General features: G+C 62.5%; 1 protein-coding gene across 1 annotated transcript; it reads left to right on the top strand.

The window, feature by feature from the left end:
* The first annotated feature begins 32002 nt into the window (after nucleotides 1-32002).
* NOTCH1 (notch receptor 1) lies at nucleotides 32003-67875 on the top strand. The gene is made up of 34 exons (XM_075559824.1): nucleotides 32003-32128; nucleotides 33845-33926; nucleotides 46766-47028; nucleotides 47235-47573; nucleotides 49197-49319; nucleotides 49949-50182; nucleotides 50272-50427; nucleotides 50545-50730; nucleotides 50907-51020; nucleotides 51714-51827; nucleotides 51995-52228; nucleotides 52315-52425; nucleotides 52726-52918; nucleotides 53008-53153; nucleotides 53251-53364; nucleotides 55169-55288; nucleotides 55556-55708; nucleotides 55933-56161; nucleotides 56659-56860; nucleotides 57132-57285; nucleotides 57365-57549; nucleotides 58041-58173; nucleotides 58330-58587; nucleotides 58669-58781; nucleotides 58967-59538; nucleotides 60043-60483; nucleotides 60807-60955; nucleotides 61485-61701; nucleotides 61971-62058; nucleotides 62144-62309; nucleotides 62564-62859; nucleotides 63970-64117; nucleotides 64369-64466; nucleotides 64878-67875. Exons 1-34 carry the CDS (start codon nucleotides 32065-32067, stop codon nucleotides 66258-66260), a joined length of 7578 nt encoding a protein of 2525 aa, XP_075415939.1. The 5' UTR covers nucleotides 32003-32064; the 3' UTR covers nucleotides 66261-67875.
* Nucleotides 67876-68839: the final 964 nt, after the last annotated feature.

The following is a 68839-nucleotide window of genomic DNA, read 5'->3' as shown; positions in this document are numbered from 1 at the left end:
AAGTGCTGGGAAATTTTCACCAAAAACTCAAGGAAATATTCTTAGAGGAGAGGGAAGAAATGAGCACAGGGCTTGGCCAGCTGCTGAGCTGAGCCTCTCCTCAGGCCTGCTGACCGTCGCTGAGTCTGCACGGCAGATGGGCAACGTCCTTGGCACCCTGACTCGCTGTCACACAGACTCTGCCCTGGGCACAGGCAGCCCCTCTCTGCGGCACACACCCTCTAGTCTGCAATGGGGCGGGGGTGGGGGTCTGGCCTCACCTTCTAAAGCCTTCTATGAAGGTTCGGCTGTGTGTCAACTTGGCTGGGCCAGGATTCCCATGGGGTTGGAAGTCAGGGCCCTGTGACATGTGCTGTCATAATGTGACCACCTCCATGACAGGAGCAGATGCACAAAGATTAGGGTGGGATGCACCCCCTTACTCAGGTCAGCACTCTGATGCAATCAGTGGAAAGGCTGGTTCCTCAGGGGGCATGGCCTGCTTTCAACCCTTGGGGGCTCTGTGGGAAAGGTTGCCGCCCCGCCTCTTTGATGGGTCTGGATCCTGCCTCTGAGCCAACAACTCTGGTTCTTCAGCCTTGATCCAGTGGCCGCCACGGACCCACCAATGCTGAGGGGTCAGCAGTAGCCTGCCCTCTGACCTGCCGGCCTGGGATCCACTCACCCCTACAGCCTCTCGGCTGTGTGGGCTTCCCACTGATGGTGCTTGGGTTCATGAGCCCCTGCAGCTGTCTGAGTTGGGCCTCCGGCCTGGCATCTGACCCACGCAGGGAGGGGAGCTGGTGACATCGTGCTGCGTCCTGTCATGGGGGTGGCTAGGTTGTAATTGTCAAGCTACTGGGGATCCTAGCCCAGCCAAGTAGACACAAAGCCTAACGCTCACAGGCCAGCTCCAGAGTCCAGGTCCTGAGTCACCGTCACTGCCATGTGACTCCAGCCCCCCAGGCAGCCTCAGAGTCCCCCAGCCCCCAGTTTGAAGTGGAAGGGGTCCAGAAGCCGGTCCTGAAGCCCCTCGGTGACCAGCTCTTCCCCTTCTATGCCCATTGCATCATCCAGTGTCAATTTGAGAGTAAGAATGAAGGGGTGTGTGAGTCTGGGTACATTAGAGAAACAAATCCACAGAAATTCATGTATAAGAGAGAGTTTTATATAAAGAGTAAGTGCACATCAAGAAAACATCCCAACCCAGTGCTGCCCAAGTCCAACATTAACCCATATGTCCGACACCAATCTACAAAGTCCTCCTCCATCTCACAAAACACACACAATGATGCCGACTCCAGGAGGAAAGCTGAGTCAGTGAATGTGTAAGCATCTCAGTGCTGGCAGGGGGCTCCACACAGCTGCTCCAGCACCCAGGGCTGCATCGGGGTAGGTCCATGTGGCTTCTCAGGGATGTCCTGCAGGAAGTGAGCCTTGCCAGCTGAAGAAGGGAACTGGCTAAGGCAGCTGCACCCTGGTCCAACCATCAGAAAGCTAGAGATCCAAGAACTTGAAAGGCGAGGCTCCCCGAGCCATTTATCCCTCCACCCTTCAATTAACCCCACATGTGTTTATCGGCCAGGCTGGCACAATAAACTGACTAACTCAGGGTGGAGTTTAGCCTGTGAATCAGGTTCATGACATCATTTGGAGGATCGAGGGAGATAAATTCCTCCTTGGCGGCGAGAGACACTCTCTCTGCTCACTCCCTGAGAGACATTCTCATTGACAAGCCACATGGAGACAGGCTGATGCAGCCAGACCCTCAGAGAGCTAGAGAAGCCATGCAGAGACCCACGCCAGCGCTGAGATGGTTACACTGCCACTGGATCCACAAGACTTCCCACCCACTGGCCTGTGATCTTCCTGCATTCAGCATCATTGCATGTGTTTCATGAGTCTGAAGACAATTTTATAGATTGGTATCGGACCTATGGGCTAATATCAGACTTTTGGACTTGACCTGGACTGGGCTGGGATGTTTTCTCAACAGTCAACTGCTCTTGTCTATAAAGCTCTTTCTTATACACCTATGAATTTCTTTGAATTTGGTTTGCTAGTCTACCTGAACTCACACCTCCTGAGGCCTGGCCTCTCAGACGCAGGTCCACCAGTGATGGCCTGGAAGGAGGGGGCCAGTCTCGATGAAGAAGATTGTCTTGGGGGTGGATATTGTCTCCGGAAGGGGGCTGCTGTCCTCTGGTGCAGAGGCGTGGGCTCACCAGGGGTGCACTCTCCTTAAACACCCCTGGATCTCCTACTTTCCCCTGTCAGGGCTCCAGTTCTGCCCAACCCAAACCCTACCCCTGGGCCTGGACAAACTGGGACTGCCCTCAGCCCACTGGGCCCGTGACCTGCTAGGACTGTGGAGAGGAGGGCGGCAGGCCCTAGCCGCACTGAGAAAGCATCTGACGTGAGCACAGGGCCTGCCCGTGAACCGGACCACAGCCAGCCCTCTGGAGACCTCACGCCGTGATGGGCTCAGACCCCGGAGGTAGGTGGCCTCCTGCACTAGGGGCGTGGCCTCGTTTGAAAACCACATACGTGCTCGTGAATTAATGGGCATCACGTCACCGTGGAGTGGGCTGGATCCCCGTCCTGTCTGTGAGCGTTTGCATAAGCGATGGTGATAGTGGTGGAAAGACACATGGAGGGGAGGCAGCATGGGAGGATCCTTTATAAGCCCCAGAAGACTGGGGGCTACAGAAGCTGGAAGAGCCAACCAAGAGCATATGGTCCTGCTGTCGCCCTGAACCCCGACTCCTGCCCCTGGAGCTGAGAGGATGCACGTCTTCTCTTTGAGCCCCTCACCTTTGTGGGTTTTGTTATGACAGCCACTGTCCCCACATCTCCATTTACTGGACACGAGGGCCAGTGCATCCCCTCCCCCAGCCTCTGCCTCATCGCCCACCACCAGGGAGGGTGCTTAGTGGCCCTGGGCAGGAGCGATCACTCCCACCTGTTCTGACCGGGTTCTTCTTGTCATCTGGAGGTTCGTCAGATCCCAGAATTGATGAGTGTCCCATTCTGAGGGTCACTGCTGCCGGCTCCCCAAAAGCAGAGCTGAAAGACAGGGTCTAAATGAAGGATGTTGCATTGGAAAGGGAGGTCACTCCGGTAGGAAAGGCCATCAACAGGTGTAAACAACTCTGCCAGCCACGGGACTGGGTGGGCAGAGCTTATCCCACAGGGAGCAGGGGGTACAGTGCCAAGAACTTACTCAGAATGACCCAGGGACAAGAACAGCCTTGTTTGCATCACCACGCCCACCAGTCATGGGCGGAGGGCTGCCCCCAAGCCAAAGTTGATTTCCTAGGCACTTCTAGCCTGTGTGAGGGCAAAGGGGGTAAGGGCTCAGATACCAGCCACTAGAACCAGGGCTCCTGCTCACAGACATGACAGGAGGGCATGAGGGCACATGGCCGGGGAATCAGGAGTGCCCACCACAGTCCACCTCTTGGCAGCTCCTCTGCCTCCTCAGGCGGCTCCCTGCTCCTTCCCGGGTTTGGTTCCCAGACCTCTCCCCTTCTCCATCTACCCGCTGCAGACTCCAGGGAGGTCATGCCTGTGCGTCAGCCCCCCGAAGAAGGCAGGCTTCCTTCCACAGGGTGCATGTGAGCATCCCAAACAGGGTTCCACACACCACACCCGCTCCCTCCCGCACCTCATCTCAGCTAGTGCCCCCCACAAACCTCCGTGCTCAGGACACACCCTGGCAGCCCCCCGTGTATCAGCCTGCAGGCACCTCCGGCAGGGCCCAGTCAATCAGAGCCGACCCCCCTCCTGGAACTCCCATCGGCCTGGTCAGGTCTGGTACCTACTAGAGGCCTGGGAAGCCCTGTCTCTGTGCAATGGCCCCTCTGCCCGGCTTCACAGCCCCCGCTGCCTCCTGCTCCCTCTCCCTCTCTATTTCTGGGAGCTTGGGGTGGCTTCCTGCTGAAGGGCAGAAACAACTGTCCCTGACTCTCCTTGCTCCGGGACCAGGCGGCTATGCCCGACCCTCCCGATGGTGCACACATGGCTCTGACGCGGGGGCAGCGACGACGCAGCCTCTCGCATGCTCAGCCGGCATGCCGCGGTCCTCTGCAGACCAAAGACTTGGTGGGTGAGTAAGCAAGTAAGTGAGCGAGTGATTGTGAGTGAGCAAATGCACGGACAAATGAATGAATGAGTGAGTGTGTGTGTGAGCGAGTGTGTAGGTGGGTGTGTGAGTGTGTAAGTGAATGAGCAGCTGAGTGAATGTGTGTGTGAGTGTGTAGGTGAGTGAATGTGTGAGTGTGTGGGTGTGTGGGTGTGAGTGCAGGTGAGTGAATGTGTGTGTGGACCAGTATGTGAGTGAGTGTGTAGGTGTGTGTGAGAGTGTGTGTAGGTGAGTGAGTGTGTACGTGAATGAGCAGGTGAGTGAATGTGTGTGTGTGAGTGTGAGTGCAGGTGAGTGTGTGAGTGAGTGTGTAGCTGAGCGTGTCAGGTGAGGAGCCCGGTCTGAGTCTGAAGCTCGCTTGTGTTGAAGAACCTCTGTGGATTCCCTGGCATTGGGGGTGTCAAGAGGGTGGGGACAGAAGGAGGACAGTCCAGGGGCTCTCCCAGGCACAGAGGGCCCTTCTCGGGGCCTGCCCTCTGGTGCTGGGCGGCCAGGACACAGGCCAGTGTGGGGAGGAAGTCCTGCATTTTCTGGTGGGAAGAGAGGCAAACACTCCTTGTTTATTTCCTGGTGGACCCAGCGAGGGGGCAGGCGGGGGGGGGGACTCCAGTTAACTCTTTCTTCTCTAGATTTAATTGTCCCCTTTCCGGCCAGCCCCTCTGCTTCCCCCAGATGCCTGGGGACCGCTTTCCTGCAGCCTGGGCTGGAGGCCGGGCCCAACACTAACAAAGCCTGGGCAGTAAGTCTGAGAAGCAGGAAGCAGCCCATAAAGGGCAGTGCTGTGGGGCTGGGGGCTGCACGTGCGCACCTGACAGCCGCAGCCAGGCTGCAGACCCCGTGGGATGAGGCAGGCTGGGGACCCAGGGTCTGATGGCTGAGGGGAGGAGGGGAGGGCAGATACTCGCCTGTTTCCCATGACCTCACCCGGAAGGGCTGAGGCAGGAGGCCACTCACACTGAGGATGGCAGGTCCCCTGACAGGTTGCACCCCACCCAGCCTCGGCCTGACCCTCAAGTGCTCCCCACACCCGACCGGGGACTTGGTCAGGACTGTCCATCTGCTCCATGTCTCGGAGGGGATGGGAGGCTCAAGCTAGGGCTGGGCGGACCCAGGGGGGCAACAACGCGGGGCTGCCTGGGGATCCCCCTTCTCCTTCCCAGACCAGCCCAGGAGGGGCTCCGGCTGCCAGCGACCTTGTCCCGGTCACTTCCTCTCCCCTCCCCTCTCCCTCTCTCCACCTCCTGGGTCTCTGCCTCTCTCCTCTCTGTATCTCTGTCCCTCTGCCCCCCCTCCCCCAGCCAGGCTGTGCTGGGAAAGCAGAGGAGCTGTCCAAGGCGGGCCCCACCCCCAGACGCAGAAGGTTCTCACAGCCTGGTGGCCACGGTGGCGGCTCCCACACTCTCCCGCAGACACAGGCGGCTCCTCCTGGCTCCGGGCCGCCCCCAGCTCTTGGGGAACACCAACCAGATGTTGGGATGTCGCTGTGGGGGTGGTGGGAGGAAGTGGTGTCGGCAGGGTGCCTGCCAGTGGGTGGGGGGGCAGAGGCCTGACAGGACTGCCTGGACAGCTTCTCAGTGGGGGCTGGGAGCCATGGCCTTCAGAGCTGCCAGCCCCCTCCCTCCAGGAGAAGGACCCAGGCCCCTGGAGGCCCAGCCTGGCCTCTTTCTGCCACATTGCTGATCTTGGGGTGGGGGACACAGAGATAGGACTCAGGCCCATGTGGCCTACCAGTCATCATTGGAGCCTTGGGGAGGGGCACTTGGTGCCTGCACACCCAGCAGTTGGTTCAGGAGGTCTCCTAGGCCTGGACCCTGCTACTTTCCCTATGTCTCACTCTGCACATATGCATGCACACACAGCATATATGCACACATACACAGTGCATGCGCAGATGTGTGTTCATGCATACAGGCACACATGCACACACACAGTGCATGTGCAGATGTGTGTTCATGCATAGTGCACACATGCACACACAGTACATGCACAGATGCATGTTCATACATATGTGCACACACCCACACCTGCAAACACACGGTGCATGCAGTTGTATGTTCATGCATACGGGAGCAAAGCACATGCACATACACGGTTCATGCACAGATGTGTGTTCATGCACACGGGTACACATGCACACACATATGTGCGCCCACAGGACTGGACACGCTCTTCTGGGGATTCAGAGGACTCCTGGGGGGAGGGGCAGAGGGGACAAAAGTCAGTACCATGGGGCAGGACATGCAGACCCAGTAGGGTCAGGTCAGCTGTGAGCCTGGCCATCATGGACAAGCAGGGGGCAATGGCAGCTGACCACTTATCCTGAGGCCTCACCCGGACTCCCTCCTGCCTGGGTCTCTGCTCGGGGCAGTGAGTGGCTGCAGGGGTCGCAGGAACTTGTCACCACCTGGAAGAGTCTCCCCTGACCCCTGGGCCAGATGGGAATCCTGGGAACACCTCTAGAGCCCCAAGGAGGCCCAGGGTGCTGCCAGATAAGCACAGAGGAAGGAAGGACCAAAGGAGAGAGAGACGTTTCCTGCCTGCTCTCCTCTCCCTGGCTGCAGAGAGCTGACTGTGTGAGGGACCGCTCGGGGAGGGCAGGCATGCACAGTGTATGTGAGCCTGCAAGAGAGCGCCTGTTACTGTGTGTGCGATTGAAACCGCTGTGGTGTGAGTGCCAGTGCCAGGCAGTGGGGTACAGCTGCAAGAGACCGTGACTGCGGGTGTGGGGTACAGATGTGAGACCATGATTGGCTGTGTGCTTGAGGAGGTATGCAGGAACATGAAGACGTCGCAGACCACCACATGCAGCCCCTTCCTGCCACAAGGTACCCCCTGGCTTGGGTCAAAGTCTGGTCCTTTCCCAGGACTCAGCTGGGCCAAGGTCTCCTTCCTTGCTTTGCTCCCGGCAGGGGATCTAGTCCTCTCAGCCTCACCTACAGCCCACCTGTCCCCTGTGCTGACTCATCCGTCAACTCCACGTCAGCCCTCTCGTGTCTCTTGTGACCCCGTCTGTATCCCTGCTGGGGGAGCTGCCTTGTCACCTCGGCATGTCATTGTGGTGAGTTTCTAATGACGTGGAATTTGCGCAGGGCCCCATTTCAGGGCCAACTTGCCAACATGTGTGGAGTGAAGAGTGAATAGATGCATAGATGGACGGGTGAGTGGATTGATGGATGGATGGATGGATGGATGGATGGATGGATGGATGGATGACAATAGATGGAAAGGTGGCTGGATGGGTGAATGGATGGAGAGATAGATGGTTGATGGATGAATGGATGTATGGATGAGGGGGAGATGAATGGATGGTAGTGATGAATGAAATGATGTTGGATGGTGGATAGATAGATGGTGGATTGATGGATGAGTGGGTGGGTATGGATGGATACATAGATAGGTGGATGGGTGGGTGCATAGTTGGATAGATGTATGAATGGATGAATGGATGCATAGATAGGTGGATGGATGGATGGATGGATGGATGGATGGATGGATAGATGGATGGATGGGTGGGTGCTTAAATGGATGGATGTGTAGGTGGGTGGGTGAGTGCATAGATGGGATAGATGTATGAATGAATGATTGGGTGGATGAATGGATGGATGGATGGATGGATCAATGGATAGGGGAGTGGGTGCATAGCTGGATATATAGGTGGATGGATGGGTGACTGGGCAGAGGAATGGTTGGCCTGTGCTTGGTTGGGAAGTGTATGGGGAAGCAAGAGTATAGTCCCGGCCCACCCCCTGCTCTGTCCCTGTAAAGGAACCCACGGAGCTGCCTCTACTTGCTGCCTGTCTCCTGTCTCAGAGATGGAAGGTTCCTGAGGCTCTTGCCCACAGCCATCCCAGAGTCACTTCGCTTCGCCTGTATCTTGGTTGGGGTGTGGGTTGTGTGTCAGGAGCCTCCCAGTTGTGAGACCCTCTGGGGCTGCTCTCATCCTCCCTCCCGCCCATGCTATGGGGGAGGGGCTTTGCCAGAATGTCAGGATGGGGCTTCCTGGCCCGTGGGAAGCGGGTGAGGTGGAAGGAAGGCCGGCCCCAGCCAGCCGGGGGCCGTGAATGCGTGACAGTCCTTGGGGAGTTGCCCATTGTGACAGGGCACCAGGGGGAGGGGGGACCCAGAGCCGGAGCCAGGAGAGGAGGCCTGAGCAGCCTGCCGTGGCCACAGCAGAGACCAGCACCACATGGGACAGGGGGCACCCCGGGCAAGTCTGGTCCATGTTGCTCACTTTCCCTTGGAGCATGGTGACCCTGTGGTCCCTCTCTCCAGAGTGGGACAGCCACGCTGGCACTACCACAGCCAGGCCTGGGCCAACCCTATGTGGACAGTGTGGGAGCCACGCTCCTGGCAGGCACCAGCAGGGCTCAGGACTGCAGCAGGGTGGGGCATAGGGGTGGGGGGAGGGACACAGGACCCAGAGCAGTCCCTGCTCTCGAGGGGTGTCCTTGGCTCTGCATGGGGGCAGGGTTCTGGAGCCTGCAGTGGGGAGTAGACAGATGGAAAACGTGGCCCTCCTGGGCCAGGTTGGGGGCAGAGCTCCTCTGGGTGTGGGGGGCCTGGGAAGCCCACAGCAGGGATGTCTCCAGCCCTGGTCATGCAGCCAGGGCCAGGCTAGAGTTTCTGAGCTGGTGCCGGGGCTGGTCGGGTGCCCCAGCAAGGGCCTTCTGGGGACCTGGCTCCCAGGCCCCACAGAAATGCCCTTTTGTTGGCCGAACAAAGCAGCTTTGAGCGGGTCCTTATCTCGGCAGCAGTGAGATGGGACACCTCAGATCCAAGCCGGACTGCACCCGGAGGGAGAGGCAGGGGCTGCAGGAGGGCCCAAAGCCAGGGCGTTGGGTCTGGAGCGGTGTGGCCTCCACTCAGGGCCCGCAGGGTCCTCCTGAGAGAGAACCGCCCGCAGACAGGGCCTGAGGAGAGGCCGGTGGACAAAGTTCCAGGCAGGCACAAGTGCCTAGGAGTAGCTGTGGGAGGGCTCAGAGGGCACAGGTGAGTGCAGGCAGGCAGAGGTGGGTAAAGCCAGGCAGGTGGTCCTAGCAGCAGGCTTCCCTAGTTGCTCAGATGGGTGTGGGGTATCTCCTTGTGAAGCAGAGGCTGCTGGGTGGGTCCCAACCAACTATTACTGCAGACTGGTCTCCATCTTGGCCCCTGAGAGGGTGACCAGAGGGCCCTGGGCAGCTGTGCCCACATGGGGCAGGGTCCTGGGGGTTAGGGTATCCTCTTCCCCCAAGGACATGCAGGCTGGTCTATGCCCAGGACCAGTCATCTTCCTCCAGACAGTTTCCCCTCCTGTGCTTAAGGGGGTGGGAGGAAAAATCCCTGGCTGCCATGCCCTAGAACCACCCCCTGCGTGCCCCGTGGTTTAGAACACAGAAATGGCCTGTTCCCTTCCACCCTCACCTAGGAGGAAACCCTTCCTGAGGACAGCCCAGGCTCAGGCCAGCCCCTCAGCCTGAAATTCACCCTCCCTCCCACCTTCCCCCTCCTCCTTCCTTATCTCTGTGTGTGCTCAGAAAATCTCTGGGAGGGAGGAAGTGTGGCTGAATGAATGAGTGAATCAGTGAGTGAATGAGTGAATGAACACATTAATGAGTGAGTGATAGAGTGAGAGGAAGGGCAAGGAGCTGCAGGTTGCTTTGAAGAGGAGGGAAATAAGGTGGGGAGGAGGAGGAGGAGGAGACCGACCGCAGTGTGGGGGAGAGGTGGGCCAGGCCAGCAGAAGGCTTTCACAAGCTGTCTGATATGGTCCCCGCTTCCCAGCCTGGCAAGCAGAGAAGGCTGGCTGCTTGGTGGGCCGGAGCAGGCAGACACATCTCCGTGAGGCAGGCCACTCTCCTTGGGGCTGCCGGCTGGCAGTCACCCTGAGTCAAGGGCTAGGATCTGAGGCGACTTTATTCTAAGGGGAGCAGTCTAGGCAGCTTATTTTAGCACAAAGGGATGGGGGCAGGGTAGGGGTGGCTGCTGGGCCTGCTATATTTAGCCTAGTGGGAGTCAGGTCCCTGAGCAGAGCCAGGCGAGGGTCCCCTGCCTTCTCCTATGAGTGTAAGGTCTTTGGCCTTGATCTGAGCCCTCGCTCTAGCTCATCCCGAGGGTGGGGAGAAGCAGAGGCCCTGCCCATGGGGAGTCCTGCCCTTCACATTCACCCCTGCCACCAGCCCACCCAGCTCTCCCTTGGCCCTGCCAGGTCCCTCCCCAAGCTTGTGGTCTCTCTCTGTCTGTCTCCCTCCCACTCCCCGACTTTCCCACAACCATTTTTGGCATAAAAATAGCCAGTCTGGGATGAGTCCTGCATAGGCCCTGTCTGTGTACCAGGCCGGGAACCCAATGCAGGACAAGGGCAGAAGTAGGGGGTCCACTGCGAGGCCCTAGGAATCATCCAAAGGGAAAGGCAGGCATGGGTGAGGTTTTCGTAGGGCATGGGGGCCGGTGGCAGGGGGGCGTGCTGATTATGGTGGGGCCCCTGGAAGGCAGGGTTTCTCTAACAAGAGCTTCCGGATCGCTGGCTGTCCCCCACAGGTGAGCTGGTTCAGGGACCACATGGAGGTTCTGGGGGAAGCCTGGAGGAGATCCCAAAGTGGGCAGGGACTCTGAAGGGGTTCCGCTGGGCCTCCCTATTGTGCAGGGTCCTGGGGCAGGCAGAACAAAGCACCTCAACTGTGCGCCCCCCTGCAGGGCCCTGGGCATGGTTGGCATGCTCTGGCATGCCCCCAGGCTGACCTAACCCACAAGTTTCCCACAGAAGGCGACAGCCCACAGGGGCTGCCTCCCGACACAGCTTCACCCCAGCTTTCAGGACACCCCAGTGGCTGGGTAGTCATGTGTTCATAGGCACTCCATCTAGTGGCTCTCTGGGCTCTCTCAGTGCCTCCAGGATCCCTGGGGAGGCAGGGGATAGGCCTTCACAGACCAGCACCCACTCCCAGAGGGCCACCTCAAAGAGCCTCCACTGAGGAGGGCGTGGGGTACAGAGAGAGCTGACACTTGCCTGGAGGCGGTGACTCCCGATGGGCTTGCCCTCCAGGACCCATGGTTCGGCCTTCTAAGGCCGGTTCTCAGATGGTCGGCTTACCACTCCCGACCCCTTCTGGTGTGTTGATCGGCCCGTCGGGGGCCTGGCTGCACCCTGACCAGGAACCCTGGCAGAGGGGGCTGGGACCCAGCAGGGCTGGGGTACAGACGCAGGGCCTCTGAGCTGGGGCACCTCTGAGCCCGAACAGCTTTCTAGCTCTGACTCTGATACACCATGTCACCAACAGCCCCGGGCCCCCCAGCCCATGGCAAAGGCCCCGCCGGGCGCTGCAGCCTGACCCCTGGAGGCCCCAGACCCTTCTCAGAAGCAGCTCTGTGCCACACCCCTCCTCCAACACCAGCTGGGTCTGGACGCCCTGGACACCCAGAGCAAGGTCACATCCCGACCACACCTGCAGAGGGGCCACCTCCTCGTGAGACTGGCCTGTGAAACCCCTGACAGGAGTGGACAGCCGGACGGATGGAGGGACCGAAGGACCCAGAAGATCACACCTGGAAGCCATGGCAGGTGGGGACACTGGGCCTCATGGGGTCCAGGTGGGGAGCAGCCTTCCAGGCTAAGGAAACTGCAGGTGCCAAGGCGGGGTGAAGGAGGCAGGACTGAGACATGGGCAGCAGGGGAGAAGGCTGGGGAGATGGCACTGCCCCACAGGCACAGAGTGCACGCTTCATGGTGCCATTCAGTGGTGTCCATCTGGATGCTCTTCCTTTGTCCGCGTGTGTTCTTTCCTGTGTGTGAAATCCAGGTCAGGTAAGTCTATAGAAATAGCCGCTGAGCTACTAAGAGCCCCGGGGTGGGGCGGGGGTGTGTGTGCAGATGAGGTTGTCATGGTTAAGTGCCGGACCACTCACTGCAAGGTCAGCAGTTCAAAACCACCCACCCCTCTGAGGGAGAAAGACTGGCTTTCTCCTGTAAAGGCACAGTCCCGGAAACCCCGAGGGGCAGTTCTGCCCTGGCTGGCGAGTCTGACTCTGGGTTTAGGAGCATGGCAGGGAGGTTAGGGGCAAGTGGGCGCTGGCAACGATCAAGACGAGAAGAAAGAAAGCGTCTGAATGTTGACTGTGGGACCATCGCACCCAGCTCTCCTGATGCAGGTGAACTAAGGACTTGTCTGGATGTGAGATCTATGCCCCACTAATATATATTCGAGACTAAATGCAGGATTAAGTGTCACTCCCCGACCCCCTAAACAAAACATGAAAACCACCGACAGCTTTTCCTTTGGAAAACTAGGCCCCAAATCCCAGGTATCCCTCATCTAAGAGAACTCCTCCCTGGAAGAGGAAGAGTAAAAGCCCACTGCCGTGGTGTCAGATGGTGGAGGACTGACTGTCCACTCACGCAGTGTTTCCCAGACGGCTCCTCTTCTCCAGAGCAGATGACTGGCGGGAAGCCCCGTCTTTCTCTGATAGCTTTGAGCTAGGACCTTCAGGTTGGCAGACTGGCGCCTAACCCACCACACCACCATTGCCCTGAAGCCCCTCCCCACCTTCCCTGGGCCCTGGCAGGGGGCTCTGGCCAGAGTCTCAGCAACGCCTGCTCTCCGGCTCGGCTTTCTCTCTCCATGGCTGCCCCTTCCCTGGCCACAGAGGGTGGTGATGGCCATGGGGGGGGGGCAGTGTTGGCCACTGTCCTGCTCAACCCTCCCTGTAAACCGTCCCTTTATTCAAGTGGCACCACGTTGCCGGACCCAAGGACACCAGCTGTTCTCAAACTGAATGCTGAATTACCCAGGATGCTTCACTGTGGGGATCAAAGGGCAGAGAACCCACGGCCTCTGGGTGGGTGGCCAGGTGGCACTGAAGATAGTGTCACCACCTTCTCACTGTTTTCCTGTTTTTTAAAGCGCGTGAGAGCCCTGGTGGCCTCCTGGTCACAGCTGCTGCTGAAGGCAAGGCCAGCAGTTTGGAACCACCAGTCCCTCCTCAGCCAGAGAGGGGACTTCCCACCTGATCAAGAGCCACAGTCACTGAAGACAAATGGTGCACAAACAAATGTGGTGAAGAAAGTGGATGGTGCCTGGCTATCAAAAGATATAGCGTCTGAGGTCTTAAAAGACTGGAAGATAAACAAGCTGCCATCTAGCTCAGAAGCAACAAAGCCCACATGGAAGAAGCACACCAGCCTGTGTGATCACGAGGTGTTGATGGGATCAGGCATCAGGCATCAAAGACCCAAAACAAAAAATTGTATCTATGTGAATAAGGGAGAGTGAAGAGTGGAGACCCAAAGCCCATCTGTAGACAATTGGACATCCCCTCACAGAAAGGTCACAAGGAAGAGACAAGCCAGTCAGGTGCAGTATAGCACCAATGAAACAGACAATGTTCCTCTAGTTCCTGACTGCTTCTATCATGACCTCAATTCTACCTTACAAATCCGGCTAGACCAGAGCATGTACACTTGTACAGATAAGAGCTGGAAACACAGGGAATCCAGGACAGATAAACCCTTCAGGACCAATAACGAGAGTAGACTTACCAGGAGGGGAAGGGGAAGGGGGAACTGATCACAATGATCTACATATAAACCCCTCCCTGGGGGATGGGCAACAGAAAAGTGAGTGAAGGGAGACAGTAGCTGGTGTAAGAGATGAAAAAATAATAATTTATAAATTATCAAGGGTTCATAAGGGAGTAGGGGTGGGAAATGAGCTAATACCAAGGGCTCAAGTACAAAGAAAATCTTTTGAAAAAGATAATGGCAACATATGTACAAATGTGCTTGACACAATAGATGGATGGATGGATGGATGGATGGATGGATGGATGGATGGATGGATGGATGGATTGTGATGAGCTGGAAGAGCCCCCAGTAACACGATTTAAACACGACAACAGAAAGGGCTGCGGCCTCAGACCCCCACAGGGGCAGCTCTACCGTGCCCTTTAGGGTCGCTGGGACCTGGCTCCGGGCCAGTGAGTTCTACTTGGGGGATGCAGGGATCTGAGGCGGCGGTGGTCCAGCAACGGCAGGCCACAGCAGCATGGCTGAAATGTGCGCGTGAAGATTGTGCCCTTTCGTGTTTGCTGCTGGCAGTTTCCATCAAGTCGGTGCTGGTTCACGGGTGCTGGTCCCCGGCGGCCCGTGTGCCACGGATCGAGTCCCTGCGGGTCCTGAGTCACTCTCACAGCTGCTGTTTTCTCCCACGGTGCCCTTGACCTTCCACTTCACCAAACTGGATGCCGCCCTCCAGGGACCACCTGAGGACACGTCCAAGGTGCAGATCAGTCTTGCCGTCCGTCTGTCCGTCCGTGCGTGCGTGCGTCTCAGGAGCGCGCAGCGGTCCTTCGCCTCTGGCAGCTGGGCGCGCTCAGCAGCCCTCACCAGCACCGCCCTCCAGGGCATCAGCTCTTCTCCCACCTGCCCGATTTGCCAGCCGTCCCATGCACGCAGAAGAGGCGATTGTCTTGGGTCCGGGTGCGCGCGTTGATTTCCCCTCGGTCTTCGCGCAGGTTGTGGAAACGGCAGGTGTTTGGTGAGCGATGTGGTGGTGGTGGTTGTCGTCCGTGCTGTCAAGCCGGTGCAGACTCCAGTACCGGGGCACGTCCGTCCCTGGGATGGTTGTTGGGTAGGACCCCGTCCTCTCCTGGTGAAGGGTGCAGGCTCTGAGGGTGGCCCGCTGCTCCTCACAGTGTTTCAGGGTCCAATTCCTCTGGAGCGGATGGTGCGTTCCTTTGCCATTGTCCAGAAGCTCTGCGGAAACTTGCCACTGTGGGTGACCCTGCTCATATTTGGAATACCAGTGACACCGCTTCTGCCACCGCAGTGCCGCTGAGGACAGATAAGAGCCGAGTGCCAGACAGGCGGTGGGAGGATGCTCCGCCGTAGTAAGAAGCAGACCGAGTAAGAAGCAGACCGAGGATGGCCGGACCCACAGACTGGCGCTCCTGTGCCCTCGGGGTGTGGCTGCGCTCCTTGGATTTCCTGCAACAAGAAACACTTCTTGGCAAAATCGTGAACCCAATGAAATGCCAATCCTATCGAGCAGCGGTTCTCAGCCCTCCCCACGTGGTGACCCTTTCATACAGTCCCTCATGTGGTGGTGACCCCCAACCATAACATTATTTTCTTTGCTACTTCACCACTGTCATTTTGCCACTGCTATGAATCTGGCGACCCCTGTGAAAGGGTTGCTTGAGCCCCAAAGGGGTTGTGATCCACAGGCTGAGAACTGCTGCTGACGGAGAAGCCTTCCGCCCAGAAATGGAGTTCATCTGGGCTCGGATCATTACCAGCAACTCTGTTTTCTTGTGTGTGCGGTTCACCCACAGTCCGACCAGACCGTACACTCTTAACCTGACATGACCTATCTCGCTGAGCATCAGACTGTGACTGCTGGTCTTGTTCTGTGCGGTGACTCAAAGCTTGCCGTGTCTCCCTGTGCCGTGCGTGTGCCGTGCTCGTGCCGTGCTCCTCCCGGCCCTGCGTTGACCTCACAAGTCTGGCCCTCTGGGAGCCTCTTTGCAGTCGCTGTGCCCACCCCACTCACGGGGGTCTTTCTTCCCACTGACCCTCGGCTGTACCAAGCATATCAAGCACATTGCCTTCCCCAGGGACTGGTCCCTCCAGATACACGTGTCTGAACTACCTGAGATGAAGTGTGGCCATCTTTGCTTCCAAGGAACATTCTAGCTGTCCTTCTTCCAAGACAGATTTGTCTCCTCTTCCAGCAGTCCCCAGCGCATCCCGTATCCCCACCAGGTCTGTGACGCACAGACAGCCGTGCTCGCCTCCGTCTTCTCCGGCCACTGTCCAATCTCGCCTTCCTGTGAGTCTGTTGGAAATACCATGGCCTGGCTCAGGTGCCCCGAGTCCTCAGAGGGCTGTCTCTACACTCCAGCACGGAGCAGGGGCGTTTGCAGCAGGTCTGCCCGGTGACGTGCGTCCTTCGATGTCTTCACAGCGGTGTCCTGGGGGCCATCGAGTCGGCGCTGACCCAGAGCGACAACACGGGTGTTGCCGACAAAGCCCCCAGGCTGCAGTGTTGTGCAGACACGGGGACGTGATGCCCCTGGAGGTGTCCGGGCACACGGACCCAGCGCCAGAAGCACTCGCTCCCCGATGCCCGGTGTCTGCTCACCGCTGAGCAGAGATGCGACTCGGATCAGTCCCAGAGGAAGGGGAGACCCAGGCGGACGTTGCCCCACAGCTTTGTTAACGGGATTCGCGAGTGACATTGTGCCGAAGCTGTCTTGCAAGGCAGAGGCAGCTGGGAACAGGCAGGAATGCAAGTCAGACTCAGGAGAGGGGGCTAGCATTCCTGAGGTCAGATGCTTGGGGCTGATGCAGAGATTATGCAAAAGAAGTCTACACACATGCTGTTGACTACGCAAGGGCATGGACTGTGTGGATCCGATCCAGTTTGGGATCACATTTAAGAAGAAGGGGGATTTCAGGACCTTTGATTGTGCTCAGTGGAAACCGGTACCTGGGCCAAGAGGCATCCGCAGGCCCAGATCAGGCGAGGTGTGCAGACTCTCACTGCACGCCGTCCGTCAGTCTGCCTGCTGAGCAGACCGAGAGGCTGGCCTCCATGAAGGGAAATAGGCCTTGGGATTGGAGGGAGGCTCATTAACATCTGCATGTGCAGATGACCAAGGACATGAAGGATTCTCTGAGGACCATCGCCTACAAAGACAGCCTTCAGTGTGAATCGTAAATCACCGACAGAGTCCGGTTTCAGAAGACAGGGGAAGGGGGTCCTGGGAGGGGAGTCCTAGAGGTCCAGCTGATGGATACCACTGAGAAGCGGGAAGCGGGGGCCTGATCACACCCACAAGGAAGCACGTTACAAGAGCATGCTGATTGGAACCAGACGGCACTGGTACGAGATGACGCAGAGCAGAGCCCTGGAGCAGGGATGAAACACGTGGCGGAGAAAGTGATGCTGACTATCGTCCAGTCCACCTTCCCGGGCAGGACACAGGTGCCCTGTGGGTGTCCAGAGCCGTGACTCTCCACGGGGCAGGAAGCCTCATTTTACCCCCATGGATCGGCTGGCGGGTTTGAACCACTGACTTGCAGTTAGCAGCCCAGCGTGTGGCCACCAGGGCTCCCATTTATGACCAGGAAGGTTTTTTTTTTTAAGAGTGGGGGGTGGAGGAGAGAGAGACAGAGGATTCCAGAAGTGGTGCTGGGGAGCCAGGTAGTCATCTGGAGAAAATAAACCCGAATCTCTACCTCAAAGGGATCGAAGATTTCAATGTGGGGGGGGAGGGGGAAGCAGAAAATATTTTCAAAAGACCACATAAACTCAAAGAAAGAAGACCTTCTTGAGCACAACGCAGACTAATCCTACAGAACCACGTATATGCGTATTCATTTATTAACCCCATTTCTTAAAAGCTGTCTGTCTGTGGCAGAAAACGGACAAAAGACAACCCGCCAGGTGAGGGGGCAGAAGCCTAAACCAAAATCGTCCACTGCCATCTCCGTGGGGCCCCCAGTGGGTTCCCCAGGTGGAAACCCTTAAGAGGAGTCGAAGGCCTGGTCTTTCGCTCCACGTAGAGGCGGGTGTTTCCAAACATTCGGGGTGCGGCCCAGCCCTCCCTTCACCACTACTGCCACCGCCCGGCATTCGCCCAGTGCCCGGCAGGAAGGCTGCCTGCTCTCTCCGAGAGAGGAAGAACCTGCGGGGGATGCACAGACAAGGAAGCTGACATGGAAGGAACAGACAACAGCTCTGTGAGCAGAGGCCTCGGAAGGAAGGTGCTCCACCTCCTTCCTCTGGAGGCTGTGGCTCAAAGCTGCTCGTGGAACACCTTCCTGGACAGACCCAGAGGCCTCACTCCGGCTGTAGGCAGCAAGGTGTGGCTGCGCAGGGACCCACCACTTCTGCGGGGGACACTCTGGTCAAACCTCTGGGTGGACCAGCTTGTAGTGACCAACCTTGTCTGCCGACAGGACATTGAGCTAAAGGTCGCTGCTTTATCCTCGTTCAGTCAGAAGCAGCCCCGAATGCTCGCCAGCTGAATGAAGTCCATGCGGAGAGGGACTATTGTGTACGCTTTGTCTGGGGGGCTTGTCGGGTGGACTCCTGGAAGGGCAGGGCCAGGTTGGAGCTGGAAGCCCCTGGGGTCTGATGGGGGCCTGCAGATTAGCTTCTCCTGAGGTGTTCTTGGACTGGGACCCTGTGAATGGATGAAGGGACTTCGAAAGACTCAGGGGAAAAACTAATGAAAAGATGTGTGTATTTTCTGTGAACTTCCTGAAGCCTCCTCAAGGCCCCACACAGACAGGGATACAGAAAGGAGAGAGGGGAGAGGGCCGTGGGGGTGGGGTGAAGGTCAGGTGCCTCCAGGCCTGGCTGGCTGTTCTTGGGAGTGTGGGGGAGGTGGGGCCAAGCCCGGAGCTTCCTGGAGGAGGCAGAGGGACAAGTCACATTGTGGGTGGGTGGTGACGATGCTGTGATTAGGGCGCTGTGGTGGGGCAGGGAGTGTGACGTGACTTGACACAGGAGAAGCTAGATTCGGGAAGGGCACAGACAAGGCCAAGGCCAAGGGGAGGCCAGGGAGCCAACCCCCACCCCAGGTGTCAGAGGTGGGGGAGGGCCAAGGGGAGGCCTGGGTCTGGACCAGACGCCAGCTCCCAGCCCGAGTCCCGAAGTGGTGTTGGTGGGGGGGCACCGAGGGGCGGAGCAGCTTTGGGGCCATCATCAGCATCTCTTCTGGACCATTCATCCTCTGCCTGCTTCCCAGCCCCTTCCCGCCTCGGGCAGGATAAAGGGACCTAGGCCCTGGTCCCCTCGAGGTGGCCTCCACAGGGCCCCCTCCACACAGGGAAGACAATGGGGTGGGGAGGGGTCTGGCCCTGCTGGCGGGGCCTTTGTGTTTGAGGCTGGAGTGTTTGCATAGCAAGTGCCTGGGCTACAGAGTGGGGTGTAAGCATCCCAGGAATGTGCCCTCCCCTGCCCTAGTGGTGGGAACCTCCCCCAGCCTTTGGGGGTTTGGGTCTCTCACCCGCCCCCCCCAAGATGGGAGGAGGACTGGAAGAACTTGCGGAGGAAGATCAAGGACTGCAGCCTTCCGTGGATTTCAACAAGAGAGAAAAGACTGAGGCTTGCCTGGATGGAAGCTGCGGTCAAGAGATCAAACATTGCATCGGGTACATTGCATCGGGTAAATCGACTCCACAAGACCTCTTTAAGACTTCGAAAAGCAAGGAGGCTATTCTGAGGCCGAAGATGGGCCTGGCCCAAGTCTGGGTGGTTCCAGGCACGCACAGTGCAAAGAACATTGAAAGTGCCGGGGGGCCGCCGAGAAAAACCGGATCTCTCTTGGAAGTTCAGCCAGAGTGCTTGTTAGAGGCAAGGATGGCGAGACTTCATCTCACATATTTCGGACGTGTTGTCAGGAGAGGCCAGTCCCTGCAGAAGGGCATCCTGCTGGGTAAAGTGGAGGGGCAGCACAAAAGAGGAAGGCCCTCAAAGACATGGACAGACAGTGGCTGCAGCCACGGGCGCAGACATGACAACTGTGAGACTGGCGCAGGCCCTGCGGTGGTGGGTCCTGTCGTGCCCACGTGGGGTTGCTGAGTTTGAACAGAAGACACCTGACAACCACACTAACACCCCCCCACACACCCCACCCCACACACCCGGCTGAGGGCAGGTGGTGAGAGAATGGAATGTCAGGGTCCAGGTTCTGTAGGGCACAGCCCACCTGGGCAGCCCCCAGGATGGGGCATGGCCCTCACACAGCCTTGTGTGTGTCTCGGGAAAAGAAGCTGATTTTAGGGTGTGCCCTCTGCTCTGGGCTGACTCCACCTTCTGATGTGGCCCTGTGATTTGGTGGCACCCCCACCCCGTCCCGACACACACAGGCTACATGTAGGTGACAGGGACCGGCCACCTCTGCTGCCACCATCCACTGTACTGTGTCACCTCCTCTAGCTCATTCCAAAACTGTCTCACCACCAGCAGGCTCTCCTCACCCTCCCTGCACCCCTGGAGACCACCACCCATACCCAGCCTCACAGGTGGCGGGGACCACTGGCCGGGCTGGCGAGGGCGCTGTCGAAGCAGGGCTTCAGGAGGCAGCCATGGGGGAGGGGTGTGTGCGTGCTTGTCTGCATCTCTGCGCACTCACGCAGCCTGGAGAGGGGCAGAGATCCCAGGTTTCTGGCTGGGGGAAAGACAGGGACTGTGGCATCTGGGCCCCCTGAACTCGGGGGGCCCATTGCCCAGCCACCCAGCCCAAGGAGGCCTGCCTGGGCCCGTCCACCTCACTCTCGGGGAGAGGAAGACGCCCACTCAGCCTGGCAATCACGGCTGTGACATCAGCTCACTTGGGAGTTTCTCAGGGAGAAAGATGTCTGTCATCTGGGTCCGCCTGCCTGCCCTGCCCCCTGGCCACCAGGTCGTCCCTGGACATGGGGGTGGGGGGACACATCACCTGCAGGAGAGAGAGGAGGCCACAGGCCAGCTGGAAGGCTATGGAGGCTGGGCGCTCGGAGACACCCTCCCAGACAAGGGGGCTCTCACTGCTGGCCTGGCCTTGACCCCCTGAGAGGAAAGCTTCTCCAAGGGAGGGGCCTGCTTCCCCTAAGACATACCAGGCTCCTGGAGGCCTTGCAGGGTGCAGGGACTGAGTCTTTCATGGGACACAGCTCCCCTGCCCTCACCCCAGGAAAATCCCAGGTCCAAAACCTCTCTGAGGATGTAGCTGGCAATCTGGACCCCAGTGTCCTCACCATGATACTCAGTTTCCCATTTTTGTGATGGGAAATTTAAACTGTGGGAGGTACATCACCTGGTGTCAATTTGAGAGGATTATGAATGAAGGGGTGGAGTCTGGCCTGTCAATCAAGACATGACCAATGAGCCCTCTGTGTGGGCATGGCCTTCTCCTGAGGATTCTGGGAATTCCTGGATTTCCTATTTGGAAGCAGGAGAGACTCTTCTCTACTCACTTCCTGTGAGACATCCCTAAGGAGAAGCCACATGAGCCTACCCTGATGCAGCCCTGGGAACTGGAGGAGCCACATGGAGACCCCTGCCAGCACTGAGCTGCTTCTACCTCCACTGACTTTGCACCCCCTGTGGCTGGTGCTTCTGAGGTCCTAGGTCCAAGGTCCAGGTACCACAGCGAGCTGGCTTCTCAGCTCCCGCCGGTGCGCCCTTTTTGCCAGACAGGGAAGCAAGGCTGGGGAAGTGCCGGGAGGCCATGCAGCCTGGGCGGCATTCTGGGAAAAGCCCTTCCTACACCCCACCTAAGTCCCCCACCCCTCGCTGGACAGCTCACTTAGGCCCTGCCTGCCCACCACCCAGCCGGACCCAGCAGCTTTCAGCATCAGGCGGGTGAGCCAGAGGTGTCTGGAGGGCAGCCACACCTGCTGTGCTGGGCAGGGCGGAGGGGTGGTGATTTCTCTTAAGGGAGGAAACAGAAGCCATGGCACAAGGAGGGGGGGGGGCTTGGTGCCTCTGGTCCCACAGCAGGCAGCCTCTGAGGTCACCGCTGGCGCTCAGCGAGGAAACACCTGCCAGCCAGGAAGAAGGCAGCAGCGGGCACAGCTCAGGAACGCATTGGGCACTCGGTACCCTCTGCCCTCTGACACTCAGGGGCCTGACCGCCTGGAGCCGGAGGTATGGGGTGGGGTGTGTATGTGTGTGTGTGTCCCCCGAGGGAGGGCCGGCCATTGCTGGACTGGGCAGCAGGGGGCCTCTGACCTAAGACAGCCAGCAGTCCGCCTGGCCTTACTGGCCTAGGCAGGAAGGGTGGATGCAGTGTCTGCTGTGACAGGCAGTGGGCCAAAGCTCGGCCCCAGCAGGGCATTTTCCAGGGACAGGGGGAGGGGCCAGGAGCTGCCTGGAGGAGCCAGCCAGACCATTCCCAGCTCTGGCCAGTTAGTGGTCAGTGGGGGCTGACCAGCAGTGGCTCCTGCAGGGTTTGAATGAGGTGAAAAGCTTGGGATGTTGTCCAGATCCCTATGCGGCCTCAAGTTCACCTCCTCCCTGGGCCCTCAGCTTGACCATGGTCCTGCAGGGGCTGCTGCCAGGACCCACAGGGGGTGGGGTGGGGGGAGGGAAAGCTGAGGGCTGTGTACCCAGTGAGCAGTGAGACTATGAATGACACCTTCAGGTATGGCTGGATCCAGGCCTCTCACTGACCTGGGGGTGTCCCTGTGTTCACTCCCTGGCAGCTCTCCAGCTCAGCACCCCTGGGAAGATGAGGGGGCTCTGCACAAGACCCCCCAGACCTGGCCATCCAGAAGTCCAGCTACGTGGATAGATGTTGGAGGAGCAGTGAGTTTCCCAACTGCAGCTGCCCACCCTGAGTGCTGACCACGAGCAGGGCCCTGGGCCACGCCCCCCACTTTGTCCCCATCGCAGGTCTCAGCAGTGAGTCCACTCAGGTGCTGAGCAGGACAGTCACCTGCCAAAGTCACCAAGCCCCACCCTGAGCTCCCGAGAGTCCTCAAGCGGGACCCTGGACACTGGCTGCTGGCCCCTGGCTCAGAGTCAGGGAGCAGGCAGACCTGCTGGGGGCCCTGCCCTCTCCTGGGGGGCTTCTTTCCAGGAGGAACTCATCGAAGGGGAGTACTTGTCAGTGCTGAGAGAGACAGGCCTGGGGACACATGGTGGCTGCTTGCTTCTCAAGTGGACCTCTGTGGGGACAAGCAGGCCTTTTGCTCCAGAGCAGGGTCACCTGGCTGTTGCTTTGAGAGAGAGTGCGTGCATGGGGGACCATCCCCAGCACCTGCTCCTATGCTCCAGGCACCCAGGGCATGCAGGGTGACACCACATCCCTCACAGGGGCAGAGGGCACTGCTACGGGGTCCCCTCCAGCAGCTCTGCTGTGAAGCCACTGATCTCAGGCAGGTTCCAAGGACAATGACCCTCACTGCGCTGACCATAGGGACTCCTGGGCACGGAAGGCTCCCTCTCTCTATTGAACTGAGGCAGATCCATGAGAGGGGTCTGCATGCTCAGAACCAAGGTCAGTTGGGCCTCAGAGGAGGACGTGGGGCTGGGGGAGGGGGGCAACCTGTCCCTGCCCCAATGAGCCCACTTGAGGAGAGAAAGCACTCTCTTTTCTGGTGCCACCTCCCCCTTGGGGACTGCCCAAACCTGGGTGACCCAGCCCCATTCCCGGAGCTGGTCAGGGTTGGAGGAGGCAAGATTGACCAGGGTAGAATGACTGGGCAGTGTGGAGTCTGAGCGGGGAAGGTGGTTTGGGAAGGGGCCTGAGGATGGACACTGGCCAACAGGCTCTCCCCAAGTGAGAGGGAGGGGCACGCCTGCCTCAGCAGACAGCCCACCTGCTGTGGGGCTGACCGCAGCAGTTGAAACTTCCTCCCAAGCTGGTGCTCTGTGCATGTTCGCTTGTGAGAGAAGGCAGCCTGGAGACCTGCTCACTTTCCCCAAACTGCCGAGGAAGCCACAGCCAAGAGGCTGCTCCCTTACCCACACCAAGGCAGACACGGAGGTGGTGGTGGGGGGGACTGCCAGGACGCAGGTTCCCCTTGGAAAGCTTAGGGACTGCCCTGCTGAGCTTACCTGTGAAGGGAGCAGGGGGCTCTGGCCACATGGTCCCCTCTGTCCCGGCCTTCCCTGTTCTTAGGAGACTGCAGTGTGGGAGTCCAGCGTCCCCACCAGGAGGATCGCCCCTGGGGAGGGGTCAGCAGTGGGAAGTCATTTCCTGGGCTCTGGGCCCAGTGGGGTGGGCTGGGAACTCTCAAGGTGAGTGGTTCTGTTAGGTAGCTACTTTAGGGACAGGGGTGGGGGGGATCCCTCCCATGCGGCAAAGCCCCCATGGACAAGGCTGGAAAGAAATCAGGCATCAATTAGACACCTATGAAGACCCCAAACTGAGCATGCTCCTACTCAAGCTCCTGAGCCAGGTGGGAGGTATACCTGGGCGGTCCAAACTAGGCCCAGGCTCAGGACCTCACCCAGGTGCGCTTAACCCAGCCAATGGGGTCAACCAATACCATCAATCACACCTCCCCAGCCAGAGGTTTGAAATCTGGCTGTGAGAAGGCCTCTCTTTTTTTTACCTGCTCCTGGTCAGAGGCAGGGTGGAGGGTGGAGGTGCACACGTGCCCCCTCAGGGCCTGCTTGGGGCCCACAGCCTCTCTTGCCCCAGCATTCTGGCCTCCTCACTCTCTGGCCTCTGTGTCCTCCTGCCCCTTGCACCCTCAACCCCTCAGGCCCTGGGATCCACGCCCCCCAACTCAGTTCCAAACGTGTGGGTGCTCTTTTCCACAAGGCCGCTTGGGCCCAGTTGTGAACCCCTGTGAGACTGTAGAGTCTGAAACTTGCCCTGTCCTTCAGAAAAACCCACTTGGATTACAACACTGGCTTCGGCGTGAATTCTTTCATCGTGTGAGGCCAAGAACCGAGGTCTGACCCACGCGAGGAACCTCACCATTCAAAGCTACCCAAGTTCCTCAGGGACACAGGGGGCTGTTCTAAGACCCCACTTCAGAAGCCCTGAAGGGCGGGCCACTCTGTCCTGCAGCCTCACCTAGAGGCAGAATCAGCTCTATGGCTGTGGGTTTGGGCCTCCAAATGGGCCCCCTGCTGTCAAGGTGCTGGGGCAGGAAGCCAGCCCTGGGGTGACCAAACCAGATGGCTACAAGAAGACACAGGCCACACCCTCTGTCTGTCTGACCTCAAGGTCTAGCTCAGATGTGCTCCACAGACCATGGACAGGGAGTCAGACAAACACCTCCAGGGTGGGGGGGTAGTGCCTGAGGATGCTGATCTTCGTTCACTGTCAGCCAGACCCCAGACCCCAAGCACAGTGATGCAAGAACCACATGGACCCTGAGCCTGGGCCATGGACCCTGAGCCTGGGCCATGGACCCTGAGCCTGGGCCATGGACCCTGAGCCTGGACCATGGACCCTGAGCCTGGACCATGGACCCTGAGCCTGGACAATGGACCCTGAGCCTGGGTCATAGACCCTGAGCCTGGTCCTTAGACCCTGAGCCTGGGTCATAGACTCTGAGCCTGGGCCATGGACCCTGAGCCTGGACCATGAATCCTGAGCTGGGGGTGGGCCATGGATCTGAGCCTGACTCTGGAGCCCCATGGAAGAGCCAGCACCCGGACAAGCTCGCTCCCCAGCTCCCTGTGATGACAAGCCCCGTCCCATTTTGTAATTTAGTAATCACACACATTTCATTATGTTGTTTCGCCTGAAGAGGAACCTGCTGTTACAGGTGCGGCGATCGGGTGTGGGGCAGGTGCCAACACACCTCGGGACTCCTTACCCCCCTGGCTCACCTTCGCTGTCCCCACACTGATGTCTTCACATGCCCTGATCCCACTAGCGGCAGGTGACAGACAAGCCAGACCTCCTCTGCTGTGGGAAGAGCAGGGCAGGGAGCCGGCGTCTGCCTGGTGGGCAGCCGTTGGCCAGGAAGCACATAGCACGGCTGCTCAGCCGGGCGATGAGTCTGCTACTATGCGGATGGAAGCAGGAGCAGGTGAGGGTGGCAGAGGCCTGTGCTGGCCTTTTGCAGAATGTTCTCCCAGGTCCCTGCTCAGCCCAGCCCCCGACTAGCCTGGGCCTCCCTGATTTATACCCACACAATCGCACACACACATATACAAACATGCAGGCACATTTGTATGCATGTACACTTGTGTAGGAGCACACACTCACACACACGGATCCGCACATTCACTTGCAGACATGCACACATTCATACACGCACACTCTTACGCACACACTCGCAGGCACGTACACAGACACCTCTCCTTCTTCCCAAGCAAGGGCTCTGTGGAAGCAGGCTCCTGCGGGCACCAAGCACAGCAGGAAGGGCGCAGACACGCATCCTGATAGACCAACCCCACCCCTTGCCAGGGCACCCACTTCCTCCCTTTCCTGCTCCTGTGTCCCAACAAGGACCAGACCCAGCTTCCCACACCTTCTCCAAACGTCCTGCTCAGCCTCCCCTGGGCCCCGTTCCCCGAGTCCCATACTGTGTCCTCTGGAGCTCTGCAGGCCAGTGGCCTGGATGGGGGTCACTGCAGGGGCAGGACCTGCTGGCCTCTCAGTAAGGGCACCAAGTCTGTCTGACCTGGTGTGGGGCAGAAGGACAGCTGGGCTCTGTGGGAGCTCAGTGGCTGTCACAGCAGTGGGGAGGGGTGCTCCCTGGGCCCTGCCCCAGAACGCAGCCCCCTCCTCTTCCCCGTCCCCCACCCCCTGCAGCCAGCTCTGGGTCGGAGGTGGAGGGGGTCAGCACAGACAGACAGACAGCATCTGCTTCACTTCAGGCTCCTTCCTGAACCAGCTCTGGGCCGGCTATTCCGAGTGACACTCTCAGGACCCCCGCTTTATGGAGAAGAGGGCAGGCCCCCTTCTGTCACTGGCCCCCTGAGTGATGGGCCCCAGGGGAAGGCTGAGGCCATCCTGTCCCATTCCACCTCCCTGCCCCAGGAGCCACAGAGGGACTTGCCAGCTGAAAGGCGGTGGCAGGAAGAAACTGGCGCTCGGGGGCTGGGCTTGGAGCCCTGCCTCACCGGGCACACACGCCCTGGGCCAGGCACTCTAGGTCCCTGCCAGCCTGGCCCTGTCCTCGGGGGACGGGAATCCAGGGGATGAGAAACCACATTCCCAGGGGCCGTGCTCTCCGGGCCCACTCGGAGCTTGGCACGCAGGCCCACCCTGTGGTGGCCGCAGGGGCAGGCCCAGTCCTGCTCCCCTGCTGAGCGCCAGCTTCCAGTGAGGAGAGGCTGTGGGCCAGGGTCCTGTCGCCTGCACCCCCCCAGCTCTGGGAGCCCCTGAGAACTTGCAACCTAATCTCATTTTGGCTGGCTGTTTTTCACATAACCAGCGTATTTTTACCTCCCCTCTGGCCCAGTGACGGTCCATCTGATTTACGCCCCGTGAGAGGCCCCAAGGGACTGAACCGCCAGCAGCCTGAGCCCCTGTCAGCTGGGGAAGGCAGGCCTCATCTTGCCGATTTTTGGAAATTATTGCCCCAAATGTTTCCCAATCCCGGTGCCGATAAGGAGGCTATGGCGGGCGGGGTCTCATGATCGCCTGGCATTGGCCACCAACGGTGCATGTTTGTATTTAAATGGTCCAGAGCCTCCCGGGAAGGCACGTTCCCACGCCCACGCGCTGCTGCACCTCTGGAAGTTGGCAAATGTATTCCTCAGCTGTCAGGGCAGAAACGAGACAAACTCTGGACGCACTCGGGCGTGCAGGGCTCTCTCCCTTGCCCCTGGAGACATGAAAATGGCTCACAGATGTGCCGCCCGCTGGCGTCTGCGGGCCGATACAGCGAACCAGGTTCCTGGGGGCGACCAGTAACCCAAGCCCCATCTTAACAGGCCATGGGGGTGCAGGGGCAGAAGTTCTCAGCACATCTGGAGCTGAGGGGGTGGGCTAAGCCCCCCCGCCTTGTGTGTTGGGGGATGTATGTGCAGGACCTTCCCCGATTCCTGTTGGGGCAAAAGGGCTTGGGTTTGGGGATATTTGAGTGTTCCCCAGAAAAATGAGAATAGACTTTTTTTAAAGGCATTTCCCAGCTATTTTTACCCCAGGGCAGGAAGGGAAGAGGGAAAGAGGAGAGACAGCAGGAAAAAGAGAAGCGAGGGAAAGTGGAGGACTAGGGCAAGGATGAGGGCAAGTTTGGGAGGTGGGACTACGCCCTCCCCCCCCACACACACACACTCCCTGGTGACTCAGCCACAGGGAGGCTGGGCTTGAACTTGAATGCCAGCCTGAGGGGCGGGGCCCGCAGTTTCGGCCCCTGGGGCCTTTCTTTCTGGAGAAAGTTCTGAGGCTCTGCAGGAGGTGGGGCAGGTCTGCTGTCCCCCAGGGCCCTCGTCTGACACCCACCCACCCACCCTCCTTAGGCTCCAAAGGGTCCCCCGGTTAGCTCCAGGGCCTGGGCAGTGTGGGCATACCTGGGGACTTCTGGTGGCTCGGCCAAGCCCCACAGCCCTCTGGGAGCCTGGCATGGTCACCCCAGGAGGGTCCACCCTCCTCAGCCCGCCATTGTCCAGTCCTGAGTCTGGCCAGCCTCCTCATTCCTACTTTTCTCCTCCCTGTGTCTCCCAATTCTGACAGTCCCAACCACCTCCTGGTGTGCCCCAGCCCTCACAACCCCACCCAGGGGAGACAGCGGGGTTGTTGACCCCTCGGGGGCCCCCCATGCCAAGTCCTGCACAGCCAGGGGACGCTGGGTCCAGGGGCCAGAAAGTCCTGGGGGTGGTGGTGATCCTTTCAGAGTTTGAGAGACCCCACTCCCCAGACCCTTCCCCCCATCTTCTCTGAGCTCCTCTGGACGGTGCATTGACCAGTGAAGTCTCCATGGACAAAGGACAGGAGCGGTCTTCCATGGCCAGCTCGGCTGTCCACCTCTGGGATGAGGAGTCCCAAGGGAGCCAAGGGCTCATCCCTCAGCCCCCTGCCCAGCACCAGGCTTGTTAGCACACCTGCTGGTGTATGTGTGTGTGGGAAACATCCAGAACATGCCCGGGCATTCCCCTCCTGCATCTCCCGTGAACGAAAGGGTCTGCTTCTGGGATGCTGACCCTCAATCCCAGGGCCTGGTGGGCAGCGGAAATCTCACAGCCACCCCAAACTCTGGCCCTGAGCAGTCACCAGACAGGGGATGGCCTGGGATGCCTGGGCATAGCGGGGGCTCGAGGACCCAGCTGTGTGGGTGCTCCCACTGGCCCTGCACCCTCATTCAGGCAAACCCTCCTCAGTCAGCCTCCTAGTCTGTCCTTCCTGCCTCCAGGGGCAGCATCCTGCCTGCCCCTCGACTCTCCCACCCCCTAACCCGGACCCAACTCAGGGACCTAACAAGCCTGAGGGACCTAGTGGTCAGAGCCAGGAGCCCTCAGAGGCAGGAAGCCCATGGAGACCTGGGACAGCTTCCTACAAGGGTGGAAGCCCAGAAGTCACTCAGGGACAAGGTAAGGGGCAAACACTCCAGCAAAGGATGCTTGTCAGGCCTTGAGGCCAGAGACTGGGTAGGGCCCACACCCCATCACCCCCTGGACCTGGGGGAGACAGGTACCTGCCTGGGGGGAGGGTGCTTGCCATTCTCAGCACCAAGCAACAGCCTCCAAGGCCAAGTGCCACTTCTGAAGCAGCAAAGAGCCCACAGAGTTTAGAATCTCGGGGCAGATGGGCACAGAGGCCCTGGGGCAGCAGCTGCTGGAGGGGCCAGCAGAGCCGAAGTGGGTCTGAATCCAGAGCACAGACCAGGCTTAGGTGTGGCCCTGAGCAGAGCACTGGGCAGGAGGGCCTAGAGTTGGCTGCTCTCAGGCCCCAGAACTGCAACTGGACAAGCAGGTCAGGGATTTACAGAGAGCTTCAAAGGGGGCTAGGCCTAGCCCTCGGCATTCTGGAATCTTCCCACAGCTCCCTGGCAGTTGCACCCACCCCTGGGGTCAGAAGGTCACTTGCCACAGGCTCATCAGCCTCCAAACCCTGTTGTCCCCTGGACCTGGAGCCTCTAGGCCAAGCCCCCACCCCCATACCCACCCCACTCTGCTTCCTGCAAGGTGGGCACCTGCAGGGCTAGGCCTGCCCACCTCAGAGCTTACCTGAGAGTCTCTGAGCCCCAACTCCGTGTCCTATAAAACAGGGGTACCATGCCCCCCAAGTGAGCTCAAGGCCATGTGGGGGTGGGGCCTGCCTCTGCCTGTGGGCTGGACAATTCAGAGAGGGCCTGGACACCTTTGTACTTTAGACACATGTCCTGGAAAGGGCTTCAGTGGCTCCTGGGCTGGGCTGGGTGGGCTTCCTTGGGGGACAGGAGTGAGCCAGTGTCCACAGGTTTCCTCATGAGGCTGCCCTGATGACCCTAGGACCAGGACAAAAAGGTGACCATGGGGACCTCCTGCCTTCTACTGCAAGCTAGCTCCCCAGCCTCCCTGGACTAGTCTCTGGCAACCCTATGGGCCTGCAGAGGTGCCCACCAGAGCTCGGTCATGGAGGGGGCCCCATGCAGCCTTTCCAGGGCTGATGTCTACTCTCTCACTGCATTCTTAGGTGCCCCACTACTCCACCCCCACCATTTCTCTTTAGCTCCTGCAAGGGTCACTCCCCAGCCCTGTCCTCAACAGCAGAAGGTCACAGTGTCTGGACTTCAGGAGATCCAGCCCCCAGCCAGGCCTATGTCAGCAAGGGCCGACGGGAGGCTCTGACGGGTGCCACGCCCAGCCTCCTGGCTTCTTCAGCCACAGGCAACACAGGTTTGAAGCCTGGCTTCCTGCCACTGTGGCTGGAGTGACTGTCAAGAGCGGGTGACCATCTGGAGGACTGAGGTCCAGTCTGGACAGGCTGTCAGAACACCAAGACGCAGACCCAAGGCCCCAGGCCTGGATCCCTTCCCCCTCCCACTGTAGGCTGCTCTTGGCCAGGGCTAGATCAGGCAATCAGAGCTCTGGTGGGGGGACACTGGGAAGCACAGGGGTGGGGTGTGTGTGCCCAAATCCCCACTCTTCCTTCTAGGTAAGGTGACCAGATTTCAACATTGGTAAAGCGGGACACCATTGATAAAACGCATATCCTGGTGAAATAGCCACAGGGCAGCCGAAAACCGTGTACCCTAGCTTGTCGTGCATTCTTCCCAAACATCGGGACTTTTTTAAAATGCCACAGGACGTGGGAAAAATTGTTCAAAATCAGGACTGTCCGGCCCAAAGTGGGACGTCTGGTAACCTTATTCTAGGGGAGAGTCCGCTGGTACAGCCTGCCCAGAGTACTGATGTCCCAGAAATTACTCATGGCCCCTGGAGGGAGGAGCAGTCAAGGACCTGGGCCAGCGGGGTCAGCCTGCTGCTGCTGCCCAGCCACAGGTGGACCAAGGAAGGCAGGGAGCAGGCTGGGTGGCAAAGTGGGAATCTGTTTACTCCCTGAGCAGGCCTTCTGCCTTCAAAAGCATGGAGACTCAGGAAGCTTAGAGGGGGTGATGATGGGGGGGTTGGACCTCAGCAAGCCCCACCTTGGGGTGAGGCCACTTTCTGTCTTCAGTTCACTCCCCAGGGCCAGGACAGGCTCTGCCCCAGCGCGGACACCTGCGCACGACAGCGCTTTGTGGTTTGGTGCTGGGGCCCTGCTCTGGCATTGGCCGGGGAGGTGCACGGGTGGGCTGAGGCTGCGCAGGGCTGGGTCTTGAGCCCTCACAGGTGTACAGTGTTGGGGCAGGCGTCCTTTGAGAGGCGAGATACTAGCCGTGAGCCGCCCCTCTGGCCCAGAGTCTCTGGCCCTGTGGCCAGGCCCGGGGACCACCTTTCTTTGGGGTCCAGGGCTTCGCCGGGCCCGCTGGGGTCGGGCTCGGGCTCTCCATGCCCCTGCTCATCAGGGACCCCCACAAACTTGGCCTCTACAGTCCAGCCCGCTCAGCCACCGGGACTTGGGCCCGCCAGCCCGGGCCCGCGACCTCCCCTTCTCCACCCCGCCGCGCCTCCTGGGCCATTGAGATGCAAATTGTCCCCAATTGTCGTCGAGGCAGCGAGGCACGGCGCGGCGGCGGCGCAGGATCCCTCCGCTGCACGGGCCAAACTTCGGGTCGGGGAAACTTGGAGGCGACAAGTAGTGCCTGCGCCGGCCCTTGCGGCGCGGGCCCCACCGAGGGGCGCATGCCGGGGGCGTGCAGCTGCGGGGAGCGGCAGGCCCGGGCGCGGGGTTCCGAGAGATCGGGGGCGGGGCGGGACGGGGCTTCCAGGAGGCGGGGCCTCGCGGCGAGGCGGGCGGGGCGGGCCCGACGGGGCGGAGCGCACGCCCGCCGCGCGCCTCACTAGAGCCTCGGCCACGGGAGCGAGCGCAGCGCAGCGCGCGGGCCGAGCGCGACTGAGCCTCCGCGAGCCGAGCCCGCGCCGGAACCCCGAGAGCCCGCGCCGCCCGCCCGCCCGCCCGCCCCGGGCAGCAGAGGGCGGAACGCAAGCCCCGGCGCGAGCGCGCCCAGCCGGCCGCCCGGGGAAGCAGGCATGCCGTCGCTCCTGGCGCCGCTGCTCTGCCTGGCACTGCTGCCCGCGCTCCCCGCCGCACGAGGTAGGCGCACCCGCGGCCCGCAACTCCACGCCGAGCTCCTCGCCAACTTGTCCGCGCGCGCGTCCCGAGGGACCTGGCGGGGCGGGGGCTCCGGGAGGCTGGGCCGGGCCGGGGCCGCTCCCACCCTCTGGGCCGGGCGGACTCACGCTGCCCGGCCGGGGGACCGCACAGAAGGCGGGTGCGGGGCGGCGATGGGCGGGAGCGGGGGTCCCGGGACCCCGCCGCCCGCTCGCCTTCCCGGGCTGCGCGTGGGCTCGTGGCGGGCGGCCGCGCGGACTGCTTGCACTTTTCGATTTGAACGTAGTCGGTTTTGGTTTCCTGTTGCTTCTCGGGGCCATTTGTCGTCTCTCTGCGCATCGGGCCCGCGCCTGGGGCGGATGTCGGGGCGCCGAGCTTGGGGTCGGGGCGCCGCGCCCTCCTCCGCTCAGCCTCTCGGCCGGGTCCCACTGGCCCCCTGCCCTTCAGGAAGGTTCGCGCGAGCTGGAGCGTGGGGCGGCGGAGGGAGCGCTCAGGACCCCCGGGGGGTCCCCGAGGAGAGCCCCGCCCCCAGGCTGGATCTCTGGGGGAGTGTGGGACCCGCGACATAGCCTTTGGTGGCGGGGTGGGGGAGCACCCTCTGTGGAACTAACTTTCGCTTTACTCTGCGGAGTTCAAGTTTGGCGAACTTGGGGGCAGAGCGAGCGAGCGAGCGAGCGAGCGAGCGAGCGAGAGAGAGAGAGAGAGAGAGAGAGAGAGAGAGAGAGAGAGAGAGAGAGAGAGACTGAGACTTGGGAGAGGGCGCGTTTCCAAGCCGGCTTCCCCTCTCCATCCCGTCCCGCCCTCCGTCTCCCCCCCACCCCCCCCACCCCGAGAATCGGGAATCGAGTCATGGAGCGCTCTCCTCCCAGAAAGTTGGCGGTGAGAATTTTCCTCCCTTCGGAAAGTTGAGACCCTGTCACAGCGCCGCCCCGCCCCCGCAGAGGGCTGCAGCCCAGCGAGTGGGATGGAAAAGGAGGGGTGCCACTCCCCGCTCGGGAGTGGGGTCCCATTCCCTCCCCCTGGGGCCCTCCGCGCGCCCCTGGGTGTGGCGGGCTGCCCTGAGGCTGCCCGCGCGGGAGCAGGTATTGGGTGTCCGCCGAGGCGGGGCGGCCCGGCGACAATGGGCAGCTCTGATTCCGCTGCCGGCACTTTGTTGGCGGGCGGGGCGGCGGGCCGCGCAGCTGTCGCATTTTCCCACGAGCGGGAGCCCAGTGTGGCCGCCCCCACCCCTCCCCTCTGCTCGCCCCCCTCCCCCAGCACGTTGGAACATCAAGGCAACCTCATTGGCTGGGTGGGGGCCCCAGCCTCCCTGCGCTCAGGGGAAGACGGGCGGGGGGGGGTAAGGGGGGGGCTGCTGTCCCTGAGGTGCAAATTTGGGGAGTGGCCAAGGGTCAGCTCCTCATTCTTTGCTGCTGCCGAGGACCGCCACTATTACCAGCCTCCACTTGGGTCACCACCTGTCCACCTGCCAGCCCTCCAGCCCCCATCTCCAACTTTGGAACCTGGAAGCCTTTGGGGGTTCATATAGGGAGGGGGTCCTGCGACCCCAGAAGTGAGCAGAGTCCCCTAAATGAGGTCTGATGGTGCACTCAGACCAAAGCTGGTGGCCAGGGCTGGCTGGCCCTCTGTCCCCAGAAGCCGCCGTCCTGGGCAGGCCCCTCAGCTGACCCCATTTCTCTTGTGCCGCCCACCCCCCAGGCCTGCTGTGTTCCCAGCCCGAGGAGACCTGCTTGAATGGCGGGAAATGTGAAGTGTTTGCGGATGGCACCGAGGCCTGTGTGTGAGTATGCGCCCCTCAGGGACCTGTTGCTTTGGGGGAAACTAGATGGAGCCCTGGCCGCTGGGCAGCCAGGACCCAACACTAGGCCATTGTCTGTGAAGATGGCCCAGAAGCTGGGAAAGTCACGTGCTGACTTTTATTGGACAAAGTCTCGCAATTACTTAATCACTCACAATTAGGCCACGTGTGAGCAGGCTGGCCTGGGAGGGGCCACCTTGGCCTGCTGGGCCCTGAGTGCAAATTCTGAAGTTCGTTTCTCCCCGAAGCCCCTGAGAAACCGCAGGGCTGTGGAGGGCTCAGGACCCCCTCCTTCTGTCAGCAGGCAGGGTATTGCCCCCACCCGTGGGCAGGGGATGCTCTCAGAAGGAAATTGGTGAGCCGGTGCAAAGTCAAACCCCGAGGCCTACCCTCCAGGACCTGAGGTTCCTCTCTCAGAGGGGGTGACCACTGGGCAGACGAGCCTGGGGGGGTGCCCTCCTGGCTCAGACCTCAGCTGGCTGGAGTGTGGGCTTGGGGCCCAGTGAGCTTCGTGGAGTGCCAGCGTGCCCCCCCCCCCCCCCACCACAGTCCAAGCTGGGCTGATGTCCTTCAACTTGAGTTGTTTCCTGAGGAGAATACTGAGGAGGTCCTGGGACGGGTCCACCCACTGACCGCCCCATTCCCCTGACAACGGTGGGCCCACCAGCAGCCTCAGGCCCCCTCCCACGCCCCCCCCACCCCCGCACCCTGGAGCCAATTACGCAGCCTGTGAGCAAGCAAGAGCGAATTGCCTGGCTGAGCGGCAGGCCTTTGTCAGACCCTGATGAATGCGAGCTCTTTTTTTAAAATTTTTTTTTTTTTTTTTTGCTTTTTGGGGGCCGTCTCCCCCTGCAGAAGCCACAGGGACGCTTGATGCCCTAAATCTTGTTTCCTTTCATTCAGAGCCGACAGCTGGGATTCCGTGGCAGTGCACCACCATTGTTGGGCAGGAGGATTAATGCGGTGTGATTAATTATGCACGGCTTCCCAGAATGCCCCCTCCCCCCTCGGTCCCCATTCAGGAGGCAGCTAGACGCTTAAAACTGCTGCTGAGGACTTTGGGAGTGAAGGGGGGTCCCCCCTTCCCCCACACGATGATGGTGCAGAGTTGGTGTGGTCCTTTCCTGAGCTCCCAGGGTGTGAAGTCCTGACCCAGGAGGAGGCTGGGGAGGGTCTGGGGTCTGCTTGACTGAAGATGGCATTGAGGGTGGGGGCTGTGGCAGCCCCCCCACCCCATCTCCACCTCCTTTTATTGTTGCAAAGACATTTCCAGAGAACCAGATTATGGTATGAGCGCCCAGACCTGGGGTCCTGGGCCCTCCCCTGCACCCTCTAGCCCCCACAAAGTCTCTGGCTCAGCCCCACTTTCACCCGCCTGCACCCCTCTCCTTGGCGGGAAAGCTGCCCCCAGTTTGGCCGGGCGCTCTGCCAAGTGCGGTCCACAGAGACCCCCATTGTGCTCGACCCGCAAATCTAGCTAGGGTGGGGGTGGGTGTGGGCAGCAGTGGAGAGGCCAGCACTGGGTCTGTACCTTTGGGCAGCTCCCTGCTTGGGGTGCAGGGTCAGCCCCGTCTTGGAAGAGGCTGCCAGCCCCTGGCAGAAGTCCATTTCTCTCTGCCCTTGGGGAGCTAGCACTGGCGGGAGTAGTAGAGACTACGTCCTCTGCCCCAGGAGTCCCGAGCCCAGCGTGGCTCAGGCCCCAGGCCACAGTGCCCAGCCGTGGCCTCGGAAGCTTCTCTGGCACTTCTGTGCTGACTGCCGGCTGAGTCATAGTCCGCACCCCTGGATGCCAGTCAGGTGGCTGGAGCGCTGGACTAGGGGTGGGAGGGTGGTGTGATTGCCTGGGGCTGGGAGCCATGGGTGGGCTCCCACATAGGCCCTCACCTGGGGTCGACCTCTGGATGCTTCTGTGTACAGGTGGGGACCTCATGGGGAGGGGCGCCCCCGTCCTCTCCCTGCTGGTCACTTCTGAGTAGGGGAGGTTGGCATATGGGTGCAAGACTGGAGGCCTGTCTGTCTGTCCCCACCCCTGTTCGTGGGGGTTTAGAGTTTGGGGTGTCTTTAGTAGGAACCCTAGTGTGGTGGGCTGTTCATCGCATGGTCAGTGGTTCAAAGTTGCTGGTGGATCTCCAGAGAAAGATGAGGCTTCTTACTCGCGCTAGGGTGTGCTGTCTCAGAAGCCCAGGGGGACACCTCTGTGCTGTCCTGGGGGGTCATGAGTCAGAATGGACCCAGTGGCAGCAGGAGCCGGGTAGCACAGTGGGTGATGGGTCTGGCTGCCGTCCACAAGGCCAGCGCTTCACACTCACCGTGAGGCTCTCTGGCCTGGTGAAGACCGACAGCCTCTGAATCCCTCAGGGGCAGTTCTGACCTGTCCTGTAAGGTCGCTGGGAGTGGGCATTGCCTTGAGGGCAGCCAGTGTGGCATTTGGGTTAGGGACAGAGCCTGGCGTGCTGTCCCCTGACTGGGGTCTGGCAGGTCTTTCCCTGTAGATGCTCCTGGGCTTGAGACCTGGCCCAGAGACCTGGGGTTATTGCCCTGCTGGGACTCCGTCTGCCTGTCCAAGCCATAGGCTGAGGAGTGGCCGCCCTTGGATGCCTGGACTTCACTGGGCCATAGGCCATAGGCCCATCTCCTTGGGGCCTGACTTGCTGATCTCCGGGGAGTGGGGGTGGGTGGGTGGGGACTGCAAACGCTGTGGGGCTGCTTGGGGAGGGTGTTTGGGTTTTCTTTTGAGGGGCCCTCAGGCTGTAGCTCTGGGGCGCGGGGGAGCCCAGGTGAGCATAGGAAGGAAGCCAGGTTCCCCAGCTCTGATGCTGTGTGACATGGACGTGGCTCCTGGCCTCCGCGGGAGAGGCAGCGGGGTGGTGTCCCCAGCACGTGGCCAGTCATACAGATGCCACCTGGCCTCATCTGTCCACCCCTGCTCCCTGCCCCACCCCCCTGCCAGCACCGAGGGTGGTATTGGCTTGCTCCCCCTCTGAAGCCCGCCACCGGTCGCTGCACTCCAAGGTGGTGGTGGGGGGGGTGGTTGGGAAAAAACTTGATCAGAGGGAATGTGTCACCTGCCTTGTCAGTGTGGGGGGCGGGGACGCCATGGGGGGCGGGCGGGGTGTGCAGCAGGGGGAGGCGGGGCCTCCTTGGCTGACTCTGCCTCAGAACGGAAACTGATGTTTTTTCCATTGAGAAAATAATATTTTTTTTAACCAGAAAGAAGGGGGTGACCTTAGCAGGAAGGGGGTGGAGCAGGGCAGACAGGGAGCAAGGGGCCCGAGCAGGGCCTGAGTATGGGGGCTGGGACCTCCAGATGGACAAGGGAGGCAGGTAGCTAGGGCAGGTCTGCCTCCACCCCAACCACAGGTGGTACTCCATGGGAGTCCCGGGTGGCTTGGCCTTCAAGGCAGGTGGGCCTCCCTGCTGGGTGAGGGGTTGTGCCCTCTGTGTGTGTGTGTGTGTGTGTGTGTGTGTGTGTAGGGGGGAGCTAACCCACCCCCTGTCCCCTTGGGACACAGCACTTCAGAGTAGGCTGCTTGCTCCTCAGCACTGTAGGGACATGGACTGGGAGTGAAGGTCTGCAATTGTTTCCGGTCCTGAAATCCAGACTGTCAGCCGGCTGGTGTCCCACGTGACTCATTGTCCCTACGCGTCCCAGGACAAAGCCAAACTTTGGAGCCTGGTGCATCACCACTTTGCCAGCAGCAGGCCCAGGGCACTGTCCCGTGGCCTGGAAAATGCCTGATGGCCCTCAGCTCCCACGAGCCCAGATGGGCCTTTCTCTAACAGAGAATGTGGACCGTGCAGGTTCTAGAGTCCAGAGCCAGGCAGGGCCCCTCCCCGGGCCTCCGTTCCCCCTGCCTAAAGAGGCTGGTCTGCATGGTCCCTGGAGCCCCCTGCATCAGTGTCCAGGTGGGCCTGGACCTGAGTGAGGGCAGGCCATGGAGGGCAGCCATGGGGTGGGGCGGGCAGAGATGCCCAAGGGTCAAACCTGGCCAGGCAGCTAGACAGGTTCTGCCAGTCCGGGGCTGCTCCTGCCTACCCAGGCACAGACACACCTGCTGGGGGTTAGTGACTGATGGGGTGTGGCCAGAGGATGCTCTTGAAGCAGCGTCTTTGGTCCCCGGGGAGACAAGGAGGGTGGCCCCATCCTCAGAGCACAAAGACTGGACTTTTTTCTTTCAGGGTGGGGGGGTGTCAATGTATATACACCCACTCAAAAGGTCAATGCTGTCATGGTGGTGACTCCTAGTGACCTTCTAGGACAGAGTAGAGCCGCCCCTGTGGGTTTCTGAGACTGCTCATCAGTGCTTGGTGGGATGGCTGGTGGTTTCAAACTGTCGACCTTGTTAGCAGTCCATCTCCCAGCCCACCGAGCCACGAGGACTGTGTGGACATGTACATATACAGACAGGTGTACGTGCACAGATATGTGCGTCTCTTGCACATCTGTGGGTTTATACGAGAACGCATACAGCCAGAGCACTGCCGTCAACCGATTCAGACTCGCAGTGACCCGGTAAAGCGGTGTGTGTGTGTGTGTGTGTGTGTGTGTGTGTGTGTGTGTGTGTGTGTGTGCATGTGCGTGTGTTCTGGGCACTGGGTCTCTCAAGGCTGTGATCTTTCCAAGCAGGACCTGCCTTCCCGGGTGCCCCGTATTGAGGGCAGGGCTCGCTGAAAAGGCTGCAGCCCATTCTGTTCTCTATTGGTTCTGCCATCCCGTGAACCGTGGGGACCCCTGGTCACCACCCTGGCTGTTTCTGAGGCAGCAACTTGGTGGCCTGAAGCTGGTCTTGGAGTGCCTCAGTCCAGCCTATCCCCTCGCCCCTCCGGTGCCACCCCAGGGCAGTCACTCACGCTTCAGTGGGAATTAGTTAGGTGGAAAGTGGTGGGCAGTCCCGTGAATGGGATTCTGGGACCTTCTTGCCCAGCGTCCCAGCCCCAGATTGCAGGCACCTCTGCGAGCCCTTCCCTGGAGGCGTCAGGGACTGGCTACAGGTCAGCCAGCAGGGCCCATGGGTGGCGGGCACCGACAAACAAGGTGCCTGTCTCTGCAACCTCTCGGCTACCCTGAGCCAGGCTGTTTATCCCTGGGGCTCCAGGACTTGGTCCTCCCTTCATGCTGCCACTCTCCCTGGCCCCACCTAGCTTCTGGACACCGATCAGCCCGGGGGGTGCGCAGGGGGGGGGCCTGCTTTCTCCCGTGAGCAGACTGCACCTCCTCATCCACGGGCACATGGTGGCGGGGCCACCCCCGATAGAGAGCACCCAGTGACTGTCCCTTCCTCTCGGGCAGCCTGACATGAGACCATAGCCTCTAGACGGACACCCGCTTGTCCTCGGGCGGCTGGGCTGCGTGTGTGTGCTTTTCCGGCCTCCCCCAGGTCTGTGGGGGTCCTGTGCCTTCTGCTGTGGAACTCTCTCACCCTGCCCCCCACCCGATGCCCCGGGACAGGCAGCCTTCTGGAAGGGGTGCTGCCCCCCAACACATGCTGGGGGGATGGGCCTATCCTGCTCGTACCCCTCCCTCCCTGCATCTCCTGAGATGAAGCTGCTGCTTTGAAGGGGGCATGACATGGGGGGGGCACCCCAAGGTCTGACTTCTGCCCAAGTGGGCCATTGACCCGGCCAGAACCCCGGCACCTCAGTCTGGCTGGGACAGGGTAGAAGCTCTGACCAGAGCAGGGCGCCTGGCTGTGTCTGCCGTAGGCTCTCGGGGGCTGGGCACGGCTGCTCTGGGGGCTGGGTAAGCAGCTCCCGACCTGCTGCTGACATGCGTGATTTGCTGGTCACTTTTTCTCATGGAGCGAAGAAACTGGGACTGCGGCTGCTGGCCGTGTGGTCCCCAGGCCCCTGTTGGTGCAGAGGGGAGCTGGGGGCAGCTCGCTGGCTGCCAGAGCCTCATCCTGTGTCCATCCCAAGCACCTGTGCTCAGGACTCGGGGCTTGGGCAGTGAGGAGCAGCCAGGCGGTGGCCGGGCCATGAGTCACCCAGCCGCAGGTGTTTGCCCGGCGGACCTGATAAGAGACTTGCATGGTGGTCACGTCAGAGAAAAGTCGTTAGCCTGTCAGTCACGTTCTCCGTAACGGGCGCCCCGACGACATGGGGTACTTTGAGGAGAGGTGCCCCTGTCTGGTACCCCCACCTGCTTGTCCCTGTAATTAGGGCGGCCGCCTGGCCCTGATACCACCTGCTGCCTGCATGCAGATGACGAGACAGCTGAGCCAGGGGCCCTAGAGGAGGCTGGGGGTGCTGCCCCCCCCCGCCCGGCCCTGCCGGGGCCCTCAAGGACTAGAGTGGGGGGCCCTTCGAGAGCAGCGAGGAGGCAGACACGTGTGAGTGGAGTGGGTGGGAAGGTTCACCCGGGCTGAGGCCGGCGGGGCTGCGGGCTGCCTCCCACCATTTCCTCTGCGCATTGGTTGTTGGTGAGCGGAAACACCACAGTTACTGGAAATGAGGGCTGGGAGAAGCCAGATGCCGGCAGCCCTGTGCTTTCCCCAGGGCCCTCCCTGCAGTGAGGGTCGTCCTGTGGGAAGCCCCCCGCCCGCCGACAGACAGGCCTCCTGACTTCCCCTGCTGCGGGCCGAGCAGACAGCCTCTGCCATATGGGGTGGGGAGTCCCCAGGGAGCCTGGCGAAGCTGTGAGTGCCCCTCAGAGGCCCTAGGCGTCCAGGACCCAGCCAGCAGGGCCCTCAGCCAGCCCTTACCGTTGCCATGCCTGGTGCTCGGCCAGGCCCTGCCCTGGTCACACCTGGGTGCTCAGCAGGCACAGTCCCTTTCCTGGTCACACCTGGGCAGGTAGCAGCAGGTGGCTGGGCAGCTGTTGGGCTCACCCTACTCTGAGCTGCGCCCATGCCCACTGCCACCGCTGGGCTTTTGTTACGGACTCTGCCTGTGACCTGCATGTTAGCTGGTGACTGGGGTGTGTGGCCCCTGAATGAGGGCCTCACAGGTGTACAGACCTGCGGTCTGGCCCCTCACAGGTGGGCCCTCTGCGCAGGCAGGTGGTTGTTCGTGTTACCTCCCAGTTCTGCTGATCCATGTGCAGCTGTAGTGATGGAGGGTCACCCCTGAGCCCCACACCCCAGCTCCTAGACCTCACTGAGAGTACCCGCTCCCCCAAAGGGTCCCACCCAGAGCCTGGTCACAGTGTGCAGAACTCGGGAGAGGTTGTGTGGGTTCAGGGGCAGATTGAGGGTTCTGATGAGCTTGTGAGGGTCGGGGAAGGTTTGGGAGAGGCCAGTAGATTCAGGCAGGATTTGAGGGTTCAGATGAGGTTCTGTGGGGTATAGGGAGGCGTGGTTCAGTGAGGTTTGTTGTGTCTGGGAGAGGTTATGCCACATGGGGGGCAAGGCAGGGGTTTGCTCAGGTGTCAGGACTGGGTTGGCCGGAGCCGGGAGCAGCATCCTCTGTCAGGCATTCCCTCTGTGGACAGAGGTGGGGAGCGGAGTTGGTGGTGGGGGAAATGGCTTGCTCAGCTGCCCAGGCTACCGGACAGCTTACAAGCGGGACAGCGAGGCCTGGTTGGGGTCCATGCTGCACACAGACAGGCTGGGGGAGGGGGGTGACTGGTCTCCAGGGAGCAGTGTAGGAATTCAAGAAGCCTCTGTCTGTCTGCTGGGGGCCACCAGCGTCGGGCGTCTTTGAGGTGCACTGTGCCCATCCCCTGTGCTGAGGGTGGTGGGAGAGCACCTTGTTGGGGCACTGAAGACCCCCCCAACCCAACCCCCCATGCCATGGGACCCTTCTGCTGGGTGAGGCAGTGGTGCTGAGGCCCCTCCCCACCCCCGGCTTGGGTTTCAGCCGGCCTGTGGGATGTGAGCGGGCATTGTCCGAGTGGCAGGCTCTGGGGATCAGGTGGTCAGGCGGGAAATGCAGGCTGAGGGTGGGGCAGCTGCGGGGGTGAGGGGCTGGATGACACCCCCCTCCCCTCCGCCTCTTTCCCAGGGAGCTTCCTCCGTGTTGTCTGTCCCCATCAGCACTGGCATCTGGCTCCCTGGAGAGAAGGGGATGAAGGCTCACTCCCAGGGCCCTACTGTCTGTGATATCGCCTACCCCTGGCCTCGGTGTTCCCTTCTGTGAAACGGGCCTGGTGCCAGTCCTATGCGTACAGTGTGCCCCGGGCTGGGTGGTACTCATGAATTGCTGGGTACTGCACGGCTGTGGGGGCACCTGTGTCCCCTGCACCCGGGTGTCCTTTGTGGATGCTGGGCTGAGCCGGGGGAAGGTTGCTGGTGTCAGTTGGTGGCCTGAGAAGCCCACCTATGCTTGCTGATGTAATAGCCCCCCTGGGTGCTGTTCTGCCGGTGGCCTGGCCCTCTGTCTCACATGCCCACCATCTTGGGGCAGCTCTGGGCTTGGCTCTGCTAGGGCAGTGGCTGTGGTGGTGGACTTACCCACTTAGGAGGCCAACATCCCCAGCTCTACCCAGGCTTGGGGGAGACCTGTCATGGAGCAGGATTCAAGTGGGTCTTTGCCACCACCCCCTCCCCCTTCACACACATGGGGCCCATGGGTGACATGAGCTCCTGCTGGCCTGGGCTGACCAGGCTGTGCCTTCGAGGCGTGGAGAGGCTGGCCCCGTAGGGTGCCCACAGCACAGTCTCCAGGAAGCGTCCAGACAGGACACGCCACTTCCCAACCCTGAGCTGAGCGGGACAATGGGGTGGGGGGGCTGCTTCCTGCCCTTGTGGGACAAGCTTCACACAAAGGGCTTCCCTGCCAGCCCAGCCTGGAACCCTGGGAAGCTGCCACCCCCCTTCCTCCTGCCTAACCACATGAGACAAAAGGGGGGGCAACACTCCCCTGTCCCCACGATAGTGAGGGGCCGGCTCTGAAACCTATTGCTGGGCTGGTGGGGACCCTGAGGGCAGCCCACCCCAGGTCTGTGCCCTGCAGCTCCCCTGGGTGTCTGCACCCTCTGGGTGTCCCAGGAGGGCAGGAGGTGCAGTAGGGAGAAGTCCTGACTGGGGCGGGCCAGCTTTCTGGGCCCCTCGGTGCTGGGAGTGGATCCCAGGCAGGGGTTGGCATGAGGCCCCAGCGCCACCCCAGGGCTCCTGGGAGATGTGAGACAAACGGGAGTGGGTGGGGTGGGGTGGGCTGGGGGGCTCTGGGGTGGGCAGCCTGCTCTCAGTGCTCCTCCATTTGGTTCCCTCCAGGAAAGGACCCCAGTGGATCACTGCACCCCCGCCTGTGGGGTGCTCATCATTTCTGAGCAGGGGGCGGTGCCCAGCTTGGATTGGCCTGGGCACCTCAAACCAGGGGTAACTCCATCCCCTGACACCCTGGCCTCGGTCCCCCCATGTTTGGGGGTGATGACAGACACCCCGTTTGTCTGAGACCATCCATCTCGAGTGCTTTTTGAGGCTGCAGAGGTAGGGCCTTTGAGGGCCATAGGCCAGGCAGGTTGCCCAAACCCCATGCCCCCCACCCCCCCCCATCTGAGCCCTCAGAGCCAGCGGCCTGTTGAGCTGGAGGGGCAGGGTCTTGGCTGGGAGGGGCAGTGCCTCCAACCTGTGTGCTCCCCCAGCCCCTTCAGGACCCTAGGAGCACCCCACTCAGGCTCATCCCAGAGTGGCAGGCATCTCTGCCAGCCGGGGAAGCCCTGTGGGTTGTCACTGTGACAGCCCCACTCCCAGGGCTATACCCACTGCACTTGTCCCCTGGGCTTGCCCCCTGGGCTCCGTGGTGGCTCTGGAAGCTCCCACACTTGGCACTGCAACCCTCAGCACGACCACTGAGGGGTCTACACCCCACCCCAAATTCCTTGCCACCCCATAGTGGGGGCCAGGAGGTGCCTCCTGAGTCTGTCCCTGGCTCCTCTGGTCTCTGACCCCACAAGGAGTGCAGCGCCCAGCCCTGACTCCCATCCCCTCGCTCTGCCTGCAAACTCCTTGAATCTTCGGCCCCTCCTCCAGTCCCCCCTGCCTTCCCCTCCCTCCCTCTGGGTTGGGGGGCGCTATTGTCTGCCTCCTGGGGGGCGGCAGATGGCCACATAGCAGAAAAAGGAAAATAGTACAATTTAGAATTTGTCCCGGGTGAAAGGTCACAGCGGCATCTGCCTGTAGCGCTCACTGAGGCCGCATCTCTATGGAGCGTGGAGGGAAGGGGGTGCTGGGTGGCAGGGGGTCTCACAAGGGCAAGATTGAATCGGGGACAAGTGGGGGGCTGACCCTGGCAGGGGCGTCTGCCAGAAAAGCCTGGCCCCTTTAGGCCCTAAATGGGAGTCCCCTGCCCCCACCTCACCCCCCACCTGCTCACCTGCTGGGATGAGCCTTCCTTTGTGGGGGCAGGTCCGAACTGGGGTCAGAGGTAGGGGGAAGTGAGGGGCCCCTGGTAAGGACCGTGTGGGCAGGGATAGCCTCATCTGCTTGGCAGGTGCTTGCACAGTCCAGAGGCTGGTCAGGCTGGGCCTCGGTCACCTGCTGAGCTAGGTGCCTTCTCAGTTGGGGCCATCAGGCTGGGGAACTGGGAGTGGGTAGTGGTGGCCACAAGCTATCTTGAACTTGGGTGCCAGCCTCAGGGAAGTCTGGGCACTGTGAATGGGGGGGGGGGCGTGACAGGTGTCTACACAGGTCGGGGAGAGGTAGGCAGAGGGTTCAGGCTGGAGCGGTGGGAGAAGGGCCTTGCTGTGCGGAGGGTCCTGTATCTGAGTCCCCAGCTGCCCCTAGGCCCGCCCCCCTGGCTCAGCTGCCCCCTCTACACACCTGCTGGGCCGTCCACCCCCACAGAGGCCCGCCCCAGCAGCCATACCCGGGAGCAGCCACAGGCCCTGGCGGGAACGGCCTGCAGGCAGCGCGCCTTCACGGTGGTGTCCCAGGGCGGTGGTGTCCCAGGGCGGGTGGCTGGGGACAAAGGGCCCTCACAGCCTCTGCATTCCCTCGTGGGGAGCCTCCTCGCCCCGCCTTTGGGTTGGCGGCTGGCCGCACCCGCCTGGAGCAGCTGCCACCACCGCCGCTGCCTCCACCGCCACCTCCCCGTCCGCAGATGCACCTGCTCCTGGTGCCCTTTGTCCACTGCTGGGCCTGGGCTACGGGGCGTGTCCTCGCAGGCACAGGCTGCACGGGAATGAGACGCACCGGCAGGGCATGGCCTGAGGCTGGAGGGACAGTGGCCCCCATCCAACGTCCCGTACCCTGGGGCTGCTTGGGAGCAGGGACCTGCACTATCCTGTCCCCCTCAGGCGTCCCTTCTTGAGGCACCCAGCGTTTGCCTTTGATGAGGTAGCACCCCCTCCCAACCCCCCCTCTGGCTTTGTCGGTAGCTGAGAGGAACATAGCCCCCCCCCCTTCCTCCACCATCACCCCGCCAGACCCGAGGCCCAGCTCCCGCTGACAATGGAGGCATTGACGGGTGCCCCGCCCACCTGTAACTGGACTCAGGCAGGGGCAGGGGTGCTGGGGGGGATGGCGGCCGCTCCCCGAGTGTGCACTGGCAGGCGCCTGCAGCTCTGAGAGGCCAGCGTGGACCTGGATGGGGGCCATGAGGGAAGGCCTGCGTGGACTCCCAGCGTGGGGAGGGAAGGGAGGGGGGAGCGGGGGCAGGGCGGGTCTTCGAACCAGTTGGTCCGAGGCTTCTGGCTTCTGCCACCAGATGGTGGGCCGAGTGGCCATTTTGCGTCCTCCCCTCCGTCCATCCCTCACCACTGCCACAGATAAAAGCCATCGGGGGAGACAGATGCCTCCCAGGCCCCTGGAGTGGGGGCAGGCCAGCTGCCCGAAGCCCCGGAGGCCTCCTCCCAGCCTGGGGGTCTTCTCACCGGGGGTCCCAGCTTCCCTCAGCCCTTCTACTCCATGCAGGCTGGGGCTGCCCTAGAGCCCACGCCTGGCCAGGGCCTGAGCTGGGTGGCGGAGAGGCAGGCGTGCAGCTGCGGGGCGGCCCTCCTGGGAGGTTGTGGGGGTGGGGTCAGGTAGGGGGGGTGTTCTGCCTCAGAGGCTTTGCTCTGGGAAGTGCCGGGCCTGGCAGGTCCCAGGCTTTTTATGAGCTTTCCTGGAGGCCTCCAGGTGACCTGGGCCTTCAATTTATGGCCTCGGCCCTGGAGGCTGGGCCAACAGGTGGCAGGGAGTGGGGGTGGGGGCGCGGCAGACCAGGGCCTCTCCCTGGCCACCATCCCATCCCCACCCTGGCATCATCGGGCCTGGGCCTGGCCTGGTCGGGGCTGCTCACTGTGCTGCTGGTTCATTCCAGCCGTGGAAACAGGTGTCCAGCGCCTGGGTGGCCCTGTTGCCCGAGGAGCAGCCCATGGCGGGCAGAGAATGCAGCCGCAGACCCTCTCTGGGAGAGGACGGGGTCAGGGGACAGATGTGTGTAGACACCGCGAGAGGAAGGCACGTGGCTGTTTAAGGCTCGGAAACTCACCTGCTTTCCAGAAACGCCGGGGACTCCATTGCGGCAAAGCCTCGATCACCTGGAGTTGGGGGGTACTTCAGGGGTAGGCTCGGGCCTGGGGTCAAGCCCGCCTTTGGGGATGGTCCCCCAGCGATCAGGAGCCCAACCCAGGCATGTCTGCCGGGTGGCCCTTGGGCCCTTCCTGTGAGCGGACATCGGCCTCCTCGCCCTCCCTGTGAGTGTGAATGTCCACTGTGGGGCCAGCCTCTCCCCTGGGGGCCTCCTTAGCGTGATGAGGGAGGGGCTTTCCTCCCTCCATGGACCCGAGTTGGGCCTTCAACACGACACATAAAGGCACCGTCCTCCTCGCCTCCAGACCTGAGCCCCGCACACGGCGGTACCCACTGCTCGTGGGGTGGACCTGGGGCTGGTCAGTGGAGACCCAGGTGTAGTGGGCAGGAGGCGTGGGGGAGGGCTCACAGCTCGGCCTCTCCCCACAGCTGCAGCGGGGCCTTCATGGGCCCACGATGCCAGGTGCCCAGCCCCTGTCTCAGCGCCCCCTGCAAGAACGCCGGGACATGCCACGTGCTGGAGCGTGGTGGCACCATGGACTACACCTGCAGCTGCCGGCTGGGCTTCTCCGGCCCGCTCTGCCTGACACCCCTGGACAACGCCTGCCTCACCCACCCCTGCCGGAATGGCGGCACCTGCGACCTGCTGAGGCTGGATGAATACAAATGCCGCTGCCCCCCGGGCTGGTCAGGTGAGCGTCTGGATGCCACCCCTTGACTGCCCTAGTTTTAGGTGGCTCTGACCCAGGGCACCACCCCCACCCCCTGCACCCCGGTTGGTAAGAAGGGACCTGTCTTTCCCTGGGGAGCCGGCAGCCTCAAGACCTTGGGTCTGGAAGTAACTCGGGCCTTCACCTGCCCTAGATGGCCCTGACCCCTCCCCGGTTCCACTGTGCAGGGAAGACGTGCCAGCAGGCTGACCCCTGTGCCTCCAACCCCTGTGCCAACGGTGGCCAGTGCCTGCCCTTCGAGGCCTCGTATATCTGCCGCTGCCCATCTGGCTTCCACGGCCCCACCTGCCGGCAGGACGTGGACGAGTGCAGCCAGAGCCCGGGGCCCTGCCGCAACGGGGGCACCTGCCGCAACGAGGTGGGCTCCTACCAGTGCACCTGCCGTGCCACCCACACCGGCCCCCACTGCGAGCTGCCCTACCTGCCCTGCAGCCCCTCACCCTGCCAGAACGGGGGCACCTGTCGCCCCACAGGAGACACCACCCACGAGTGCGCCTGCCTGCCAGGTACGCCGGGCAGGGTGGCCCCCGAGGGGCAGGGTCTGGGGAGAGAGCATCCTGTACCCCACACAGGAGAAGAGATGCCCCAGCGCTGCCCAGCGCCCATGTATGTGACTGAGGCCTGCCCTGCGGTGGCTCCAGGCCTCAGGGGACCGCCACTTCCCCAGACACCCATGACAACAGGCTGTGTCCCTGGTGGGGCCCGGCGGGCACAGCCCCTCCCCCTAGGCGCACCACGGTTTTTGTTTGAGTCAATGTCGCTGCCTATCTAAAAATAAGGGTGTGACGCCACAGCGGTGGGGACGAGCCGGGGCGGGGACCCCTCGCCCTCTGCTCGGCTCCATACCCACGGAAGGGAGCAGGGATGGCGGGCAAATGGGAGAGGGAGGGGTGCCCAGGCCCCTCATGACCCCAGGGTGACCCAGAGACTGACACCCCCCCCCGACCCCGGCAAGCCCTGAGAAGGGGAAGTGGGAGGCCTCCTCAAGCCCCAGCCCCCACTCGCAGGAGCCGAGCAAGCAGTTCCTACCAGTCATTCGGTGACTGGGCCCCGCGTGGCCACAGCCCGGGCTGGTGTGCGCGTGGGCACGTGGGTGGGTGTGTGTCCGCCTGGCCTGCCCAGACCCTGGATTCAAATCCTACTTGGCTTCCAGCCTTTGGGGGGTGGGGGGGGGGTGGGCCTTGGCGAGAGGAAGGAGGGGCCACCAAGAGCCAGGCCTCTAAGGATGTTCAGGCCCTAGGCTACCAGCAGGCAGGAGAGAAGGGTGACTCTGTCCCCACTAGCTCTCCTAGCTGCCCACACCCCACTCCTGTCCAAGGGGCCTTGCCTACTCCTCCCCCTATTGTCCCAGGTCAGTGTCCCAGGAGACCCTCTGAGGGGTCAGGAAACCCTGCACTCTGCCAGCCTAGCTGTGCCAGCTAGCTTACAGACTACCAGTGGTCTAGCTTACAGACTACCAGTGCAGGGTCCACCACCCACTAGTGTGCCGGCAGGGTCCACCCCCACACACCCCCTGTGGACGGGCTCTCTGGTCACATTTCACAGGGCGGGGACTGAGGCAGAGGAACTGGGGCCCAGGGCCTGGTGGTGGGGAGTCCTCCCTGGGATGCGTGCCCATAGCCCTGTGGCCCCACCCTCAGAGAGAAGTCAATGATCCACAAGCCAGGAGGCCCAGGCTGGGTTTGGGGTGCAGCTGGTGGGCGGAGGGTCCTGGGAGAGGGGTTCAAGGGTGCCCGGGAGGTGTTAATTAGTAACCGGCCTCGGGTTCCGCTCTCGCCAGGCGCACCTCTCTGGGCTGATTATTGCTCTTCAGGGAGCCGGGTGGATTAATAGCTAACAGGGTTCCGCGGCAGCGGTGGACCTACCTGGGGCTCAGCCTGTGGGAAGGGGGCACCTGGGCCCACCGCCCCCACTGCAGGAGCTGCCTTCTGGGGTGTCGTAGAAAACGCCAGCCCAAAGCCCCGCCTTGGCAATACTCGGTTCCTAAAGGTTCACTAGAACCTTTCGGAACACTGTCCCCATGCCTGTGGAGCGGGCTCTGCTCACCGACACCCAGGGCCAGCTCTCCGCCTGGAGTGGGGTCAGACAGGAGCCAGGAGAGGGACTGACCGGCCCGGCCTGTCCCCCAGGCTTCACCGGGCAGAACTGTGAGGAGAACGTGGACGATTGCCCAGGGCACAGCTGCAAGAATGGGGGTACCTGTGTGGACGGCGTCAACACCTACAACTGCCGCTGCCCACCTGAGTGGACGGGTGAGTGGGACCAACGCCACTAGAAACATGGGGGTTCATGCCTCCCGCTAGTGCAGAGAAGGGGTCCACCCCTACTGGTGCTCACACGGTGTTCATCCCCCGCTAGTGCACGCGTGGGCTCACCCACTGCCAGTATTCAGACAAGGTGTACACCCACGAGTGCACAGAAGAGGGAGGACCCTTCCTCACTGCCGCCTGTGGCTGGACCCAGCCCCTTGTCAGCAGTGACCGCCTGCAGTGGTCTCCCCTACCCCGGGGCACAGGGGTGTGCTGGAGGGAGGCCCCTGCCAGCCCTTCTCAGACCAGGTGTGGTCAGGATGGTGGCCATGGCACAGCAGGGCTAGAGTGCTGAGGGTGGCAGAGGAGGGTATGGCTCCTGGTTTGAACCCTCTGCCCATGACCCAGGTTGAGGACCCTTGGGCCAGCACAGTGCAGTGCTGGCCGGCATGCAGGGACTGCTGTGGGCTGATCGTGTTTGCTTGGGGCCCGCCCCAGGAGCTACTTGGTCGTGCCTGCCATCTGAGAGGACCGAGCACCCATCGGGGTGGGGTCCACGGAGGGTCCCTAGTGAGACCTGGGCCGATGGGTGGGGAGAACTGGCGGCGTTTGGCTGACCTGCCACCCCGCAGGCCAGTACTGCACAGAAGACGTGGACGAGTGCCAGCTGATGCCCAATGCCTGCCAGAACGGCGGCACCTGCCACAACGCCCATGGAGGGTACAACTGCGTGTGCGTCAACGGCTGGACCGGCGAGGACTGCAGTGAGAACATCGACGACTGCGCCAACGCCGCCTGCTTCCAAGGCGCCACCTGCCATGACCGCGTGGCCTCCTTCTACTGCGAGTGTCCCCACGGCCGCACTGGTGAGCGCCAGCCGCCGGGGTCAGGGCTGGGGGCGGACCCCGCGGGCTCCCCCACTCCCACCTGGCGCTGACCGTGCCGCCTCGCCCAGGTCTGCTGTGCCACCTGAACGACGCCTGCATCAGTAACCCCTGCAATGAGGGCGCCAACTGCGACACCAACCCCGTCAATGGGAAGGCCATCTGCACCTGCCCCTCGGGGTACTCGGGGCCGGCCTGCAGCCAGGACGTGGACGAGTGCTCCCTGGGTGCGTGCAGCCCGCGGAGGGAGAGCAGGCCAGCCGGCCCTCTAGTGGGGGGTGTAGGGGGTGCCCAGCAGGGAGGGCGGCCGCTTACCTGCCCCCACCCGCTGTCCATCCCCACAGGCGCCAACCCATGCGAGCATGCGGGCAAGTGCATCAACACGCTGGGCTCCTTCCAGTGCCAGTGTCTGCAGGGCTACACGGGCCCACGCTGCGAGATCGACGTCAACGAGTGCGTGTCCAGCCCCTGCCAGAATGATGCCACCTGCCTGGACCAGATCGGGGGCTTCCAGTGCATCTGCATGCCTGGTGCGGACATGGCTGCTGCACGTGGCCGGGGAGACGAGGCCCTGCCTGGCTGGCCGGGTGGGGTGTGGGGCTGGGCCTGCAGGACAACACGTCCTGGGAGAGGGTGCAGTGGGTGCCCCGGGGGCGTTGTCCTGGCTTGATGTCCTCGCCAACTCATCCACTGCCCATCTCCCCAGGCTATGAGGGCACCTACTGTGAGCAGAACACAGACGAGTGCGCCAGCAACCCCTGCCTGCACAACGGGCACTGCCGAGACAAGGTCAACGAGTTCCACTGCCAGTGCCCCACGGGTGAGGCCCCCGCCTTGGCCATGGCATGCCTCGTGCCCCCCCCCCCCCGTAGCACCCATGGACCCCAGACACAGATCATAGCGCACCATATGCAGACCCGGCCACAGCACCTTTCTGGAATTGCCCGGGGCCAGTGCCCTTGCAGCTGGTTGGTCACACCCAGGCTCTGCCACAGGACCCGCCCTGCCACTTCCTGTGGGCAGTGTTGTGAGGGGACATTGGGGAAGCCTCGGCTCCCCACAGCCTTGCTGGTGTGTGCTGCTGGGGTGCTAGAGGGGCCCTCCTGGCAGATGGACAGACTGCAGCCCCTCCCCACTGAAACCCCATTCCTTCCCAGGAAGGGTGGTATGCTCCCCAGGCCCAAGGGTCCAGCTAACCCAGCAGCAGGCAGCCCCACTGCCCTGTCCACACCAGATAGGACAAAGCAGGCAGTGGGCCTGGAGGGGAGGAAGGCCCGTGTGGGGCTCACAGGCCTGGAGCGGAAGGCATGGCTGGGCCGGGCGGGCCCAGACCCCCCAGGAGGCTGTCCCCAAAGTGACAGGGGTTCTTGGGAAAGGGCCCCTCTGTTGGCACTGCCCACCTGTCAGAGGGCTGTGCTGTGGAGGAAGGAGCGAGCCGAAGGGCAAAGAAGGGGTCGGGGAGCTTGAAGGTGGACATGCCTGCGGGTCTGTGACCACTGCCCCTCCCGGCCAGGCTTCACGGGGCACCTGTGCCAGCATGACGTGGATGAGTGCGCCAGCACACCCTGCAGGAACGGTGCCAAGTGCTTGGACGGGCCCAACACCTACACCTGCGTGTGCACAGAAGGTGCGGGCCGGGCTGCCCCTGGGGCTCTAGCGGGGACCGAGCCTGGAGCAGTGGGGTGACAGGTCCGGGTGGGGCTCATGCAGGAGCCCAGGAGCTGGGCTGTGGCACCCGAGCCGGGGTGCCATGTGTGCAGAGCAGGTGGTCCTGACCCCTGCCCTCCGCCCCAGGCTACACGGGCACCCACTGCGAGGTGGACATTGACGAGTGTGACCCGGATCCCTGTCACTACGGCTCTTGCAAGGATGGCATCGCCGCCTTCACCTGCGTCTGCCGGCCGGGCTACACGGGCCACCGCTGCGAGACCAACATCAACGAGTGCCACAGCCAGCCCTGCCGCCACGGGGGCACCTGCCAGGACCGGGACAACGCCTACCTCTGCCTTTGCCTCAAAGGGACCTCAGGTGCCGGCCGGCCGGGCGGCTGGGCGGGGCGTGCTGCAGGGGCGCGGGCACGCTGGGTGCTGACCCCAGGGCCTCCCCCCTCCCAGGCCCCAACTGTGAGGTCAACCTGGACGACTGTGCCAGCAGCCCCTGCGACTCGGGCACCTGCCTGGACAAGATCGATGGCTACGAGTGTGCCTGCGAGCCAGGCTACACAGGTGGGGGTGCCCGCAGGGGCTGGAGGTGGTCAGGGTGCTGGCCTCTGTCCAGGTGTCAAGCGGTCCGCCTTGGCCTCAGGGCAGAGACGGGGTCCCAGGGCCAAACTGCCACTGCCCAGTCATCCACTTGGTGGGTTCCCGGGTGGGGGTGCCCACCACTGCCTGTGCACTTTGGTCCTGTGTCACCCTGTCCTGCTCAGAGGGACCTGAGGGAGGGGGCATGAACCTTGACTTGGCGGGGTCCGCATGCCCTGCTCTGCCCCCACATCATTCTGTGCCCATCCCCTGTCCCCCCGCTAGGGAGCATGTGTAACATCAACATCGATGAGTGTGCGGGCAGCCCCTGCCACAACGGGGGCACCTGCGTGGACGGCATCAACAGCTTCACCTGCCGCTGCCCGGAGGGCTACCACGACCCCACCTGCCTGTCCGAGGTCAATGAGTGCGGCAGCAACCCCTGCGTCCATGGCGCCTGCCAGGATGGCCTCAACGGGTAGGGGTTCGCCTCCCAGCTGTGCCCCGTGCCGCCCTGGCCCATGCCCATTCTGGGCTGAGTCTGAGCCACGGGGCCCCCTCGCTCAGGTACACGTGTGACTGCCACCCCGGCTGGAGTGGAGCCAACTGCGACATCAACAACAACGAGTGCGAGTCCGATCCATGCGTCAACGGCGGCACCTGCAGGGACATGACGGGAGGCTACGTGTGCACCTGCCGAGGGGGCTTCAGTGGTGGGTGCCCGGGACAGGCGTCCGGCAGGCCCCATCCAAGGAGACGGGGGTGGGGGTGCCGCTGAGGAGTAGCACTGACCACTGACCCCGCCCTCAGGCCCCAACTGCCAGACCAACATCAACGAGTGTGCCTCCAACCCGTGCCTGAACCAGGGCACCTGCATCGACGATGTGGCAGGCTACAAGTGCAACTGCCCGCTGCCCTACACTGGTGAGGGGCGGGGCCGGGCCGGGGCGGGGCTAGAGCTGCTCCTATCCTACACGGATGGGGCCTGGGCAGGGCGTGGCTAGGGCTGCTCCTATCCCACACCAGTGAGGGGCGGGGCTAGAGCTGCTCCTATCCCACACCGGTGAGGGGCGGGGCTAGGGCTGCTCCTATCCTACACGGATGGGGGCGGGGCCGGGGCTGCTCCTATCCCACACCGGTGAGGGGCGGGGCTAGAGCTGCTCCTATCCCACACCGGTGAGGGGCGGGGCTAGGGCTGCTCCTATCCTACACGGATGGGGGCGGGGCCGGGGCTGCTCCTATCCCACACCGGTGAGGGGCGGGGCCGGGCTAGGGCTGCTCCTATCCTACACGGATGAGGGACGGGGCTGGGTCGGCTGGGTCGGGGCTGGGCTGCTCCTATCCCGCACCGGTGAGCGGCGGGGCCGGGGGACTGGCCGGAGTGGCCTGCACGCCCAGCGACTCCTGGAAGGTTCTTTTGGCACGGGGGTTGGGGGTGGGGTGGTGTTTGTCATTGAGCTGCCAGCCCAAAAAACGGTGGTTCACGCCCATCAGCCGGTCCTTGGGGAGAAGAGGAGGCCGTCTTCCCCGTAGAGCCTGGCAGCCTCAGGAATACTGTGGAACACTTCCGCTCCGTGCTGCAGGGTCTCTGGCGAGGGGTGGGGGGGGCAGGGTTAGCCCCAGCCTGGAGTCTCAGGCCCTCTCCCCGCTGCGACCCGGTGGGTCCCTTCTCTGCAGTGGGGGCAGTTTCTGTGCCAGGCCTGGTGTCTGGCGTGGCTGCCCAGGGCCCAGGAGCCCAGCCTGAGGCCCCGCCGGGTCTCGTCCACACTGCCTCCACTCCGCCGGGGCCTCTGCGTCCCGCCACCCTCCCCCTCTGCCTGCTGGTCCCTCTGGGGGGGGGGGTGCCCTCTTTGTGTGAGAGAACAAGGCGCCCTCTGTCCTGGCTGAGCTGGGAGGGACCATGGGCTGGCCCGGGGCCTTAGGAATGGATCCTCGCTCCAAAGGGAGCTTTGCAAGGGAGAAGGGGGAGGCCTAGTGGTTATACGTTGGGCTGCTAACAGCAAGGTCAGCAGTTTGAAACCACCAGAAGCTCTGAAGGGGAAACATGAGATTCTACTCCCATGGTTGGGACTGGGGACTCGGAAGAGTAAATCCCACCGTGTGTCTGGGCCTCAGGTTCTCCAGGGAGGGGCAGGAGGTGGACCCACTGGCCTGGTCAGGTGGACGAGGACACTTGTCCCACGGCCTTGTGACACTGGCCAGCTGCCGTGGCCGAGTCCCCTCCCAAGGCCACCCAGGCCTCCTCACCAATGGGCCCTAGGCCCTGCGGGCGGGCCGCCTGTGCTGACCACTTCCTGCCTGCCTGCTTCCTGCTTCCCCCTTGCACAATTGTCGGAAGCTCTGGCGAGCTTCCTGGCTGCGCAGGTCACTGTGGTGACTGGCAGAAAGAAAGGCCTGGCCCCGCGCAGGGCCGGCCAGGCAGATAGCCGGCGACAGGGCTGATAGCGAGACCGTCCCTACTGCCTCAGGCCAGCCCTGGGCCATCAACAGGAAGCAGCCATGGGGAAATGGAAAAAAGGCCCAGTCCTGCTGGCCCTTGTTCCAGTGGGGCCTGCTGAGGCAGCATGTCCCTTGCTTGGGGTGGGGGTGGGGTTGGGGGACAGCTAAGGGCAGGTACAGCCCCTTGCCTCCCTGGGGGCCTGAAGGGGACTGGCAGTACACAGCAGCCAGGTGCCCCACAGCCTGGCCTGGGTCTCACTGGTGCCCACTTCCCCCACCTCGTCCCCAGGAGCCTCGTGTGAGGCGGTGCTGGCCCCGTGTGTGCCCGGCCCCTGCAGAAACGGAGGCCAGTGCCGAGAATCCGAGGACTACGAGAACTTCTCCTGCGTCTGCCCCCCGGGATGGCAAGGTGGGCACAGCCTCACTCCGCCTCACCACGCGGGATGGGGCACGGGGCCTGCCTGCGGCAGCTGAGGTTCTAGAATCAGGAAGGGTCCGGGGGAGCCTTCCTATCCATCCCAAGTCTGTAGGACCTTGCTGACCACAAAGTGTGTGGGGGGGGTGGGGGGGAACAGCAACATTGGACACACGCCGCCCTTCCTGAGAGACTGTCCTGGGGCCGAGGGGCAGCGGAGAAGGTAGCAGAGCCCCGGTGACACCCCCGCCTGACCCCCAGGGCAGACCTGCGAGATTGACATCAACGAGTGCGTCAAGAGCCCGTGCCAGCATGGCGCTGCCTGTCAAAACACCCAAGGGGGCTACCGCTGCCACTGCCCGGCCGGCTACAGTGGTCGCCACTGCGAGACGGACATCGACGACTGCCAGCCCAGTGAGTGTGGGCCGGCCAGCCAGCTGGCAGGACAGCCCGTCCTGGGGCTCTCTGCAAGGCTCTGGAGCTGGGGTCGTGCCTGATATTGGCTGGCGGGGGCACCCCTGGGTGTAAGGTGGGCAGCACAAGGTGCTGCCTACTGGGCCCTTCATGGGTTGGGTGTGCCCACCATGTGCCCCCTAACAAGCCTCCACACATGCTCAAGCCTGCCCCTCCCCCCCCAGACCCATGCCACAACGGTGGCTCCTGCACCGACGGCGTCAACACGGCTTTCTGCGAGTGCCTGCCCGGCTTCCAGGGCGCCTTCTGCAAGGAGGACACCAACGAATGTGCCAGCAACCCCTGCCGCAACGGGGCCAACTGCACGGACTGCGTGGACAGCTACACCTGCACCTGCCCGGCCGGCTTCAGCGGCATCCACTGCGAGGATAACACACCCGACTGCACAGAGAGGTGCGCCACCGTCGCTGCATCCCTGCCCCAGCTCAGAGCTTCCTCCCGCAGCAGGGCCCTTGTCTGGCATGCATCTTGTTCCCCTCGGCGTTCAACACCGCGCTCCCCACCGCTCTCTGTGCCGGTCAGTCCTGGCTGGCTTCATTAAGTGCCCTGTTCTGGGATCCGCAAGGTCAGCAGTTCAAAGCCATCAGCTGCCCCACAGGAAAAAGATGAGACTTTCTACTCCCGTAAAGAGAGTGATGGTCTTAGAAACCAACCCTCCCCCCCCCCCCCCGGGGTAGCTCTCCCCTGTCCTGAAGGGTCTCTGAGCCAGCGTTGCCTCCATGGCAGGGACTGTTCAACTACCTTCTTAGTTATGGACCCGGCGGAGGTGGGGGTGAGGTGTCGGGGGTGCGCCCCGGGGCCCAGGTGGGGACCAAGGGTAGCCTGGGCAAGAATGGGGCTGCCAGCCCGCAGAGCCACACCGTCATCCCCCCTGCTGCTCCTGCCCCCAGCTCCTGCTTCAACGGCGGCACCTGCGTAGACGGCATCAACTCCTTCACCTGCGTGTGTCTACCTGGCTTCACGGGCAGCTACTGTCAGCACGACATCAACGAGTGCGACTCGCGGCCCTGCCTGCACGGCGGGACCTGCCACGACAGCTACGGCACCTACAAGTGCACCTGCCCCCAGGGATACACCGGCCTCAACTGCCAGGTGGGCCACCGGGCTGGGCGACCAGGTGGAGCAGGGTGGTGGGAGGAACAGGGGACAGAAGACCTCACAGGAGCCGCCTCCAAGTCCTCAGGCATAAAATGCTCCCAGCCACTGGAGATGCTGACCAGGCCACTCTGCCCAGGGCCCTGGGAGCAGGTTGGGCTGCAGTAGCAGGGCTCAGCGGCCCGGCCCAGGCCTGTGCCCCACTGCTCCCTGTGGGTGTGCCGAAGGGGCCCCTGGCTCCCACCTGACATCAGCCCACTGTCCCCAGAACCTGGTGCGCTGGTGTGACTTCTCGCCATGCAAGAACGGCGGTGAGTGCTGGCAGAACAACACGCAATACCGCTGCCGGTGCCATAGCAACTGGACCGGCCTCTACTGTGATGTGCCCAGCGTGTCCTGTGAGGTGGCCGCTCGCCAGCAAGGTAACGGGCTGCCGGACCAGGGGGGAGGGCGCGGGCTCCCAGGGCCAGCCTGGCCTCACTGTCCAGCCACCTCCCACAGGTGTGGATATTGCTAACCTGTGCCGGCACGGCGGGCTCTGTGTGGACACGGGCAACACTCACCACTGCCACTGCCAGCCCAGCTACACGGGCAGCTACTGTGAGGAGCAGGTGGATGAGTGCTCACCCAGCCCCTGCCAGAACGGCGCCACCTGCACCGACTACCTGGGTGGCTACTCCTGTGAGGTAGGCCTACAGTGGCGGCGTCCGTCACACCGTGTCTGTCCGTCACACCGTGTCCGTCCGTCACACCGTGTCTGTCTGTCACACAATTGCTGCTTCGTAGTCCACCTTTCCTCACTGAGTGCCAGCTACCGCTGTCACCGTGCCTGTCTGTCTGTCAGTCACTACGTCTGTGTGTCTGTCTCGCTGCTCCATCCCTGTATACCAGTCTGCTGAGACCGTCTGTCTGTGCTGTGGCTAGGGATAAGGGGACAGAACTGTGGCCGTGAACATGGTGTGCCCGCACTGCGTCTGTGGCTTTGGGCTTATGCTGAGGAGGCGCTGTTCTCTCACAGCCAGGCTGCACAGAGGTGGCATGGGACCAACCTCTCTGCCCCGCCCCGGGCAGCACCTCACAACTTCCCAGTCCTGTGACCAGTGGGAGGCCTCGCCGGGCAGAGGCCAGGGCATCGCCCTGTGCCCTGTTACTGCTGAAACCCCACGTCTCTTGGCAGTGTGTCGCTGGCTACCACGGCGTGAACTGTTCCGAGGAGATCAATGAGTGCCTGTCTCGCCCGTGCCAGAACGGGGGCACCTGCATCGACCTCACCAACACCTACAAGTGCTCCTGCCCACGGGGGACCCAGGGTGAGGGAGGGCTGGGTGCAGGCTGGGTGGGAGAGCTACCCGTGGGGCACCCAGGGTGAGGGAGGCACCGGGTGCAGGCTGGGTGGGAGAGCTGCCCGGGGTGGGAGTGGGGTCCCTGTTAGCCGCCCCAGCCCTTGTCAACACCTGCCTCCGCAGGCGTGCACTGCGAGGTCAACATAGACGACTGTGCCCCGTCGGCGGGGCCCGGCACTCGGAGCCCTCGCTGCTTCAATAATGGCAGCTGTGTGGACCAGGTGGGCGGCTACAGCTGTATCTGCCCGCCCGGCTTCGTGGGCGAGCGCTGCGAGGGGGACGTCAACGAGTGCCTGTCCAACCCCTGCGACGCCCGCGGCACCCAGAACTGCGTGCAGCGTGTCAACGCCTTCCACTGCGAGTGCCGGCCTGGCCACACTGGTGGGCACCTGGGCAGCGGGCAGGTAGGCCACGGTGGGTGGGGCGGCCCAGAGCGTCCCTCACACCCCTGTCCATTCCCAGGGCACCGCTGCGAGTCGGTCATCAACGGCTGCAAGGGCAGGCCCTGCAAGAACGGGGGCACCTGCGCAGTGGCTGCCAACACAGCCCGGGGCTTCATCTGCAAGTGCCCTGCGGTAGGTGCTGCCGAGGCCGGCCCGCCACCCGGGGGGCCCTGGCTGTCTTGGGCAGACAGTGGGGCCAGAGGACACAGCTAGCAGGGGTGGGATTTCCACATTGTCCCTGCGGCCCCCACTCGGGGTCTCCAGGAGGGGCATGCGCTGGCCTCCCAGCCACAGACTCCCACACCCTCCCTCTGCAGGGCTTTGAAGGTGCTACCTGCGAGAATGATGCCCGCACCTGTGGCAACCTGCACTGTCTCAACGGGGGCACCTGCCTGTCCGGCCCACGCAGCCCCACCTGCCTGTGCCTGGCCCCCTTCACCGGGCCCCAGTGCCAGTTCCCCGCGAGCAGCCCCTGCGTGGGCCGAAACCCCTGCTACAACCAGGGCACCTGTGAGCCCTCGCCCGAGAGCCCCTTCTATCGCTGCCTGTGCCCCCCCAAGTTCAACGGACTCCACTGCCACATCCTGGACTACAGCTTCGGGGGCGGCGCCGGGCAAGACATCCCCCCACCGCAGATCGAGGAGGCCTGCGAGATCCCGGAGTGCGCGGCCGATGCGGGCAACAAGGTGTGCAGTGTCACCTGCAACAACCACGCGTGCGGCTGGGACGGCGGCGACTGCTCGCTCAACTTCGACGACCCCTGGAAGAACTGCTCCCGCTCGCTGCAGTGCTGGGAGTACTTCAGCAACGGCCGCTGCGACGCCCAGTGCAACTCGGCTGGCTGCCTCTTCGACGGCTTCGACTGCCAGGGCGGCGGAGGGCAATGCAAGTGAGTGTGAGGCGAAGGAAGGGAGCACAGGGGCGGGGCCAGGAAACGGGGCGGGGCCAGGGAGTGCAGGGGCGGGACCAGGAAACGGGGCGGGGCAAGGGAGCGTAGGGGTGGGGCAAGGGTGTGCAGGGGCGGGGCAAGGGAGTGCAGGGGCGGGACCAGGAAATGGGGCGGGGCAAGGGAGCGCAGGGGCGGGACCAGGAAACGGGGCGGAGCAAGGGAGCACCGGGGCGGGGCAAGGGAGCGGCAGGTGGGTGCCAGTGACCTGGGTGGTCAGGTCCGTTCTGGAGAGGGCAGGTAGATAGATGAGTGTTGGATGTCCCGCCATTGGAGCCGAGTGAGCTGATGGGGGCTGGGTGGGTCAAGAGAGAGGGCCCTAATCGGACACAGCTGGATGCGGCTTGGGCACCTAGCAGATGGGGAGCAGGCCGGGCTTGGTTCTGGGGCAACCAGGAGGCAGTGGGCAGGGGACGCGGGCACAGCCTAAGCTTGCCTGCCCCGCAGCCCGCTCTATGACCAGTACTGCAAGGACCACTTCAGCGATGGACACTGCGACCAGGGCTGCAACAACGCTGAGTGCGAGTGGGACGGGCTCGACTGCGCCGAGCGCGTGCCCGAGAGGCTGGCTGCAGGCACACTGGTGGTGGTGGTGCTGATGCCGCCTGAGCAGCTGCGCAACAACTCCTTCCACTTCCTGCGTGAGCTCAGCCGGCTGCTGCACACCAACGTGGTCTTTAAGCGCGACGCGCAGGGCGCGCACATGATCTTCCCCTACTACGGCCGCGAGGAGGAACTTCGCAAACACCCCATCCGGCGCGCCGCCGACGCCTGGGCCCCCGCGTCCCATGCCTTGCCCGGCCACGTGCAGGCTGCGCTGCTGCCGGGTGGGAGCGGGGCCGGGGCAGTGCGCAGGCGCCGCGAGCTGGACCCCATGGACGTCCGAGGGTGAGAGTGCGCCCACATTTTTCCCACTGTCTGGAGTAAGCGAGGCTGAGGCTCAGGCAGGGTCTGGCACAGGTCCCAAGGCCCCCACCCTCCCTGCTGCTCACCACCCCCAGCCCCTCACCCGGGATTTAAAACTATGCCCTTCGCCTGCATGCATCAGCACACCCCCGTATGGCTGAAGAGGGATGATTGGGGACTGGGTTCTGAGGCTGCTCCGGCCAACTCCCCAGAGGGAACCCAGGGCTCCTGGTCCCCGCCCTTCCCAGCGAGCCAGAGAGGGGGCTGCGTGCAGACCTGCCCCACTGAGCCGCGTGTCCTTGCAGGTCCATCGTGTACCTGGAGATTGACAATCGACACTGTGTCCAGTCGTCCACCCAGTGCTTCCAGAGCACCACGGATGTCGCCGCCTTCCTGGGTGCGCTGGCCTCGCTGGGCAGCCTCAACATCCCCTACAAGATCGAGGCTGTGCAGAGTGAGTGGAGCGGCTCCCCTCGCCCCCCCTTGGCCCCGCCCCGCCAGGGACTCACCCACGAGTGGGGGTGGGGGGGCCAGTACTCTCCGCCCCTTCCCCCGACTTTCCTTGGTTGGGTATTATTTCAAAATCATTACAGCTTTTTTAAAAAAGAAAGCAAGCAAGGGGGAAGAATTGATCGGTGTCATGTGAAGTGTTGAAGTTTGTATCTCAAAAATCCCCCTAAATCCTCCGTCTTAGCAGCTCGATTCGAGCACAGCGATTTGAAGTTGGCTAATCCCGCTCCCTCCGCGTCCGCGGAGAGCGCCGGCTCCAGAGAGCGCGGCAGCGCCCAGCCGGAGGAGAGAATTTAGCGAGAGTTTGCAATTCTGATGAACCACGCAGAAAATGACCTTATTTTAGGGGGGGGGGCGGGACAGGAGAGTGGCGAGGCGGCCGGCCAAGCAGCCAGTTCGCTGCGGCCGCCGCGCCTGGCCACGGAGCCCGAGCCTGATGCCCTGGCGCTGGCCGGCGGCCCCTGTGCCCACAGGTGAGAGCGTGGAGCCGCCGCCGCCCGCCCCACTGCACTTCATGTATGTGGCGGCCGCCGCCTTCGTGCTGCTGGCCTTCTTGGGCTGCGGGGTGTTGCTCTCCCGCAAGCGTCGGCGGCAGCACGGCCAGCTCTGGTTCCCTGAGGGCTTCAAGGTGTCCGAGGCCAGTAAGAAGAAGCGGCGGGAGCCCCTGGGCGAGGACTCCGTGGGCCTCAAGTAAGTGAGGGCCGGGATCCCCAGGAGCAGCAGACCCGCAGGGCCCCTCAGCAGGCCAGGGTGGGACTTGGTGTCCATCTCCAGGAGGGCCAGGCACCCATATCCATGGCCCTCCAGCATGTTTTGGGGGGAACCTGGCACCCCCTCTAGGGATGGCTCCTAGACCCAGGATTCCCCACGGCATGATCTGGAGGGATCTGTCCCCCATCTTCCTCCTCCCCTGACCACAAACTTTGCCCCAGTAACCACTGCTCCTGCCCTGCCCACAGGCCCCTGAAGAATGCTTCTGATGGCGGCCTCATGGACGACAACCAGAATGAGTGGGGAGACGAGGATCTGGACCCCAAGAGGTTCCGGGTGAGTGGGCAGCTGTGGAGCAGACGATCGGGCCGCTAATGCGCCCACACAGCCCCCTGACCTTTCTCTGCTCACCACCCGGTAGTTCGAGGAGCAGGTGGTCCTGCCCGACCTGGATGACCAGACAGACCACCGTCAGTGGACGCAGCAGCACCTGGACGCCGCGGACCTGCGCGTGTCTGCCATGGCTCCCACACCGCCCCAGGGTGAGGTCGAAGCCGACTGCATGGATGTCAACGTCCGGGGGCCAGGTCAGCTCCAGCCCAGCACCCATCCATCCACCTGTCACCCACCTGTTAACCCTTCACTCATCCACCCACCTGTTCACCTGTCAATACCCACCCCTCCAGCCACTCCACTGTCCTCTGCCCTGCCCAGGCGCCTGGCAGCCTGTTCCCACCTGCCTTGTCAGTAGGCTGAGAGCTACTCATGGGCAGGGGTCTCCGTCCATCACAGGTGTTCCCATTACCTGTGCCTGAGTCACCTTTCTCCACCCCTCCTGCAGATGGCTTCACCCCCCTGATGATCGCCTCCTGCAGCGGTGGGGGGCTGGAGACAGGCAACAGCGAGGAGGAGGAGGACGCACCTGCCGTCATATCCGACTTCATCTACCAGGGCGCCAGCCTGCACAACCAGACCGACCGCACCGGCGAGACCGCCCTGCACCTGGCTGCCCGCTACTCACGCTCGGACGCTGCCAAGCGCCTGCTGGAGGCCAGCGCGGACGCCAACATCCAGGACAACATGGGGCGGACCCCGCTGCACGCGGCTGTGTCTGCAGACGCACAGGGTGTCTTCCAGGTGAGGCCGCTCAGGCTCAGCTGTGTCCAGTCCCCCTTGGCCCACTCCTGGTCCTGAGGCCATCGCAAAGCCTGGGGTCTCACAGAGGCTCCCCATGTACTCCACCATGCCCCCCTACTTTTTGTCATGGACCTCTCCCCCCCATCACCCCCCATCCCCAACCTGGCCCTCTACTCAAAGTATTTGGTTTAGGGTTTACTCTGCCCCGCCCACCTGATCTCATTAGCATAACAGACGAGGGCTTCCCAAGGATTCAGGGGTTGCCACTGCAGAACTTTGGGTACCAGCCAGGGTCATATGGGAAGTCCCAGCCAGGGTGGGGCAACGAGGAGCTGGGGGGGTGCAGTGAGGCTGCCCACCCCTGTCCTATGACCCTGGCCTCAGCCCTGCAGCCTCCGCGCCCTTCCCCTGGATGCACAGCGGAGAGAGGCAGGAGCTGTGGCCGGAGGCGATGCTGGAGGCAGGGAGAGGCAGCTGGGAGGCTGGCAGCCAGCACAGCCGGGGCTCCTGCCTCTGGGCCCCCTCGGCAGCTGGAGGCGTTTGGAAGCTGGGTCTCCGGGGCCCAGGCTGAGGCAGCCTTTGCTTCCATCCCCCACCACCACCACTAGGGGAATCATGTGGGGCCTTCCATTTGCCAATAATCTTGAGCTCAAGTGATTGTCAGGAACGAGAAGTGGGCTTGGGCAAAGGGGTGACCAGGCACACCTAGACAGGCCCTAGTCCTGCACCCCCGCACTCCCTGCCCCCTGGCATCCACTCCTGGTGTGCGAGCCTGCAGTTCTGGAGTGCCTTCTGCTCCCCAGTCACCGGCAAACACAAACCCCTTCCTGACATGGTGTGGGCTCTGTAACTGCTGCCCGCAGGGCTCGGTGTTGTGGGGTGTGGTGGTGTCCCCCGGGCAGCGTGGCCAGGTCAGAGCCTGGCTGTGTCTCTGCTGTGGGCTCAGGGGACTCTCGTGAGGCCATAGTCAGTCCCTGCTCTCCCTATGAGCTATCTGGGAGGGCATGGCCCCTGGCCTGGAGAGATGGGCCTTGTTGGGATCCGGAGAGCCTCCTGGGGGCCCGTGGAGCCCACTGGACACCGCCTGACACACCCTGCCGACCCGGCCAGATCCTGATCCGGAACCGAGCCACAGACCTGGACGCTCGCATGCATGATGGCACCACGCCGCTGATCCTGGCCGCCCGCCTGGCCGTGGAGGGCATGCTGGAGGACCTCATCAACTCCCACGCTGACGTCAACGCCGCCGACGACCTAGGTGAGCCTCGAGGCACTTGCTGCCAGGGAGCCGGTGCTGACCCACAGCAGCCCCTCTGGGTCTCCGCGGCCGTCTCTGTTCAGCGGGAGTCGAAAGCCCCGTCTTTCTCCTGACTAGCTGCTGGTGGTCCCCAGCTGACAGCCATGGGGATCGCAGTCCAGTGCGTAGCCACTAGTTATGCCACCGCCACCGGGGCTCTGCCGGAAATGCCGGCGCGAGGCCACTCCACCCACTGCCTTTCTACCCTGCAGGCAAGTCGGCACTACACTGGGCTGCCGCCGTGAACAACGTGGACGCCGCTGTCACCCTCCTCAAGAACGGGGCCAATAAGGACATGCAGAACAATAAGGTGGGCCTGAGCACCCCACCCTTACCCCCTGGGGCTGGCGAGCAGGTGGCTGAACTCCTGGAGGCTGGGCAACAGGGAGCAGGCCCACATTCACAGCCCCTACAGCCCCGGCCCTCCAGGCCTGTTTCCAGACCCGTAGCGGGAGGGTCCCTCTAGTCCAAGAGAGATTTCTGGGTACACCGGTGGGCAAGGTGTCTGCCCACCCTGCCTGGCGGTTAAGAAGCTGATCCATCACTGCCCCTGAGCCTCACCTGGACCCTCAGCTGTGGAGGCCGGGGGAAGAGAGTGGGCACTGGACAGTGAGGGGGCTCTGCCTCCAGATGAGGCAGCCGGCAGGTGGGCTCCAAGCCCAGGCGGAAGTGAGGGCGGGAAGGGGAGGAGCCGCCCGGACCTCACTGCCTGGCTCCGCAGGAGGAGACACCGCTGTTCCTGGCCGCCCGAGAGGGCAGCTACGAGACAGCCAAGGTGCTGCTCGACCACTTCGCCAACCGAGATATCACGGACCACATGGACCGGCTGCCCCGGGACATCGCGCAGGAGCGGGTGCACCACGACATCGTGCGGCTCCTGGATGAGCACAGCCTGGCCCGCAGCCCACAGCTGCACGGCACTGGCCCTGGTGGCCCGCCTGCCCTGTCGCCCACCCTCTGCTCTCCCAGTGGCTACCTGGGCAACCTGAAGCCAGCCGGGCCGGGCAAGAAGGTCCGCAAGGCCAGCACCAAGGGCCTGTCTGGGGCCGGCAAGGAGGCCAAGGAGCTCAAGGCCCGGCGCAAGAAGGCACCCGACGGCGCTGGAGTACTGTCCCCCGTGGACTCTCTGGAGTCACCGCACGGCTACCTGTCGGATGTGGCGTCCCCACCCCTGCTGCCCTCCCCGTTCCAGTCAGCCCAGTCCCTGCCTCTCAGCCACCTGCCGGGCATGGCCGACGCCCCTCTGGGCCTCGCACACCTGAACATGGCAGCCAAGCCTGAGCTGGCGGCTCTGGGGGCGGGCGGACGGCTGGCCTTCGAGGCCGGGCCGCCTCGCCTTTCCCACCTGCCTGTGGCCCCCAATACCAACTCGGTGCTTGGTGCCGGTGGGGGTGCTGTGAATTTCACCGTGGGCGGAGCCGCCAGCCTTGGGGGGCCGTGTGAGTGGCTATCCCGGCTACCCCAGCACAGCCGGGCACCGAGCCAGTACGCCCCGCTGCGCTCTGCAGCAGGCACCCTGAGCCCACAGGCAGCCGCCCTCCAGCACGGCGTGATGGGCCCCTTGCATAGCGGCCTCTCCCAGATGGTGAGCTACCAGGGCCTGCCCACCTCTCGGCTGACCACCCAGCCGCACCTGGTGCCTGCCCAGCAGCCGCAGCCACCGCCCCCGAGCCTACAGATGCAGCAGCCCCCGCAGCCCCACCTCAGCGTGAGCTCGGCGGCCGGTGGCCACATGGGCCGGGCCTTTCTGGGAGGCGAGCCCAGCCAGGCGGACGTGCAGCCTCTGGGCCCCAGCGGCCTGGTGGCTCATACCATCCTGCCACAGGACAGCCAGGTCCTGCCCACCACGCTAGCTCCGCCCCTCACCACCGCCCAGTTCCTGACCCCACCCTCACAACACAGCTATTCCTCACCCACGGACAACACGCCCAGCCACCAGCTGCAGGTGCCCGAGCACCCCTTCCTCACGCCGTCGCCCGAGTCCCCGGACCAGTGGTCCAGCTCGTCCCCACACTCCAACCTCTCCGACTGGTCCGAGGGCATCTCCAGCCCACCCACCAGCCTGCAGTCCCAGCTCAGCCACATCCCAGAGGCATTCAAGTAAATGGCTGCCCGGCCAGGACCCCTGCTGCCTTGCTCAGCCTGGCCCGCCGGGGACACAGCAGCCCAGCCGGGCACCTGGGCAGAGCTGGCGAGTTGTTACCGGAAACGAGAGGGAGATGCATTTTCACAGTTTTTGTTTCTGCTTTTCTTTTTAGTATTTATTTACGGACTTTGGTTGTGCCTGGGGCAACACTGCCGTTTTATTTATACGCGCTGGGTCCTGGGCCCGCAGCTCGCCCTGGCTCCGAGGAAGCCAGCCGTTCTCAGGGTCTGCAGTCTCCCGCGTGGAACCAAGACGCTCGTGACGTGTCTGTCTGTAAATAGGAACAAAGATTCTGGATTTATAAATGCCGTTTATTTATTCATTTCTGGCTTCAACGTCCCCCCCAAAAAAATGGTGTTGGAGGAAGGGAGTTTAACCAGCATAGTCCAAAAACTCCCGAGGTCCCTGGGGCCTGGGAGGTGACGGGCCTGGCACCACCTGTGCCTGGAGAGGGGTGAGGGGTGCCACCCTCCACACCTGCAGCACGTGGACTCCCTGCGCCTGAAACCACACCCCTGGGTGGGCCTCAAGTGAGGTGCTGGGGTGGCTTGGCGATTGGAGATGCATTTGTGGGTTGCTGTTTTTTCCCCAAACGTGCTTTTTCAGATGTGTTCTTGGGGTGCAGTGAGAGTGTGTTTCAGGGTACCAGTTGTGGAATCTTTGTTTCGGCACCAGTATTGTGTAGTTCTTCACTGAGTGTGCAAGTTTCTTTAGAAGTTGCCCCACCCCGGGTGACTTGTGAGGGGGGTGGGGGGCGGGCCCAGGAGGACCCACAGGTCGGAGCCCACCCTCCGATCTGGCAGGGAGAGAGCATCAGCTGCCCCTGAAGACCCTCCTCACCCACAGGTGGCCCAGGGTTGCCGGTGGGGGACTAGCCACCTCTGGGCCCGCTGTAGGGCCTGACTTTGAGCAGTTTCTGTTTTCATGGGGAACGAGTGTGCCAGAGAGCCTGGGACAGGCTGGTGTCCGCAGTCCCTGCCCGGCAGCTGTGCCCAGCCTCGGCTCATGGGGGCGTGGCAGGGGGCTGGCAAAGGTGCCCCCCAGTGGGTGACACCTGCCGGGAGAGCTGCCCCCCTGGTTCAGAGGGGCGCACGCAGGAAGAGGGTGTTCTCATGTTATCGAGTATAAGCCTGTGGCAGTTAAATGTCTGTAAATATATTTTTTAAAGGTGGATTTTGTTTAAAAAATCTGAATGGAGACGCCGCCACCGAGAATGTCAGGACAGGTCTGGGCCCGTGAGGCTGGGCCCTGCCACCCTTCAGCCCCTGCTGGACGCAGGCCCTGGGAGCACTGGGGGGTGGGCACCAGGCTGCCCGGTGGGTGGGCTTCCCCGCCCAGCCTCCAGGGATGCTGCCTGCCCCTCCCGGTGGGGGGGCACGACCAGCCTCCTGCATGAGAGGTTCAGCCTTCCCGTGTCTTCTGGAAATAGTTTACTGGAAAAGGAGGCTTTTAAAAAGTTACCTACGTGTAAAACTGTAGGCGAATGATGTATCTCCACCCTCCCTCCCCCTCGTCTTCTTTTGTTAAGTGATTTGCAATAAAACGATGCAGCGGCCATCGAGGTTTTGTTAAACGAGGGTGTGACCTGGGTTCGTTTTTTTGGGGGGTGCTGTTTCTGCCCTGAGGGCGCACCGTGCTCTGCTCTGAGGTAGCCACAACTGCCCTCAGTGGCTTCAGGGGCATCCAGGGGCCCCAGGTTGTGTCTAGAAGTTTGGGGACAAGCCTGGGCCAGTCCTAAGTAGGGAAGTGGGAGGACAGCGGGTCTTCAGATGAAGTCCCTGGTGGCCATCCCAGGAGCCCTGTGATAGGCGGAGTCCTGAGCCCAGGACAGGGCTGACCTGAGAGGCGTGCTGTGGGAGGACGTAGGGACAGTGTGGCTCACGCCCCTTCCCTCGGGCACCGCAGGTGAGGGCTCCCCCTCCCTGCCAGGCACCCCCACGTGCTCCCACACCTGTGCCCTGGACACCAAGGCCTTTGTCCCCCTGCCCCACACCTTTGGGCTGCCAGCAGATGACTTGCTCCACACATCTCCATTGCTACTCAGGACAATTGTGAGCCAAGGAATCAACAGGGCCAGCAGTTCGAAACCACCAGCCAGCCGCCCCTTGGAAGAAAGACAGGCGCTCTGCTCCTGTAAAGGGTCAGGGGGCAGCTCTACCCTGTCGTGCAGGGTTGCTGTGAGTCACATCCACTGGAGGGCAGGGAGTTGTTTAATTTGGGCTCCCCTCCCGGCCACAAATCTGGACCTGTGACACTGAAAGATTCCGGGCGCAGGGACTGTCTTGGGTCACTTGTCCTTGGGGAGGGCTCATCCTGGACTGTGGAGCCCAAGAACCCCGGCACCCCATAATTCCACTCTTGGATGTGTCCGCAAAGATGACAGCGGGGCTCAGGATCCCAGAGGCAGACGTCCCTGGTATCCACCGGCAGGGCTGGCCACATGACGGGGGTCCCTTAGATAGAGAGGGGGGCTCACTCTGCTCAGACAGGGCACCTGGCACAGAGCAAGAGCAGGTGCTAGTTGGGTGAGAAGCCCT

The sequence above is a fragment of the Tenrec ecaudatus genome, chromosome 10 (assembly GCF_050624435.1).
Source record: "Tenrec ecaudatus isolate mTenEca1 chromosome 10, mTenEca1.hap1, whole genome shotgun sequence".
NCBI classification, from domain to species: Eukaryota; Metazoa; Chordata; class Mammalia; order Afrosoricida; family Tenrecidae; genus Tenrec; species Tenrec ecaudatus.
This window is presented reverse-complemented; position numbering and strand designations above follow the sequence as displayed.

Coding starts and splice junctions, on each gene's coding strand:
- NOTCH1 (XM_075559824.1), top strand. CDS start 32,065: ATGCCGTCGCTCCTGGCGCCGCTGCTCTGCCTGGCACTGCTGCCCGCG. Junction 47,029..47,234: donor CTGCCCCCCGGGCTGGTCAG/GTGAGCGTCTGG, acceptor TCCACTGTGCAG/GGAAGACGTGCCAGCAGGCT. Junction 57,286..57,364: donor GGTGGCCGCTCGCCAGCAAG/GTAACGGGCTGC, acceptor CACCTCCCACAG/GTGTGGATATTGCTAACCTG.